Below are 72,089 nucleotides of genomic sequence, written 5' to 3'. Positions count from 1 at the left end.
GCCACTTTAGAAGACATTTTGATGGATTCTTACCAAACAAAACATACTCTTACCATACGATCCAGGAATTGTGCCCCCTGATATCTACCCAAAGGAATTAAAAACTTATGTCCACATAAAAACCTTCACATAGATATTTATAGCAGCTTTATTCATAATTGCCATAATTTAGATGTAACCAAGATGTCCTTCAATGGGTGAATGGTTAAATAAACTGTGAAGCAGCTATACAGTAGAATACTATTCAGTGCTAAAAATAAATGAGCTATCAAGCCGTTAAAAGACAGGGAGATGACTTAAATGCATATTACTAAGTGAAAGAGGCCAATGTGAAAAGGCTGTGTACTGTATGATTCCAACTCTAGGACATTCTGGAAAAGGCAAAACTATGGAGAGTGTAAAAAGATCTGTGATTGTCAGGGATGAAGAGGGCAGATAAAAAGGCAGAATACAGGGAATTTTCAGGGCAGTGAAAATACTGTATATGATATTATAGTGATGGGCATATGTCAGTATACTTTTGTTCAAACATATGGAATGTACAACATGAAAAGTAAACCCTAATATAAACAAAGGACTTTAGGGAATTATGATGTGTCAATTTAGGTTTATCCTTGGTAAAATAAATGTACTATTCTAGCGGGTGATGTTAATAATGTGAAAAGTTATGCATGTGTGGAGACAAGTAGTATATGGAAAACCTGTACCTTCCTCTCAACTTTGTTGTAAGCCTAAAACTTCTCTAAAAAATAAAGTCTTGAAAAAAATCTAATTCACAGTGAGTTCAAATGACAAAAGAAAAAACACATATGCTTATGTCAATAGATATAAAAAAAAGTATTTGACAAAAATTATCATTCATTCATGATGAAAACTCTCTGAAAATTGGAAATAGAAGGAAACTTCCTCAACCCGATAAAGTATCTATTTAATTACGATAAAAATCTGGTCAGTAATTTTGTTGATCCAGGTGATTCTAAAATTTCTATGAAAATGCAGATAACATGGAATAGCATATAAGTATACAAAAAAAAACAAACAAAAACCTGAAAAGACCAAATGGTGGAGCTGATGTGGAATAACTAGAAATTGCATTCATACTAGGGGGAGTACAAAATGTTGGAAGGTTTGGAAAACCTTTGAACAATTTCTTATAAAGTTAAGCATACACTTACTATATGACCTAACAATCCCACTCCTATAGGAACGTAAGTTCATGAAATAAAAGCTTATGTTTATACAATAACCTGCAGATGAATATTAATAGAAGGTTTATTCATACTTACCAGAGAGTGAGAACAACCCAAATGACCTTCAACTGGTGAATGATAATCAAATATGATAACATTGAAAAGTATGGTGAATAGTATAGATACTTGCGACGCTCTACCCTTAACTCCCCAAAAGGAACTGAATCTAGAAAAGCGTGCTATATTTAGTGAGTGGTCCTCTACACATCTTCATATTTTAAGAGTATAGATGCCCTTTATTTCACCTATGATAGACTCTGCCTACTCTTTATCTCACTCTGTGTCTATACAGCTCTGCAAAGTTTCAGTCTACAATTTATAAACTTATTTATTGTTAATCTCTTTTACTAAAAGTGCTTTAACACCACAAATGGCCTCCATGACAAAATCTAATGAGAATTTTTCTTTATCCAACATTTGTAAGTGCTTTTCTCTTTATTCTTATTGAAATAGTGCACTGCTTTGTCTTCAAGACATTCCCCTATCTTACTGCTTACTAATCTTTCTTGGTCTCTTTTTCTGATTTCCCTTTACATATGCCCCTTAAATGGAAGCATTTCTTAGAATTTTGGTCTTGATCTACTTCAGCAAAACTAGTTTCCTGCAGATCCACTCTATGCCAACACAGGAACTCAAAGAAACACACACAGAAACACAAACACGCACTTTTGACCCTATTTTCTTGATCAGGGAGAAAAATGCAAACTAATACCATCCTTAGTAAACCCTAAACTGTAATATGTAAATAGTAAATATAATCTTCTAATTTCAATGCATTATTTTATTTCAGCTGTTTAGTAAACAAACTGTAGCAATTGAAAGTCATGCGGATTGCAAAAGAAATAGTTCCAAAGCGGTGGTGAGTAAAGAGGCAAATATCAAGCCTGCGAATGATGAACATTTTCAGATCAATTACAAAGGGGAAGTAGAGAAGAAGATGCATTGAATGAAAATGTTAAAAAATGTGTATAGAAGTGGAAAAATGTGACATGTTAAATGTTATTTTGATCTTCTGGAGGAGGAAAACATAAAATGTGCATTCTGAGACCTTATTTCAGTGGAGTTTATCCATATTTTAGACATGTGTCTGCTCAAAACACCTTCACTGAATTCAGGAACTGATAAATCAGTCCAGAGAGACAAATACAGGGATTTCTAGAAGCTCAAGATGAGATTGACATCTATAATTCAAATCATTGAAGTGTACACATATTAAATTAGAGATATAATCTTTGGAAATATTGAGATATATATAAGTGAATACAAGAATGATTAGCTTTTTGAGCAACTCAGAAATGTAATTATGGTGGCACAGGCTAGTAAGTAATTCTCCCACTTTCATGAAGTTAGTAGGTAACATACCAGGGAAAACACACGGCTCTTATGTCTTGATTATCCTTCAAGAACACCTCTGCTTACTCTCCTGATACACTAAAAAAAATAAATGGAAATCTTTCTATACAATTTAATGAGCTGTCAGTCTTCAAGAAGCCACTTCTAGAATATTAGAGAGATTAAAATAGAATTTAATGACACAATTTTTCTTTTCATAGGAAACATTGAGTTCTAACAAGAACATATGGTGTAGAACCCACAGTTGCTTAACAGAATAGAAATGAGGTCAGAGTTGAAATACCCATTGTGACATGTTATATATAAATGTATAATAGTGAATGAGATCTCATGGAATTAGAAAGTCACCAATGATTGAAATATAAAAGTTGTCACCACGTATCCATAGTTTAGAATCTAGGGTTAAAAAGGAAGAGAATAGGTGTGACAGTAGCTGTTGGTGAAAAGCACACAACCTGGGGTAACATTGTGTAAAACTGACCCCATTCAAGGATAGAATACAACAAAAAGGATAATTATAACTGTTAATAAGGTTTTCATGTAAAACATCATCGGCTTTTGTAAAAGGATTAAAAGGTTTAAAACGGTGTCTGAAAATATGGAGATAAATTATTACTAATTTTATTTATAAAATCTGTACCTATATTGTGGGAACTAGAATAATGCAAAGATGACCACTGACAATGCTATATGACAAGAATTGCTAGGCATATTATTGTGAAGAGGGTATGAGGCACAGGAGTGCCTGTCAATTTAATTCTTAGGAGTGAACATTTTGATAACTGTCTCTCGGATCTGTTTAGTCTTTACTCCATAGACAATAGGGTTAAGCAGGGGAGGAACAAGCAGATAAAGGTTGGATAGAAGAATGTGCACATAAGGAGCAACATTGAAGCCAAATCTATGTATGAAGGATGTAAAACATGTGAGAATATAGAATTGGAGAAAGACAAAGATGTGGGCTGTGCACGTGTTGAATGCCTTGAGTTGTGCCTCCTTTTGTGACAATTTAAAGACAGCCTGGAAGATAAAGGCATAGGACAAGAAGATAAAGATCACGTCAAATCCAAGGACTGAGAAAGCCACAAACAGTCCATAAGCTTTATTGATTCTGACATTTTCTGCAGCCAGCTTTACCACAGCCATGTGCTCACAGTAGGAATGAGAGATGACTGTGGTCCGGAAATGCTTCAGGCGCAACTTAATTAGAAGTGGACACATGATGATGATAAGAGATGCCCGAATGGTCACAACTGTGATGATGCTAATGAGCACCTTCTTCGTGAAGATAGCAGAATGTCTCAGGGGCTCACAGATAGCCACATAACGGTCAAAGGCCATGGTAAGGAGTATGCCGGACTCCATGCACTGGAAAGTGTGGGTGAAATACATCTGGATTAGACAGCAGTCAAACTGAATCTCCCTTGAGTGCAGCCAAAAGATCACCAGCATTTTAGGGGTAATGCACAGAGTCAGGCCTAGGTCAGTAGCTGCCAACACAGCTAAAAAGATATACATGGGCTCATGAAGACTACGCTCAGTGTGGATGATGGTGATGAGGAGGCCATTTCCAATCACGGCCAGGATGAAAGAGATGAAGAACGGGATCCCGATCCAGTGCTGCACTGATTCAAGGCCTGGAACTCCAACCAGTGTGAAGAGAGATGGCTTGAAGAAGGTGTCATTGGTAAGTGCCATGATGGGGCAATGATGTCAAATCCCTTCGATCCTCAAATCTAGTCAGAAAGGATAGAATGTATTAAGAGAATTCATAGTGCAGGTTGAATGACCCTGGGAAAATATTTGAAAATAACATAATTTATTGCATTCCCCTTCTGCTAAAGAACTTCATCCTGATTTATTAAAGGAATTGTTTTTTTTTCCTTTTTTAAAAAAAATCTGTAAGTTAAAGTACCATGTTATTTTAAGTCATTTTTCTTGTTCCTTAAATAAAGCATATGTACAACAGCACAATAAAATAAACACAAATCCATCTGTAACACTGCCAAATAATTTATTCTCATTTTTAAATATGTCTTTATCATCTTTTCTTTTTACACTTCTTCACACTTCTTCTTCTTCTTCTTCTTTTTTGGTGAGGAAGATTTGGCCCTGAGCAAACATCTGTTGCCAATCTTCCTCTTTTTGCTTGAGGAATATTGTCCATGAGCTAATATTTGTGGGCCAAATCTATTTTGTATGTGGGATGCTGCCTCAGCATGGCTTGGTGAGTGGTATGTAGGTCCTTGCCTGGAATCTGACCCTATGAACCCTGGGTCTCCATACATAGCAAGCAAACTTAACCAGTATGCCACTGGGTTGGCCCTCTTTATCATCTTTATATTTGAGAGTATTATAAAATATATACTGATTTTAAGCACTGTTTTTTTATTTAGCAAAATATTGTAAAATTTTTCCCAAATATATAAAGAAGTTCTAACTAATAGTCTATTAAAATCTAAAATAAAATCCCCAATCAATGCTCTTTTCTTTTACAATTCCAGTCTTTCCAAGTGCTCATCTTTTCAAATATAAATTATCATTTATTTTGATCTTTCTTCCTTTTTTCATTCTCAAGTTTGTATATCACGCTTGTGATTGTATTATAGCTTCTAACAATACTAAAGAGTATAGTGTTCTAAGGATAGTTAAAAAAATTAGCTACAGAGGCTGGCCCCGTGGCACAGCGGTTAAGTTCACAAACTCCACTTCAGTGGCCTGGGGTTTGCCAGTTCGGATCCCAGGTGTGGACCTACACACTGCTTATCAAGCCATGCTGTGGCAGGCGTCCCACATATAAAGTAGAGGAAGATGGGCACGGATGTTAGCTGAGGGTCAATCTTCCTCAGCAAAAAGAGAGGAGGATTGGTGGCAGATATTAGCTCAGGGGTAATCTTCTTCTCAAAAAAATTCACCTACGGGTTTGAGATATTTTGTGTATATGTGATTTGTACAGTTTAGAGATAAAAAATAAAATAAATCGTACTCCATTTATTCTTACATATTTACAGAAAAAGAACTACCTGAAAAACTATATTTAAAAGTAAAAGTTGATGAGGTGAATAAAAACTAAATATCTCTAAGTTATTTTCAACTTGAAATCACTGACTGCTTAAAAACCTCAAGCATTGCTCAAGGATAGTAAAACAGGAAATATAAATATTTTTAAAGGTCCTGTTTTTACTTCTTGGCATTAGGATGATCACAACTACTTAACAGCTTCTTCTAGAGTTAATTAACCCATTACATCAGAAAACTAATTGGGTCTTTCTGAAATTATTTGAAGTTGAAACTCAGATCTCTTCTAGGAAAATTCCTGATGTTAAAGGGCTGTGGGATAAAGGTACATTTCCCTCCTTCAAACAAACACATACTTTTGAACTGATTGCCAAGTGATTTGGTTCCATCATTGTTAGGGGCCATCTCTACTGTGTCATGTGCAAAGTGAAGATGATAACAAAATTAGATACTACTGCTTAGTAACAGAACTTTCACTATGCTCATTTCTCCCCGTTGTCACAGGGAAAGATTTTCCAGGCCTCATGGTCATCTCATGTTGCCCCTGATATTGGTGGTCATCTCCTGTTGCCCCTTATATTGGTGTTCTCGTAGCAGTGGATGGTAAATGTTGCTTTCTCTTCACTTCCTGCTTCCAGCAAAACTCTTAAGTGGGAAAGTGCATGAGAGGACCACAGATTTACAAAAGCACTTTTTCTCTTCTTTTAAGCATTTCTTCCAGTCTTTTGAGACATTTAGGAAAGGAGGAAAACAAGGAAAGAAGCTCTCTCTCTCTTCAATTAAACCATCTTGGGCTCTAGAAAAACTGGAAGTAGGCTACGCTTAGGGAGCTGGATAGCAAGAAAAAAGTAGTTATCTGAGTGGACTGACTCTGATCTATGTGAAAAGTAGGAACTCCTAAAGATTTGTTTCTATTTTGTCTGCTGGAGTAATGCACAGGTAGGAGTTACAATGTTCATGAATAAATATTTTAAAATAATTTGAAGTTTTCCCTATGCTGTCTCCCTCTGAGGTTATAAAAGGGGTGATTGAGTGTGGTTCAGATATTTTGGATTACCTAAGTAAATTATGCTACATTCATTTGACCAACATAGCAATCAATAAAATGTTTTACTATTACGGGCAATTTTTATACGTTTTGCAATATGTCATATGTAGAAGCAGAATACAATTTGTTTAAAAATACTTACCAATACCATGTGTCTGGTAATTTTCCATTTTATTAGCTGACATAAATAAACCACAGAGAGGTCAAATAACAGACATTGTCTTAAAAGTAACAAGCAGTGGGTCAGGTCCAGAGCAAACATATTTAATCACTACACTATACTGCCTCTGGATACACAGTATGCTGTCATTAAGGAAAAACTCAATTGCACAAGAAAACTGAAAAGAAATACATTGAATTCTTACTAAATTATTCTGAATATTAATCATAGCAATTCCTAGGTTGTAGGGTTTGGGGATTTTCTTCATCATGTTGAATTAAAACTAATAATAAATATACTAAGAAGATGACAAATCAAACAGATAGAAACTTGCTTTTCTATTCTCCAGTGAAATTTCAGAAATGGTAAAGTATTTTCAATAAAACTATCATCAATGAAATATTTATGAAATGTATTTCCTCCAACACAGGACTGTGTGTTGTGCAAGTAAACAATAGGAGGACAAATTGTCTGACTCTTAACTCATATTTAAAATCAGCCGGTAATGCTGGTGGTTGCTATGAAAAAGCAAATTTAATGGCATGTGCTACAGGAAAGCAGCTGGGGCTGCCATTATGGAGCAGTAGACTTTGTCTCTGATATAAATGAGTGAAATAATCTGGGAGTCATTGAATACTATTCCTTAAATAATTTAGCTCTATGAATTATACATTTATTCAACCAAAAGCCAAATGTGTATTACACATTTACTGTCTGAGGTGCCCCTCAAGCGCCTAGGAGTATGGCCATGCCAAGAACAGCAGCAACCAAAAATACTTCCCTCCCCTATAATTGTCGTTACATAATAGACCTCACCAGAATGAGATAGGCTGCCTTAAAAAGATACCTGGTAATCTCAACACTTGCCTGATGGTCTCAAGTCACACTGAAATTGTATTCTATAGGGTTGTATTTAAAATATCAGCAACAACAACCACTAGTTTTATAGGGTCAAAAACACTGTGATGACAAGAGCTTTACATGAATCTACATGCATGACCCCATATAACTGGGAAAGAATCTCTAATAAAGAAGTTATTATCACCATTACATTTTCCTGTGAAGTTAAACAGCTTGTTCAGAGATCTGATAATTTAGAAAAGATTTACCTGACACCAATATTTACACAGTTAATAAATACATTATATAGTTGTTCTCAGTCTTCTCGCTTACATTTGAGAAGCTTCAATTCTTCAAAGTCTACTTTGGTGTCCTCAGATGAGGAGGGGCATAAATTAGAACAGATATCTCTGATTGCATTGGCATAATTATTTTTACTTTGTCTCCTTGTCATCTTCCTTGATGAGCATTATGCATTGTTATCTACATATTTAGTCTCTCTCATACTAATCACTTGCCTCTCTCTTCCACCATCTTTTCTTTTAGAGACCGTCATCTTCTCAGAATACGTTGAATATGTAAATGTTCCTTCTAATCAGTGCTAAAATACTTACACAAATCTGAACTTCAGAAAAGAAATGCATAAGTGCTTGTGTTGGGTCACACTGAGAAGCGTGTCTCGGCTCAGCAGGAACTATACTGAGATGGGGTTTATAACACAGGTGACATTCCCTTAGGAGTCTGGTGCTACTCTAGAGACAGACTATTTCTGTCTTTCCAAAGTTTTCTATACCAGTTGAGACCTTAATTTTCTCTTCATTTACCAAGCCTCAGCTCAATGAAGAAAAAAACAACTCAGGGAATGGGAAAATGAGCACAGAAAAAAACTGTTGAAGAACAAAACAAAACAAATAACTAATAACAAAAAAGTGTCTCTCCACCCTCAATAACCATCTTTCTGTGAATCCTTGACCTGATGTAGAATAAACATTTAATACATATTTACATATGAAATAGCCTAATTTAACTATTTTAGTAACTTCAGATGCCTTCCAGTGCAAACTCCTAAGCCTGACATTAAATGAGCTTTATTATTAATTAATTGGTATATTCAATAAATAATTATTTGACAATAGATGAATGTCAGACACATTTCTAGGCGTGATATAAATAGCAGTAAAGCAAAAAGCTAAGATCTCTGCCAGATGTCACTTACATTCTCAACTATGACTCTAGCCTTTATTCCTAAGGTATATCACAATCATCAAGGAAAATCCACACCTTGGTTTTTCATTATATTTTTAAACATGAAGACTCTCCTGTAATTCATTAGATTGCTTTCACCAAATTAATAATTTCATATCTTTCAAGGTTCCTTCTAAGCCTTATTCAATAAAGTATCCCAGATCTCTCTTTACAGTCTTATTCTATTTTTTCCATAGACCATGAAAAGCACACTGCCCATTCAGGAAAACATGGATATTTCAATCCATGAATATGATATTTTTCCCTATTTATGGAGGTCTTCTTTACACACTCACTAACACCTCGTAATTTTCACTGAACAGTGTTTTACATATTTTGTAAATTTAACCCATAAGCATTTCATTATTTAGTTGCTATTTCAATTAGAATTTAAAATTTAATTTTTAATTATTTATTGATAAAATATTTAAATATATTTGATTTTTTATATAAATCTTGTATTCCGGCACCTTGCTAAATTCGTTCATTAGTACCATAAACATTTCTGTAAGTCAGTAAGATTATCTACTTAAAGAATTAGTATGAATTCTATATCTTTTACTGACCTTATTTCACTGCCTAGAAAGTACAGTGCTAAATAAAATAGCTTCCAAGTGGACCCTTTTGCTGTGTTCATGCTCTTTGAGGAAAGCAATCCCCTTTCAATATTAAGGAAAATGTAGTCCGTGGGTTGCTTTGTCGAGATTGTTGCTGTTTTTCAAAATTGCAAACTAAAAGCATCACTTCAGAAGCTGAGTCCGTCACTTAGCATTACACTAAAACATGGTACTTGTAGAGTTTTATACATGTCTACTATTGGGTTGAGGAGGCCTCTTCTAGTCCTATGTGCTTAGCATTTTTAACATGTTTTTATGTTGAATTGTGTCAAATGATATTTCTACCTCTATTGATAAGAGTATATGACTTTCCTCCTTTATTCTGTTAAGGTTAATTATAATGAGTGATTCTTTTTTTTTTTCGAGGAAGATTAGCCTTGAGCTAACATCTGCCGCCAATGCCTCCTCTTTTTGCTGAGGAAGACTGGCCATGAGCTAACATCCATGCCCATCTTCCTCTACTTTATACTTGGGACTCCTGCTGCAGGGAACCCTGGACCACTGAAGCAGAACGTGTGAACTTAACCACTGTGCCAACTGGCTGGCCCATAATGAGTGATTTTTTTAATAATAAGCCATTTCTATTCTCTCGGTATGAAGTCTTCTTGTCTTGCTATATACCACATTTTACATGTTGCTGGATTCAGTTTGCTGATATTTAAGGATTTTCGCATTAATATTCAAGGTGATTATTAATTTATATTTTTATTTATATGTAATATCTTCGAGTTTTGCTATTATGGTAATCCTGAATTAATAAATTGATTTGATATGTTTCCCCTCCTTCTTATTATCTTAAAATGTAGGAAAAAAACCTCACTAAAGTTGATGGGAGAAAGTGAACCAATCTACGTAACCTTGGAAAGGAGTGGAATCTGCGAGACTAAGGGAAAAAGAACTACACATAAGCACTGTACACTAATGGATAATTTTTTTCCCATGAGGTTAGAAGTTAATAATTCTAATGCAGCTACATATGCGTATACTGTTATTGAGCAATTATGTGAATGGATGGTATATGGTGGGGGCCAGTTTTCTCATTGATGGAGTGGGAGTTTACATATAAACATGAGAGGACACTAGAATAATTTATGTGGTAATGGATTAGACTTAGAGACAGAGAGATGTTTAGCTTTAGATAGATGATAGAGATTTATAGATATGTGTGCATATACACAGGTTAGCATAAGCACATATGTTTCCTTGGTCTCTCAGCAGAGAGGCCCTTAAAGCAATGATACTCTAATAGCAAAGCACACTTAGTACCCAGAATTTTGTTTCTAATTCCATTATCAAATTAAAGTAACCAGTGATCCATGAGAAATATCACATTCTGAGACTGAAGCAGGTGATATATGAGATAAGCCTGTAGCGTCTTGTGGTGCCAGAAAGTAAGGAAGTGACCACCCCCCAAAAAAATTAAAAACACACAATTATGGGGATATGCCAAGAGGACAGAGAAACCAACTGAAAGACATCCCAATGGCCAAAGCTTGACAATTTGATAAAATTAAGTAGTACTGGATTATAGCCTACAGTAAGTCTTTACTGATATAAATAAATGAACACACAAACAAATGGGGGAAGTAGACAAATCTCTCATGAAAAAAATTCCAAAACATTTATGAGGATACTCCATCCTCAAGGAGATGAAGCATAACTTTTCACTGGTTAATTTGGGGCCTGCACATTGTAACTTACTGACAAAGAGTAAACTTGGAAGTGAGGGAGGAAGAGAATCCTGACAAACACCACTTTGGCCAGATGATGAAGTGCAACATCAAGAGTGATGAGCCATGTTGATAGTAGGTACCCTTGATATGTTTTGATGCATACAGTATTTTACCTCACTGATCTCCCTCCCCAAATCACATAACTCTAGTCTAGTCATGGGGAAAATCAGACTAATCACGATTTAGGAACATTTTACAAAAACCTGACCAGAACTCTTAAAAACTGTCAAGTCATCAAAACCAGGCAAAGCCTGAGGAACTGTCACAGCCAAGAGAACGCTAAAGAGACATAACTAGTAAATGTAATTTGATACCCTGGATGGGATCCCAAAAGAGAAAAAGGACATTAGGAAAAACTAAGAGAATCTGAATAATATATGAACTTTAGTTAATAATAGTGTATCAATCTTGCTTCATTAATAGTAACAAATGACCATACTTATGTAAAATGTTAATGATAGGGGAAATTATGTATGGGTTATGTGAGAATTCGCAGTACTATACTTGCATTTTTCTGTAATCTACAAGAATTTTAAAATAAAAAATCTTATTTAAAACAAAAAAAGTGTGTAGAAGTCAATCAGTCAGAAATTACTTAAAGATCTAGGAGAGAGAAACAGGAAATGTGCTATGAGATATTAAGAATTTTAATATACTGTTGAAATTATGAAAGAAGACAATTAAAAATGGGACAAACAAAAAAGATCGATACACTCAATAGAGAATCTAGAGCACACAGATTTATTTATCACATGATAGTGCTCACTGCAGATTCCATTGTCACTTTCTCAATCTATGGATTCCATTGGTTTCCTGACAAGGTAACCAAAAACCTGAGGTTTTGAGATAAGTTAAATTTATGTGAGGGAGGAGAGGCAAAGATTGCTAAAAATTCCAGTGTACCAGTTTAGATACATAGCTAAGCAAGAAACACTACACAGCTTTTGTTGAGTAATGATGCTGATGTTCTGAAAGCCATTTGCTTGACTCACATGTTTTTGTTCTTTGTTGGCAATAAATCTGGGCAAGGAAGGCGATATCATTTATTGACTCCGCTACAACTCCAAGAGTGAAGTCCAGGAGACACCTATGGAGATGGCAACTCCAACCAGTATGAGCTTTCATTGAATATCCTAGCCTGAGAATGTTTAGTATCAGCCAAGTAGCTCAGATTATTATCAACAAACAGTTACAAATTTCTTACTGTATATCAGGAGTTATTTTAAGTGCTATAAAGTGTTAAACTTTTTTAATCTTCACAACAGTGCTTTGCACTAGTTATTATTCTTCTCATTACAGAGTAGGAAATAGAGAAACAAAGTACAACTTTCTTGTCCAAATTCATATGTCCATTAAGTAGGCAGGATGGAATTCGAACCCATGTAATCTACTTCAAAGTCCATCCATTTAGCCAATTTCCTGTCTCATTTCTTTCCCCAGACCTCTGTCTTTCTCCCAGTAAATTAAACACTGTCTTATTTTACTGTTAAAAAGAACCAGAAAGAAAAGGAATTGGTGTTCAAAACAACTGATGCTTGTCTGATTATGTCTGATTATGTCTAAGTTCTTCTAATGAATACTCCACTCCACTAAATGATGGATATGAGTTGAGCATCAATCTTTTCATGATAGTATTTAAGGTTGAATTGTGATTAGGACTTGGGTGGGAGAGAGGAGGTAGGTAAGTTTTGGAGAAATTGACCAGATAAGAACAAGGTAAACAACATGGTAAAAAAAAGAATGACTTGCAAAACCCTTATATAAAATAACCTAAACTTGTAGGTGAGGGCCATGAGAGGGAATCTAGAAATTGAGGGATCTTGAAAAGAGTGGGAGGTAAGACCTCTTCATGGATTCTCCTACCTAGAAATAAGCCAATTCATCAAGAGTCATTTCAAGCTTGGGAATCAGCATCCAGAATCAGGATATTTATTTTTTTATTGCCAATGATATTATAATTCGTATTTATGAAGCATCCATCTCAGCGCCTCTGGACACCTCTTTTCCCCAAAGGGTGCGAGTGTTTGCAAAAATCTCCCAATTCAGTCAGAGTGGGTGAAAATGAAAAGATTCTGGGGCAGATGAACTAGATCATCCACAAAGATTTGCTGGTAAGTCTGGCCCAAGGCCAGAAAAGATCTACTAAGACAGAACTATTTTACTGTGGCCATTTCATTGAGATTTAGGTTGAGGAGACAAAATAGATGACAGGAATGTAGAAAAAGGAAAGCTAACTGAATATGGAAGATATCAATGAGCCAGAGTGTAACAAGATAATTTACATAGACTCAGGTGTGTACTCCAGCAAGGACTTTATTAAATCTTATTCTTAAATATTTGGATAAGTGTCTGTCCATATGAAAACACCTTTTTAATTTTCTTTATATGTTATCTGTCTAGCTTTAAATCTTTATTTTTCATTCAACTCACTTTTTCTTTTGCCTATTGTGGTTGTTTCTTAATCATCTTAAATCTTCTCTTCTTTGTGTTCTCTTAGTTGTCACCATTCCAAATTTATCTTATAGAACTTTACCTAATTTTATACATTCTTCTGTCCTCCATTCAGGTCTCAAAGGAAATATTTCACACTCATGTCTTCATTTAGCATGGTGGTAAAAAATATCAGATTAAGAATTATTAAATTTCCAAAGCTGCTGTAACAAATTTCTTTTTAAAGTCTTGACTCATTTACAAAAACATTTCAAATGTTTTCCAAACATTTCTATATCCACATATACTCAGGACCTTTAGGGGATAGTCTATCTAAGTGATATTCTTATAAACTACTTTAATTTACTAATTGGAAGTTAACACAAATTCTGCAACAGCAATCTAACACCAATAATTAGAAAAATTCAAGTAGTTTAAAAATATATGATTAGAATTTCCTGATTTATGTTGGCCTTCTGAGATATTGCCTGTATTTGATATAATTCGTGAAATAAACTTGCAGGATATGCATTATTATTTCAACATTAAATATGGAAAAGATGTTTTTTAAAAAAATAGGGTCTATAGAATATTGCCAGACAGCTTGAAAAAAACAGAACTATCATTTAAGCAAAATGTTTTTAGGAAACGTTTCTATATTTCTGCCTCCCAATGATGGCCATTGAGTGTTTACCACCCCTATCAATCACACTGTCTTCTGTGCAAATTCATTTTTCTCCTTGTCCCCAAAAAGATCGTAATCTAGTCACCTGAAAAGCCTTTGATCCTCTAACTTACTATTCTTCCTATGAATAGGGTAACTAAGTAAAATATTCCCTCTCATATCAGCTAGTAGTTTTGCACGATAACTGTGAAATTCACAGATGTCATGTGCATGAGAGTTGGAGAATAAGTAGGGTTCCAAGGATCTCTGAACTTCGAGAGTCTCTGAAAGAAAACATCTGGCTTATGTCAATCAATTCCATTTATGTTTAGCTTATCCTTTCCCTTTTATCAGGATAGCACAGGCACAGGAAAGTCCTGAGAAAAACCTTAGTAGCTGATTGTTATTATTATTGTTGTTATTATTATGTTCACCATATACCAGTCATTCCAACTTAACATGTTTCTTTTGAGAGCCGCTAATATGTAATTTTTTTTTTTTTTTCAGTGCTTGGAAGATATCATTGTGGTAAAGCAAAAGTTTTCTCAGAAGTACCTCCAGTTGAGGGAAGGGATAAAATACTGCAAACCTGAGAGTTTCATAGTACAGGGTGGAATGAGTGGCCTTATTCTGTTTTGAGGATTCAAAGAAGAGTAAAGGGCCCATAAAGTCAGAACTTTGAGATTGAATTAAAATTCTTTTACTAGATTCAGCTTTATATTCTTTAACACATTCCGATTGATAATTGTTTATATACATTATCTTATCCTGCAAAAGTTCCCAAATGTCAAATAAGTTGTATCACACTAAATTTGAGAGCTTTATAGAAATCATGAGGCGTTCTCCCACACCTAATGATTCAGAATCCGCAGCGTCAGCGCTTAGAATCTATGGTTTTATCTAATTCTCCACAGGTACTATGTAAAGTCAGGGTTAGAAGCCACTGCTGTGAACCCCTATTTCAGGGTGGATTCATAGGAACCGTGTGGAGAGCTTCAGTTAACTTCCTGACTGCATTAAGTTGTGACTGCTTTGAAGAGCAGTTCAGTTGTTGTACATGTAACTGCCTGGCACAGTGCAGCCAAACATGAGGTGCTCGAGCCATCTGTGAAGTCTCTTCTTTCAATACCTAAGCATACTGCTAAGTAAATATTTGCTAGAAAATATGAGAAAAATGATAATGTTATGTATTAACAGAAGGTGACAGATATTTTTGAAGGGCGGGCAGAACGTAACATAGGAAAATAAGGTAGAATGTGGGCATAAAAGAGGAGGGAAAAGGAAAAAGAAAATAGTGAAATGTCACCATACTGCCAAGTTATCTAGAAAGACGAGTTAGTATGCCCTTCCTAGCTATGAGCCTTTAATATCTGAACCTTCCCTTTTCTGTCATCAAAATTCTTTCTCATTGCCTCTTTCTCTCCACACTAATTTCATATTCCGTTCTCTGATGACATTTCCATTCTTCTTTCTTAAATATCTCCTTGAATAAGTTTGGTAAGTACTTAGGAAGCAGAATGATACATTGTCACAAGCATGGGCTTTGAATCCGAAATCTTCATCCTAGGTGTGTTACTAAGTGGTTACGTGGCTCACCTGAGCCTGGCTCTCCTCTTCCTTTTAAGTGTCTCAATAATTACTATCTTTCTGGATTTTTATCAAGATGAAATAAAATAATGTATATAAATTTTCTGGCACAAGCTGAATTTGATACATGCTGGTGAAGATTTAGACAATTGAATAAGCTATAAAAATTTGTTAGACACTATGAACAAGGTCTAGAGTGTCCTTTTGCTCTTTTCATTCCTAGAAAGATAACTGTATTTGATGCATAGTGTATTCATCTGTGACAAAGACAAAACAATGCTTACTTGAAGACTTCATAGAGCAACTGTTTTTTATGTAACACACTATAATAGCACTTCCAAAACGTAAAAGCCTGAAACATTATCACCTAGAGTTTTCATAGGTATTTGAGTAAAGGCTTTTACCAGTCAAATAAGTTTATGAAATCACCCGTTAAATAAAGTCGCTTCAGGAGAGGATCTTATAATGTGATATACATTTTAAATATCTAAGAAGGAAAAAAAAAACTGCAGAAACTTCCAATTGATTTGGTTTTGAGAAAACATAATTTTGGAGCAAGGCAGCAGCTTGAAATATTAACTTCCCATAGATACATAGTGTTCCACAGAAATCATTTTACAGCATTCTTTAGGGCTATCTTAACGTAGAGCAAAGAGAGAAAGTGACATCAGCATAAGCAGAAAATATAAACAGGAAAGATAATAATGATCTAAGCAAATTTAGGATGGTACCAAACAAGAAATAAGACTGATTTGATTTTTATGGAAGAAAAATTTCATACACTCAAAAAATTGCTTGAACAATACAACACTGTTAAAATGACTATAGGATTTGTGGGGTTTCAGGAATAAAAATGATCAATAATGATTCCCAGAAAGTAGAAATAGCATAAGTTCAAATTATATTCAAGGCCTTTGGAAATAGGGGCATAATTTATGATATTCGCAAAAGAAACTCCATTTTCAAGTAAAAGTTGGTTGATAGTCTTTATAGCCCATTAAGCAAGGAATAAAATTGGAGGAAATGGAAATAATATTGTAAACTATTTCAAAAATCTGGCTTTTAGTCAGATTAGGTTAATTTGGGTCAAGAATGTGGGGGAAAGTACTGAAGAGGTGGAGAAGTTGAAAATAGAGATATAGTTGGAGGTGGGAAGAGGGAGAGAGACAGAATAAAGCGTGGTACATGTAGACTTGAAAGAAGATGAGATCCAAAGCAAAGATGGAAGTATTAGCATCAGGCTGGAGTAAAACATTTGTACAACTAAATAAGAGAAGAGCAAAAAGGATGAAAATATCACTTGCACGATCATCTTAATTTCCTAGAGAGACAAGAGAAGGTGCTGAGAGTCAAAGAATAAATGTATGAGTAAGACACAAAGTGATAAAATGGTACGTTTAGCATATCGACTAAAGCAAACGTGAAGGGAAACTAACTAAACGACACAAGAAAGGATTTTCCAGTAGCGTAGGAGCCCCAAATAAAGAGGGTTCAGTTGGTGTAATTCTGTAACTTTTCTCCAATAACTCATCAATCAGAATTGTAGGAAGAGAAGTGGTTGCAGAGGTTCAGGGCTGAATTTTGGGCAGATATATTGACAAAAGACAGGAGAGTCAGTGAAAGAAAAATGTACAAATATGGCAAGGGATCTATTTTGAAAAGCTGAACAAGTGGAGCTGTTAGGGAATAAATAACTCTGAAGTAAAAGAATGAATCTGGGACTACAGAACTTAATGTGACCTGAGAACAGAGGTGACAAGAAAAACTCTTGAAAGGGCTGGAGAAATGTGAGGTGTGGTGTGACAGGGACTTAGAGTTTAATAATTCAAATGTGGGCATTTATACATGCTAATAGATTGAGGATCTATCTGTGGGGTAAAGAGCAGAAGATGAGTGGCCATGAACAGCAGTTGAGGCCAATTAGCAACTTAAAAGTCAGATCTTTTTTGTCATATGATGTGAAATAGAAACAATGCTAATGGCACATAGATACTAGATTTATTTTATTTTCATGCAGCTTGGCAATATTTCGTTATTATTGTTTTGAATTTTTGTACACGTCTTCAAAATATCTTCCACCACATCATCATAAAATATTCCACATAAAATACTCAAATGTAAGTTCTTTACATGGTAACTAAAGTCAGTCTGAGATTGCTACTGCTACTGCTGCTATAAATCAAACTCTTATAAGTAAATCTTTATCTTCCTTGTTGTTTTTAACAATGGATTGTAACAATCTAATGGAGAGGCCATCTCAACTGTATCAATTATGTGCACCATGAGTCTGGATTTCATGCGTTTAATACAGTCTACCTGAATTGTAATGATGTTGTTTCTGATGAAATGGTAAAAAATTGACAGTGTCTTTCTCTACTAGGTTTGGTATTTTCAAAAGGATTTTGTGCAAATTCTACTCACAGGATGTAACAATTGACTATGAGATGGTTGTTGCCAGGGACAGAAAGGAAATTTCCATCCCTAGATGAAAGCTATTGGTCCCAAAATAGTACCTTTTTTATTTATTGATTGATTCAGTTTGCTAAGAATTTTTACCCATGTATTTATGAGGGATATTGGTCTATATTTCTATTTTTATGAGAGCTTTCTCAGGTTTTAGAACCAGGATGATAGTGGCTTCATACAATTAGTTCGAAAGTATTCTCTCCTCTCCAATTTTCTGGAAGAGTTCATGTAGAAATGATATTATTTCTGACTTAAAAGTTTGGCAAAATTCATCAGTGAAGTCACCTAGGTCTGGGCTTTACTTTGTGGGAAGGTGTTTATTAATTCTAATTATGTAACAGATATTACCTATTCAAGTAATCTATTTCTGCTTTGTGAGCTTTGGTAGTTTGTGTCTTTCAAGGATTTATTTCATTTCATCTAAGCTATTGAATTTATTGGCATAAAGATGTTCATAATTGTCTCTTATTTCCTTTTAATATCTGTACTGCCTGTAGGTATGTCACAGCACACATTCTTGGTACTGGTAATTTGTGTCTTGTTTTGCTTATCAGTCTCTCAAGAGATTTATTAATTTCATTTAATAAATTAAAAAGTTTGTTTCTTTAATTTTCACTTTATTTCCATTTTTGTTTCATTCATTTATATTCTTTCATTATTTATTCTTATTTGTAGGTGTCATTTACTCATCTTGTAGAATCTTAAAGCAGAAGCTGAGGTCAATGGTTTGACACATTTCTTATTTTCTACTATAGACAGTTAACGCTATCCACTTCCCTCTAAGGACTGGTTTAGCTGTATTTCAAAATATCGTATGATGTGTTTTAATTGTTGTGCAATTACAAAATTATCAAATACATTGTTATCTGTTCTTTGATTTCTTCTTTGACTCATATGTCATTTAGAAATGTGTTATTCAGTTTTCAATTATTTGAGAATTTCCAGCTATCTTTCTATTACTGATTTATTATTTTATTCAATTTTCTCTACAGAAATGTTGAATGACTTGAATCATATTAATATTATTTTACATGTTTTATAGATCAGAATATGTTTTATCTTAGAAAATGTTATCTGAGAACTTGAAAAGAATTTGATTTGACTCATTTTGGGTGTACTGTTCTATTAATGTGAATTATATCAAGGGCTTTGATGGTGTTATTGACCTCATTTATATTCTTACTGACTTTTTTCTGATTGTCATATCAAATTATTGAGATATTTTTAATTCTACATATAATCATTGATTTGTCTATATCTCATTACAGTTCCATTAGTTTTTCTGCATGTATTTTGAAGATATGATAAGAGGTTCATAAATGTTTATGATTATGAGCTTTTCTGGGAAAACTGACCTCTTGGAAATTATAAAATGGCACTCTTTATACCTGGTAAGAGCTTTTGCTTGGAGATCTACTTTTTCTGGTATTGATATAGTCACTTTCTTTTGATTAGTGTTAGCATGCTATATTTATTATTCCCAAGTATTTTATTTTAACATATTTGTTTCTTTATATTTAAAGTTGTTTTCTACAGGGTGGAGATTCATCAAAAAATTAACACTAGAACTACCATATGACCCAACCATTGTAAGCATATCTAAATAATTGGAAAACATCTGTGACTGTAGATCAGAATTAATACTTTTAAGATGGCAGTACTTACTAAACTGATCTACACATTCAAAACAATTCCTACCAAAATTCCAAAGTTGAGTTTTGCAAAAAATATGCAAGCTGGTCTTAAAACTCATAATGAAATACAAAGGATACAGAATAGCCAAGCAATCTGAAAAAAGAAGATCAAAGTAGGAGGACTCACACTTTCTGATTTCAAAATTTGCTACAATGATTGAGACAGTGTAGTATTGGCATGATGACAGAGCTATAGATCAGTGGAAGATAAGTGAGAGTGAAAGGATGTTAAAGAAATTATGTGATGAAACAACAGTCTTTTCAACAAATGGTGGTGAGTCAACTAGATATCTACATGCAAAAAATAAACTCCTAACTCTCACTGTAGTAAAAAAAAAAAAAAGAACAAATAAACTCAAAATGAATCATAGATCTAAAAGGAGGAGATATCATTGCAAAGCTCACAAAAAAAATAGGAGTAAATTTTCATAACGTTGTATTAGGCATTGATTGCTTAGACGTGACACAGAAAGAACAAGCAATGATAGAACAAACAAAATGATCTACATCAAAATTTAAACCTTTGGGACTACAAAAAAGAAGATAGAGGACTGATTTTTCTGAAAAGTAATTTCAACATAAATTTAAGACAACCAGTGGAATTACTATAAATATATTATAATCCACACAAACCCCAGATGCTATAGTGCATTAACAGTTTCCTGATCATAATATTAATACTTCAAGACATACCCAGGGGTCAGTGCCCAGTAAAATTTAATTCTCTCAACAATTTTTTCCTTGCCTGACCACTGAATGGAGAAAATTAAGGATTGGACACAAAGAAACTCACGTCTGCCTTTGGAGAGAAACAAAACACGTAACCTATAAAGTCTTTTCTGGCTAAATATGACATCCTTATTCATCTCTTTAGAAAAATAAAATAAATCAACACTAAGTAGTATCTATTAGGTATTGTATTATTTACATTTCAGTCTTTATCCCATTTAATCCTTAAGGGAATTTTTGGGTAGGTAATTACACTTATAATAAAGAAAAATAATCAAGCTAAAAATACTCATTTACGTTCCCCAAAGCTATTCTACTATGAATTCAAGGACCTGGAATTTGAACCCAAGTGTAATTACACAGTTTTTAATCTTTATATTCATCCTTTGGAGATGTGTACTCCATAGGGTTTCAAAAATAAAATATTTTTGCCCATTCACTTCATAATTATATCAATTCCATTATGACATTACAATGAATTATTAATCCAAATGGACTTCACTTAATTGCACTGCAGTTTCAGTGGTTGATCATTTCTTAATTTTTTTTAAACTGGATTGCAAAGCAATACTCAAACTCTCAATCTTAGAGATCATGACACATTTCTCTGCTCCCGTTCCATCCCCTCTCTTCCCTGTCTCTCCACTCTGTCTCATCTTTTTAATTCTTCACATTCTAAATCTGTCTGTCCTCCTCACTCTCTTTTTTCACTCATTGCAAAATTCTTTCTTAAACATGCATACATGTACATAAACACCCCTAAACATGTGTTTCCCTACCCATAAACAGCATTCCTCATCTGTAAGTTGGAGTGTCCATACACACGTGTGTATATGTATATATATGTATGTGTACATACAAACATACATATACACACACAATGTTGGGAGAACTTACAAAATGGAATATGTATTCTGTCACGTAAATTCTCCCAACATAACCAATTTTAAGTTATCAATGGTTTAGTGACTCGATTCAAAATTCCTTAATCTTGAGAGAATTTAGCAATAGGCTCCCAAGAGCCTTTATAATGTGGCTTCAGCACACTTTTTCAGTGTTTTCACTCCCTAAATTAATAAGTAGATCCCTATGTGCTTTCTCCCAGTAGATACGCTGACTACAGACATCTTTTCTCTTGCAAAATTAGGACCATGGCCATATAATCAATATGAATAAAATATGACTACATAAATATGCTTCCTCATGAGGAAGGTAAAATTGGATTGGAATACTATAATCTCAAATGTAATCAGTCTTTATCCTCTATAATACTCAACATTTTTACTTTAAAATGACTTTGTTCAAGTCAAAAACTTAGCCATTTTTTCAACAAAGATTTAATAAGAAACATTACTCAGTATATTGTGCCAGGTACACACAAGGATGTATATGATAATTATCCCTAGTAGATAAAGCATATCAGCGTTAAAGTATGTGACACTCCAAATGAAAATAATGAGTGCTGTCAGTGCATAAGGGAAGGGAGGAAGGGAGAGAAAGGCAGGGTAATCAGAAAAAATGGTATAGTCAACTGTATGGAGGGATAAGCTGATTTCCCTAGACATAGAATAATTGACTACCTCTTAGAAAAATAAAAAACATTATAAGCACCTTTATTTGACTTATTTCAGTGCATTTACCTGTGCATTCACTCTAAAAAGAGTCTACAATATGGCAGATGTGCAGCAGTAAATTTCTCCTGGTAGTCCTGTTACTTCTTGTGACATTATGATTATTTCCATATTCCCAGTCCTCACTCGTTCCTTGGCTTAATACTCTCTTTGTCTCTTCTTATTTTTATATTCTAATTGATGTATTATAGGGTTTTTTTAGTCTTGTTTCTTGTTCCAACATTCTACACAAAATCCATCAAGTCTAGAAAACTGAAGAACACAATTTGATTATCTGACTACTTTTCCTCTACAATATTTCTGTTAGATTAATTCATTTTGCATGAAGGAGATTCAGTTGTGTTAGCTTTTTAGGTTTCTCATTTGCTATTGTTTTATTTATTCATAGATAGTACATTCTTTAATGAATAAATGCAGGTAATTTATATATTCTACTGTTGTTGGATATTTGACTTTTTAAATTTTTTCATTACTATGAATAAATCACTAAACATTTTTGTGTACGTATTTTGGTGAACATAATAACTTCTTTCAGATGTTTACCTAGGACTAATTGCTGGTCCATAGGGAATATTTAGAGTTTATAGACACTTCTAGCTTCCACAGTGGCCCATAGAAGATGCTCCCCATCCTTGTGAATACTTAGAGTTAGCAGTCGTAACTTCAGCCACACTGGATGGGCCATACGCTGTCACAGTGTGGTTTGAATTAACGTTTTCCTGATGAGTAACAGAGATGAAATTTTTTCTTATATTCATTGGATATTCTCTTCCTTTAAAGTCCCAATTAAGTTTTTGTCCTTGTTTTCTATTGAGTTTTTGTCATTTCTTTATAGATTGATAATAATTTGCATACCTTTTAAAGATTTACTAATATAAGTGCTTTAGATGATATATGTCATGAGAATATCATTTGCCAGTCTTTCTTGCTAGTTATTGTTTTATTCTGTGTTATTTTATTTCTTCATAGATAGTATTTTCTTTAATGAATAAACTCAACAGATTTTCCCACTGGGTCACCATCTTTTTGGAAACTTTGGTAAGCAGTATTCTTGCCTTTTTCTGTGGTTAAGTAATATAATTTTACTTTCATTTTTCATTTGTTACATTGAAAAATACATTTAAATTTGTGACTTTGCAATATTAGGATAACACATCTTTCCTCTTTGGCTTCCATATATTTCACACTTCTAAATATATTTCACGTTATTTTATTCTTATGTTAAATTAATATTTATTAACTTACATTTAAAGCCAGTAATACTAGCACTGTGTGGAAAAGAAGTGAGAGACTTTGTCTTATTTGATAGCCATGATCTAGTAATAAGTTACTGATGAGTGCTAAGACATGGTCGTGGGAAGGGGAGATATATGTAATGGTAATTAGTGTCCTAAATCTGCATTGTTATAACATGTACTAAAATCAGGAGGCAAAATTCACACAATAAGAGATTCTGTTCATTTCATATGAATACGTTCTGGTAGCATCAGTTTTGTATTTCTGACTTCCTATTGACAATATCATGTAGGGGGGAAGGGTGGTATGTCTGCATCAACCCCAGTCCCTCTATCCCAGGAGCAGAAAATGGGATTTGAGACTCTGTGGTGCTATCCTGGTTTATATAGACATTTGATTTGGCTTTGTTTTCAGACAGGCCCCAAAGGATCCTAACTATTAGTATTTATTCCCTTTAGTAGATTCACTACAGCTCTCTAGCCCCAGTCCTGCTGGAGGTGAGTTTCCTAGTAAATGTGGGATGGAGATGGACAGTGAACAGAGACCCTTGTGTAAGAGCTAAGGAACAGGCTACAGCTGCAATTATTAAGCTAATATATTTTATCTCACTACTGTAGAAAGATTTCCACACTGAAATAGGTCTTTACTGGATCATGCTGAGACAATTTAAATTTTTAAATTAACCAATTACAGAGGGAACTTAAAATTGTTGTATAAGTGGTGATCTCCACTCTCAGTAATAATTGTGCATAGGGTATGTTCTTTCATAAAAAGAACTAAAAATAACCTCATTAGAGGCCCAGAGTTAAGTGCAGGTTTACAAAGTGGATTACAAAGAATGAAGCAGAGAAGTAAGAAATCTGAAGATGGACATTACACACAATTTTGGATGATTTACAGGCTGGGGAATCTCTATTTTTTAAGGTCATTAAGAAAATAGTTATTAAAACTTGGACTTTTCCCTTTATCTTTTCTCAGGAGTCAGTGAAAGCTGTGACTGAGCTTCCTTCCTTCCTTGTTTTATGCTTTCTTCTCTCTTTCCTTCCTTTCTTCTTTTGTCTGTTTTCCTTCCCTTCCTACTTCTCTGCCTATACTCCTCTATCCCCTTCTTATTTTTTTCTATAGCTCTGTCATATCTCTTCTTGTTTTTCTGAATTAACAAAAGAAAAGAGGAAAGAAAGAATGGCAAAAAGAAGGAAGAGAGTAAAGAAACAAAGAGAAAGAGAGAGAGTGAGAGACTGAGAGGAAGAAAGAGAGAACGAAAGATCACAGGCAGAGTAGCAAATCAGGAGCCTGGATTTCTTTCTCATCATTGTCATTGGAAACATGCTTTTACTTCTCTCAAATCTTCTCCTTGCAACACATCTTTTCAGTGTTCCCCCGAAACCTTTCCCTGTACACACACACATATGAAAGAAAGGGTAGAATTGTTGGATATCCTGGGAATTTGGCAACTAGTAGAAACTTGGAAGATTCTTTATTGATTTAATTGCCATCAGGATACTAGTAGCAAAGAGATGCATTCCTCTCCTCGAGGTTATTTCCAGGTGGCGTTTCCCATCTTTGTGTAACTGTTTTCATATCTGATGTACAGTACGTTATGTCTGCCTATCTCTGTGCAACCCTTTTAAATCTGAGATACAGCACAGTGTATCTGAAGGGGCATATGAATAAACACGGAGGAATTAATGAATGAACATAGCTCTTCATTTTGTGTCTGACTTTCTAAATATGCGTCATTGTAAAAAACGATACTGAATAAACCAGTATAAGAAATTGTGCTGAATTTTCTGTCATTCTACATGTCCAGGCACATCTACGTCCTTCTATGTATTGTAACATTCTCTGTGCAGATTTCTGTATCTGTGGTTCTGTTACTTTATGTTGATGTGCTTAAGTAAGGCGTACTTTGTCTTCAAAGAAAGCTGAGATCTCAATATAAACATAAGCCCCTTAATGTTTTTGAAATTCATTCCAGATTTGTTGAGGTTTCAGTAAATGAGTACAAGATATTACTGTCCAAAATTTAATATGGAGATCTTTCATAAAGTTACTGTTCCTTCCACTTGAAGAGTGCTCAGTCTGTGCCTGCATCTGACTTTGAACCCCGGTCTTAGCAGGAGCTTTTCGAGTAAGAATAATACAGATGAAAATTAAAACTCTTGGAGACGCTTTGAACAACACATTTATAACTCTCATTTTTCCTTCTAGAGGCGGTCAACTACTTTTCTTGTCAGTGGCAAGATGTCCCACACCAACACTTCCACTTTCCACCCAGAGACCTTTTTTCTTACAGGCATCCCAGGACTTGAGGGTTCTCATGGCTGGATCTCCCTGCCTTTTTGCTCCATTTACTTAATGGCTCTGCTGGGCAATTCTACCATTTTGTTGATTATCTGGTCTGACCGGACTCTGAGGGACCCCATGTTCTACTTTCTAGCCATCTTATCAGCCATAGATCTGGCCCTGTCCACATCCTCAGTGCCCCGAGTGCTGGGTATCTTCTGGTTTGATGCACATGAAATTAGTTTTGGGGCCTGTGTGGCCCAGATGTTTCTCATACACACCTTCACAGGAATGGAGTCTGCTGTTCTGCTGGCAATGGCCTTTGACCGCTATGTGGCTATCTGTGCACCTCTCCACTACACAACCGTCTTGACACCCAGAGTTCTAGCAGGCATTGCTGTGGGCATTATAATGCGCCCAATCTTGCTCATGTTGCCCATTGTGTACCTAACCCATCGGCTGCCCTTCTGTGGGGCTCGAATTATTGCCCACTCCTACTGTGAGCACATGGGCATTGCCAAGTTGGCCTGTGCCAACATTCGAATTAACGCCATTTATGGGCTTTTCGTCGCTTCTTTTCTTATTTTGGATGTGGCACTGGTTGGAATCTCTTATGCCTACATACTCCGTGCAGTTTTCCGCCTCCCATCTCGGGATGCTCGTCACAAAGCCCTGAGCACATGTGGGTCACATGTTGGGGTCATGTGTATTTTCTATACACCCTCTCTCTTCTCCTTCCTCACCCATCGATTTGGCAAAAAAATTCCTGGTTATGTTCATATTCTTGTTGCCAATCTATATGTGGTCATCCCACCTGCCCTCAACCCTATTATCTATGGTGTGAGAACAAAGCAGATTCGTGAGCGTGTGATCTGTGCTTTCACCTTAAAGTAGAGTCTCCTGTTTCCTTAGGTCTTGAGGGTGTGGATATAACTGAAAGAAGTTAACTTTGACCCTACTCTAGGTTGATTATCTTTTTAAATGTCCCTCATACCAAAAGATCTTGCAGATCCTAAAGGAACAAACTTTGGAGAATGCTTCCTGGTCTTAAATCTAGTGTTTCTTTTCCACGTGGGTGTTGAGTATTGAACCTTCATATCTCTGTCTTTGAAAATAGGATACTATTTCAGCTGGGCACTATTAGTTTATTTCAATTACCTTGTTTTTCTGAAAAAAAGAACTTAATTCAAATGTAAAATAAGAAAGATCTTGGTATATTTTTCTGTTATAAACTTAAATGTATCTGATTTCTCTGAGGACATCATTAAGATATTGAGTGAAGTTTGAAAAATGTCCCCAGTTTTTCCCTTTATTTTTGACACCTTTTTCCTTACTCTTCTTAAAAACCTATAGGCACAATGCCACTACCTTCCTTTCAGGAGAAGTTTGAAGTGAAAGTATCTGAAAACAATGCAGGCATTAAAGAATAAAATTATTATTTATAAGAGAAACTTGAATGTACAGAATCCTAACAGGGGGTTTCAAATCATATTTAATCAGTTTTTTTTTCCTAAGGTACGTGTGTGTGCATGTGTTAAATGTATTAGGATAACCTTTTATCTTTATGGGCCTCTTCCTTTCCAAAGGCCTCTTTATTTGTGGAATGCAGTATATACCCATCCTTTGGCTCTTGATGCTTTGTAAAAGTAAATAAACCTCAGGCAAGCTCAGGTAGAAAACACATTTTCAAAGTCAGCTACTTTTGCAGGACTTGACTGGATATTCATAGGAGTATTTTGTGTATCTTCTAAGCACATCTCTCCACCATGGCTCTTGGGGATCAAAGATGTTTTTTAATGACCCTTTGTGAATTTACTCTTGGCAGAAACTGAAGTGCACACAAAATAAAGAATAGAACACAGGAATGACTGCTTAGGAGGCTAGAAACGAATTTCATGGTGGCATGTTCACCATTTGGTGGCACAAAAATGACTGTACTATTTTGCAGCATGACCACATCGGCCAGAACCCAAATCTCCCAGGATTAAGAGTATGGAAGATAGATAATCTTTCAGCAAGAAGCATGGACTAAAGACTTTAGTAAAAACATCTGAAATGAATTAATGGAGGATGACACAGGGAAATTTATATTTGGCTATTGGAATAATTTATTTCCCATGAACACCTTGAGCACATTAAATGCTCTTTTTTCTTAGAACAGAAGGATGCAAATAATGAATTTTTGATATCTTCTGTCAAAAGTTTATCTACCAGTGTTCTTTTTTTATTCAAATAACTTTATATTAAAAACATAAAGCAATGTTTATAATATTATATAAATTTCAGTTGTCCATCTTTATATTTCAATTTCTATGTAGACTGCATTGTGTTCACCACCCAAAATGCCATCTGTCACCATACACATATGCCCTTTTTTCTCTTTCTCCCTCCTCTCTCTCCACATCTCTTATGGTAACCACCAATCTATTCTCTTTGTCTGTGTTTGTTTGTTGTTGTTTTTATGTTCCACATATGAGTGAAACATACAGTATTTTATTTTCTCTGTTTGATTTATTTCACTTAGCATAATCCGGCAGCATTCTTTCCAGTTTTTCTTAATTTGAATGATGTGTCTCATTTTAGCTACAACTCAAAATTAATAATATTTAAGAATAAAACAAAAAATAAAGATTGTGTTCTTACATTAATAAGTTATTTAATTTTATAACTTAGTTGATTTTAAACCTCCACTCAATATGTAAGCCCCCACCTTCAATGCCATACAGGATTACCAATGCCATTCCTCAAAGAAACCAAATTCACAGTGTTCTATCTTTACAGGGAAAGTTCATACATAATTCCAGTTGGTCGAATTGATAGGATTCATATGTGTTAATGTATAAGTAATGACATTGTGTGCTAAAATTTTCAGGGCTACCTTATATTTATGTTCTGATAATGTCTTTTATAGTCATAATGTTCCTCGTCTCTAACTATCAACTTCCTTTTTTGTTTCCATGTCCTACAACTAAAAGACAAGTAAGGTGTAGTGACAAAAGTACTGGAAATACCTCTTTACATCCAGTTTCCCCTCAGCCACGTATACACACACACACACACACATATGTATATATACATACACATATATATACATATGTATTTAATATAAAGCCCACAGAAGGAAATTTACAATTCTAAATACCTAAATGTCTCTATATGTATTAAATAAATTGCATCACTAATTAATAATCTTCCCCCCAAAATCATATTTTTGTGGTTTCTCTGATGAATTCTATCAAACATTAGGAAAAAATTATATCAACTCTCTAAAATCACTTCCAGAAAATAGAAGCAAGAGGGAAAACATATACAATTGGAAATAAGCATATGAAGAGATGCTCAACTTATTTTTCCATTAAGGAATTGCAAATTAAGAAATAAAAATGATTCCACTATACACGTCTAAAAATGGCTAAAACTAAAAATAAATAAATAAAGCAATATCAAGGGTAGGTGAGAAAGCAAGTCAATATACACTTTCATTCATTTTGGGGGGGAATGCAAAATGGCACAGCCTCTTTGGAATAAAGTTTGGAAGTTTCTTAAAAAGCTAGAGTCTTACCATTTGATCCAGCAATTACACTCAAAGGGATTTACTCAACTGGTTTGAAAACTGTATTCACGCAAAAATCTGCACATAGACATTTCTAGCAACTTTATTCATGATTGCCAAGAATTAGAAGTAACCAAGATGCCCTTCAATAGGTAAATGACTATCCAAACTGTGGTACATTCATTGTACATAATACAATGGATATTATTCAACATTAATAAGAAATGAGATATCAAGTCACGAAAAGACATAGATTAATCTTAAATGCATATTCCTATATGAAAGAAGTCAATCTGAAAAGTCTTCATATTGTGTGACTCTAGCGAAATTATATTCTGGAAAACATAAAACTATACAGACAGCAAACACATCTATGGTTTCCAGAGGGAGGAGTGGTGGGGGATGTTGAGTACGTGAAGCACATGGCAATTTTTATGTTGGTGAAATTGTTCTGTATGATACCGTAATGGTGGAGGTATGATACTATGCATTTGACAAAATCCATAGAATTTTACAACACAAAAGATTGCCTTAATGTATGTAAATTAAAAAAATTGTTTAGGAGTTCACGTGATCCCAGAATGAAATGCAAAATGTGACAAATACAGTATATCACAAATTTAGGAAAAATTCTCACTAAAGTAAATGAGGGAAACATGCTGACCTAAGTAAACTTGGAAATGAGTAGAGTCTGTGAGACAAGAGAACTATACATAAGTACTGCACTCTAGTGGATAAATTTTTTCCATAGGGTTACAGGTTGACAATTCTAATATAGCTACAGATGCATATATTGTTATTCAACAATTAAATGGATGGCGTGTGGTGGGAGTCAGTTCTCACATTGGAGTAGGAGTGGGAATTTACAAAGAAACTAGAATAATTCACTTGGCAATGGATTAGACTTAGAGACATCATGATGTTTGGCTTTGGATAGATAAGAGATAGATGATAGATAGATAGATAGATGATAAATATTTATAGATATGTGTGCATTGGCACAGGTTAGCATACACACATATATTTCCTTCATCTGTCAGCTGAGAGGGCCTTAAAGTAATGACACCCCAGTAGCAAAGCTTACTGAGCCCCCAGAGATTTGCTTCCAATACCATTATCCAATTAAATGAATCAGTGCTTTTTGGAGAAATATCACATTCTAATATTGGGTCAGGTAGTACACAAGATAAGCCTGTACGATCTTGTGACGGCAGAAAGTAAGGAAGTGACATCCCTCCACCAAAAACAAGAAAACAATTATGGGGATATCCCAAAGGGACACAGAAACCAATTGAAAGAGGTCCCAATGGCCAAAGCTGGACAATATGACAAACTAAAGTAGTACTGGATTATAACCTATAGTATAAAATAAATATTTATGAGTTCATACTGATATAAATAAATGATCGAATACATAAATGAATGGGGGAAATAGACAAATCTCTCATGAAAAACATTCAAAACAATTTATAAGGATGCTGTATCCTCAAGAAGCTAGAGATAATTCTCACTGGTTAATTTGTGGGCCTCACATTGTAACTTACTTCCAAAGAGTAAACTTGGAAATGGGGGAGGAAGAGAATCCTGACAAAGACTACCTCAGCCAGGTGATGAAGCTCAGCATCAACAGTGATGAGCCATGTTGATAGCAGGTGCCCTTGATATGTTTTGATATACATATGGTATTTTACCTAACTGATCTTCCCACCCAAATCACAAAACTCTGGCCTATATAAGCAGAATAATCTCAATTGAGCAACATTTTACAAAAATCTGACCAGTACTCTTGAAAACTGCAAAGTCATCAAAACCAAGAAGAGCCTGAAAATGTCACAGCTAAGAGAACCTTAAGAGGGCTAACTGGACATAACTAGTAGATATAATTTGGTGTCCTGGATGAGATCCCATAAGAGAGAAAGAACATTAGTTAAAACTAAGAGAATCTGAATATTACATGAACTTTAATAATTTACTAGCTTTAGTTAATATTGGTTCATTAATTGTAACAAATGACAACTCTCATGGAAAATGTTAATGATGAGGGAAATTAGGTATCAGTGATATGAGAACTCTCAGGACTATATTAACATTTTTTCTGTAATTTACAAGAATTCCAAAATTTGAAAAAGTTCATTTAAAACTTAGAGTGTATGGTTAGATAAACAGAACATGTCATATATCTAGAATTCTAATATGCTGTTGAAGTTAAGAAAGAATAAAATTGACAAAGAAATAATAAAGATCAACGCATTGAATAGAGAATCTAGACACACACAGATTTGTCACATGACAGGCTGATATTACAGATCCTGGTGTTGCTCTGCAAAATCCATGAATTCCATAAGTTTCCTTACAAGGCTCTGCTCCTGTAACCAAAAATCTGAGGTTTTGGAATAAGTTAAATTTGTGTGACAGAGGAGGGACAGAGAGTATTAGAAAGCCCAGCTTACCAGTTTAGATGCATAACTAAACCAAGAAACACTCCCCAGCCTTTGGTGAGTAATAATGCTGATGTTCTGAAGCCATTTGCTTGACTCATGTTTTGTTCTTTACCAGCAATAATTCTGGAAAGGAAGAAAATGTCATTTATTGACTCCTCTTTAACTTCAAGAGTGAATTCTCGGAGACATCTCCATGGCCACCCCAATCAGCATGAGCTTCCATAGAATATCCTAGCCTGGAAACATTTAGTGTTAGCTAAGTAGCTCATGTTAGTATCAACCAATAGTTACAAATTTCTTATTATACATCAGGAGTTGTTTTTTTTTTTTTTTTTGAGGAAGATTAGCCCTGAGCTAACATCTGCTGCCAATCATCTTCTTTTTGCTGAGGAAGACCAGCCCTGAGCTAACATCCTTGCGCATCTTCCTCTACTTTACATGTGGGACCCCTACCACAGCATGGCTTGCCGAGTGGTGCCGTGTCTGCACCCGGGATCTGAACCAGCAAACCCTGGGTCGACAAGCGGAACAGGCGAACTTAACTGCTGTGCCACTGGCTGGCCCCCATCAGAAGCTGTTTTAAGTGCTATACAAGTATCAGTTTTTTAAATCTTCACAACAACGCTTTGGACTAGGTCTTATTTAGCTCATTGTTGAGGAGGAAATGGAGACAGAGTTTAAATTTCTTGCCCAAACTCGTATGTCCATTAAGTAGAGGAGATGGGATTGAAACCCACGCAGTCTACCTCAAAGTCCATCCATTCGGCCAGTTTCCATTACTTGATATTTCTTTCCCTAGACCTCTGTGTTTTTCCTAGGAAATTAAACACTGCCTTATTTTACGGTTAAAAAGAACAAGTAAAAAGAGGAGATTTGTGTTCAAATTACTGGTCTTTGTTTTATTGCATTATCTCCTCCACCTAGTTCTTTAAAAAAAAAAAAAAAAAAGATTGGCACCTGAGCTAATATCTGTTGCCAATCTTCCTTTGTGTTTTGGTTTTCTTTTTTTCCTTCTTCTTTTCCCAGAAACTCCCCAGTATATAGTTGTATATTCTAGCTGTAGGTCCTTCTGGCTCTGCTGTGTGGGATGCTGCCTCATCACGACGTGAAGCCCTGGATTCCAACCATTGAAACCCCGGAAACCCCGGCCACTGAAGCGGAGCTCAGGAACTTAACTACTCGGACAGGGGGCCAGCCCAACCCCCATCTAGTTCTAAGGAATACTCTATTCCGTGAAATGATGGATACTAGTTGCGCTTCAAGGCTTTCACTTGAATATTTAAGTATTTAAGGTTGAATTGTGTTTAGAACTGGGATGGTATAAAGGAGGTAAGGAAGTTTTGGAGAAATTGATGAGATAAGAGCAAGGTAAACAACATAGCGATGAAAAAAGAAAGCCAGAATGACTTGCCAAACCCTTATATAAAATCACTGCAGATTCTCTGTGACCTGCACTTGTATGTGGGGCCCATGGGAAGGCCTCTGGGACGGGACGAGAGGGATCTTGAGGAGAAAGAGTAGGAGGTAAGCCCTCCTCATAGCCTCTCCTGCCTACAAATAAGATAATCCGTCATGAGTCATCCGGAGCTTGAGAATCAGCATCGAGATGAGGATTTTTTTTTTTATCACTGATGAAGTTATGTTTCATATTTATGAAGTATTTAGCCCAGTGCCTCTGGGCACCTCTGCTCTCCAGGGAGCACCAATGTTTGGAGACACTCCATTTTAAGAACAGTGTTTACAGCATAAATCTTCCAATTCAGTCAGAGTGGGTGAAAATGGAAACATTCCTCTGAACCAGCTCATCCGGGAAGCTTTGCTGGTAAGTCTGGCTTTAGGGCCAGAAAGGATCTACTGAAACAGGAAGCATTTTACTGTGGCCCTTTCATTGAGATTTTAGTTGAAGAGATAAAATAAATGACAGGAATGTAGAAAAGAGGAAAGCTAACCCAATATGGAAGCTATCCGTGAGAGCGGAGTGTAACAAGATAATTTATCTACGCTGGGGTGTGTACTCCAACAAAGACTTCATTAAATCTTATTCTTAAATACTTAGATGAGTGATGTGTGTATGTGCCCAGGTGCAAGCACATGCATATGCAAATCCCTTTTCAACTTTCTTTCTGTTTTCTGTCTTTTCCTAAGTATTTATTTGTCATTCAGCTCACTTTTCCTTTTGCCTATTGTGGTTGTCTTAACCTTTACTCTTGTCTTCCTTACCTTCTCATAGCTGTCATCATTCTATATCTATCTTGCAGAACTTTACCTAACTTTGTATATCCCTCTGTCCGCCATTCAGCAATGAAAGTAAATATTTCACAACTCATGCTTTCATATAACATGATGGTAGAAGATACTAGATCAAGAATCCTTAAATTTCCAATGCTATTGTAAAAAGAATAATTTTTAAATTTGACCCATCATTTATAAAACCAATTCCAAAATTTCCTAACCATTTCTAGATCCATATGTACTCAGGATCAGTAAGCAACTGTCCATCTAAATTTCATTTCTATAAATTGCTTTAAGTTCTTTCCTAATTGGAAGTTAACACAAATATTGCAATAGCAATGTAACACCAACAAGTAGAAGAATTCAAATAATTTAGCACTTATATTTAAAGAATTTTCTAATTTACATTGGCCTCCTAATGTATTATCTGTATTTGTTCATAATCCCTAACTTAAACTTACAACATATATATTATTATTTCAATATTAAATATGGAAAATATATTTCTAAAGAAATGAGGTCTATAGGATATTTCCAGACAGTTTGAAAGAAACAGAACTATCATTTAAGCAAAATCTTTTTAGTTTCAGATCCTAAACTCCACGCGTATCACGTATCACAGTCAGTTTTGGCTTCTTCAGCCCAAGTTACAGTCACAGAAAGCCCTTTAGATGTTTTTCCCTCCCCATGATGGCCCTTTAGTGTGTACCACCACTATCAACCACCTTGTCTTCTATGCAAATTAATTTTTTCTCTTTGTCCCCAAAACATCGCAACCTAGTCATCTAAGAAGGCTTTGATCATCTAACTTACTATTCTTCCTATGAAGAGAGTAACTAAAGTAAAATATTCCTTCTCATATCAGCTAGTAGTTTTGCACAATAATTGTGAAATTCAGGGAAGTCATGCACATGAGAGTCGGAGAATAAGTATGGTTCCAAGAATCTCTGAACTTCGAGAGTCTCTGAAAGACAGAAAATGTCTGGCTTAGATCAATCATTTCGAGTTATGTTTAGCTTATCATTTCCATTCCGTCAGGATAGCACAGGTACAGGAAAGTCCTGAGAGAAACTTTAGTAGGTGATTATCATTATTATCATTATCATTATTATTATTATTATTATATTTACCATATACCAGTCATTCTAACTTCATCTATTTCTTTTGAGAGCTGCTAATACGTACTTTTTTTTTTAGTGCTTGGAAGATATCATTGTGGTAAGGCAAAAGTTTTCTCACAAGTACCTCCAGTTGAGGGAAAGGATAAACTACTGCCAGTCTGAGAGTGTCATAGTACAGAGTGGAATGAGTGGCCTTATCCTGTTTTGAGGATTCAAAGAAGCGAAAGGAGCATATAAAGTCAGGACTTTGAGATTGAACTACAAATTGTTTTATTAAATTCACCCTTATATTTTTAACATATTCCAATTGATAATTGCTTGTGTACATTATCTTATCCTGCAACCGTTCCCAAATGTCAAATAAGTTGGGTTAGATTAAATTGGAGAGTTTTATAGAAATCATGAGGCATTCTCCCATACCTAGCTATGCAGAGTCCCCAGGGTCAGCGCTTAGAATCCGTGATTTTATCTAATTCTCCACAGGTACTATGTAAAGTCAGGGTTAGAAGCCGCTGCTGTGAACTCCTCTTTCAGGGTGGATTCATAGGAACTGTGTGGAGAGCTTCAGTTAACTTCCTGACCACGTGAAGTTGTGACTGCTTTGAAGAGCAGTTCAGTTGTTGTACATGTAACTGCCTGGCAGAGTGCAGCCAAACATGAGGTGCTCGATCCATCTGTGAAGTCTCTTCATTCAATACCTAAGCACACTGCTAAGTAAATATTTGCCAGAAAATATGAGAAAAAGGATAATTATATGCATTAATGGAATGTAACAGATATTTTTGAATGGTGGTCAGAACATGACATAGGAAATTGGGGTAGAGGATGGGCAAAAAAGAGGAGGGAAAAGGATAAAGAAAATGGTGAAATGTCACCATATTGCCAAGTGATCTAGAAAATCCAGTTAGTATGCCCTTCCTAGCTATGAGCCTTTAATATCTGAACCTTCCCTTTTCTGCCCTCAAAATTCTGTCACATTGCCTCTCTTTCTCCAAATTAATTTCATGTACCTTAATCCAATGACATTTCCATTCTTATTTTTAAATATCTCTTGGAAGGCATTTGTTAAGTACTTAGGAGGGAGCATGACATAGTGTCACAGGTGTGGGCTTTGTATCCAAAATCCTCATTCTGATACTTTCTAAGTGGCTTACTAAGTGGTTTTGTGACTCACCTGAGCCTTACTCTCGTCTTCGTTATAACTACATCAATAGTTACTTCCTTTCTGGGTACCCATGAAGATCAAATAAAATAATGTATGCAAATTGTCTAGCACAAGCTGTATTTGATACATGCTGGTGAAAATTTAGAAAACTGAAAAAGTTTTAAAAATTTGTTAGACACTGTGCTGAGAACAAAGTCTAGAGTATCCTCTTCTCTTTTCTTTCCTAGAAAGGTAACTATATTTGATGTATAGTTTATTTCTCTGGGACAAAGTCAAAACAATTAATGCTCACCTACAGACACCATTTAAAAACAGTTTTTTGTCTAACACACCATAATATCACTTTAAAAACTTATGAGTCTGACTCATTAACACTCAGTGGTTTTATAGGTATTCTATTAAAGGCTTTGCCAGCCAAATATCTTTGTGAAATCACCAAAGTTGCTTTGGGAGAGGATCTTAAAATTCTGATATACATCATAAACATCTAAGAGGAAAAAAAAAAAAAAAACCCTGCAGAAATTTCCAGCTTAATTTGGCTGTGAGAAAACATATTTTGGAGCAAAGCAGCAGTATGAAACATGATAACTTCTCAGAGATACATGATGTTCCATGAATTCATTTTTACAACATTCTTTAGGGCTATTTTAACCTAGAAGAAAGAGAGGAGGTGACATCAGCAATAGCTTAAAATATAAGCAGGAAAGAAAGGATGATGATGAAAGCAAATTTTAGGATCATAGGAAACAGAAATGAGACATTTCATTTTTATGAAAGAATAATTTCATACACAAAAAATTACTGGAATGATACAAGACTATTAAAATGACTGCAGGATTGGTGGGATATCAAGGAAGGAAAATGACCAATAATGATTCTTGGAGGATATAAATAGCATAAGTTGAAATTATATTGAAGGTCTTTGGAAATAGGGACATAATTTATGATATTCACAAAAGAAATTATTTTCAAATAAAAGTCGGTTTACACTCTTTATAGTTCATTGAGTAGTGAATGAAACTGGAGGAGAAGGAAATAATGTAAAATTATGAAACATCTTGCTTTTTTCAAATTAGGTGAAGCTTGAGTCAAGAATATGGGGAAAAATACTGAAGAGGCTGAGAAGGTGAGAATATAAGAGACAGAAATGGAGATGTGAAGAGAAAAATAATAAAGAACGGTACATACAGACTTGAAAGGAGATGGGATCCAAAGCAGAGGTGGAAATATGAGCTTCAGGCAGGAGTAAAAACACTTAAACAACTAAGTAAGACAAGAGTAACGAAGATGAAATATCACTTGCATGATCATCTTAATTTCCAAGGGAGACGAGAAAGTACTGAGAGTAAAAGAATATAAGATGCAAGATGAGAAAAGTGCAAGTTACCTTATTTACTGAAGCAAACATGAAAAAAAACCTAACTAAAGGAGACAAGAAAGGATTTTCATGTAGCTTAGAAGCCCCACCTAAGGAGGCTTCAATTGGCATAATTCTGTAACTTTTCTCCAATAACTCAGCAACCAGAGCTGTTGGAAGAGAAGCGGTTGCAGAGGTCTAGTTCTGAATTTTGGGCAGATATATTTACAGTAGACGTTAGAGTCAGTGAGAGAAAAATGTACAAATATGGCGAGGGATCTATTTTGAAAAGCTGAACAAGTGAAGCTGTTAGGGAATAAATAGTTTTTAAGAAAAGGAATGAACGAGGGGTATGGAACTTGTGACCTGAGAACAGAGGTGACAAGCAGAATTCTTGAGAGGGCTGGAAAAATGTGAGATGTGGTCTAACAGGGTCTTAGAGTTTAATACTTCAATGCTGGATCATTGTATATGCTAAGAGATTGAGGATCTACCTGCGGGGAAAAGAGCAGAAGATGCGGGGTCATGAACAGCAGTTGAAGCCAATCAGAAATTTAAAGTCACACATTTTTGTCACATCATGTGAAATAGAAAAAAATGCTAATGGTGCATAGATCATAGATTTACTTTATTTTATTGCAGCTTGGCACTATTTCATTATTATTGTTTTCCTCTTTCTATACAAGTCTTAAAAATAGCTCCTGCCACATCTTCATGAAATATTCCACATAAAATATTCAAATGTAAGTTCTTTACACGGTAACTAAAGTCAACATTTGATTGCTACTCCTGCTAACCAGACTTCTTACAATTTCTTCATTATCTCTTCTGCTGTTTTCAAAAATCAATTATAAAAATCTAATGGAGAGGCCATCTCAACCATATCAATTATATGCACCATGAGTCTGGATTTCCTGCATTTAATACAGTCTACCCTAATTGCAATGATGCTTTTCTGATGAAAGAGATATAGGACTTGATTTAGTGGCTTCCTTCACTAGGTTTGGTACTTTTAAGAGAGTTTTGTGCAAATTCTACCTCCATGAAATGTAGATGTTATTATTATTTTAATTCCCAAGCTATAATAGAACTTCCTTAAGAAAAGTAACAATGTGTGATTTATCTCTGCATACCAAATATCTAGACATATGCCTGATATTTTATTGGTCTTTGATAAAAGTTTATTTAATTATATAATAGAAATGAGTGAAATAAATGCAATAAATCTGATTAGCTTGATTGAAATTAAAACAAATAGGTACTTCAGATTTCAAAAAAGTCATGCCCTTATGTCGTGATGGACTTGGTGATTAGAAAAGATTAAATATATTTTTCTATAATTCTCTAGAATTTAATAACATTGGACAAGAAGACCTGGAGCCTCTCACTGAATGAGACATCTAGTCTATGATACGTGTAGCTGTGAAAATGCCACAGAAGCATGGTCCCTCCTAATGACACAGAATTCCGTCCCTACTGTTTTCTCCTCCTGGGAATTCCAGGGCTAGAAGATGTGCATATGTGGATTGGCTTTCCATTTTGTGTTGTATATTTAACTGCCCTATTGGGAAATATTACAATTCTTTTTGTGATTCAGATTGAACATAGTCTCCATCATCCCATGTTCTACTTCCTGGCCATTCTGTCATCTATTGACTTGGGCCTGTCCACATCCACCATTCCTAAGATGCTTGCCATCTTCTGGTTCAACCTGAGAGAAATCACTTTTGAGGGCTGCCTCATCCAGATATTCTTCATCCACCTATGCACTGGCATGGAGTCAGCTGTGCTCGTGGCCATGGCCTATGATCGCTATGTCGCTATCTGTAACCCTCTTCACTACACATTGGTGCTGACAAACAAGGTGGTATCAATTATAGCATTGATCATCCTCCTGAGACCCTTGGCCATTGCAATCCCCTTTGTTCTGCTCATCCTCACGTTATCCTTCTGTGGACACCACATCATCCCCCACACATATTGTGAGCACATGGGCATTGCCCGCCTGTCCTGTGCCAGCATAAAGGTCAACACCATCTATGGATTATGTGCCATTTCTATCCTGGTGTTTGACATCATAGCCATCATCATCTCCTATGTCCAGATCCTCCATGCAGTCTTCCACCTACCTTCCAAGGATGCCCGACTGAAGGCACTCAGCACTTATGGCTCCCATGTCTGTGTCATGTTGGCTTTCTATACTCCAGCATTTTTCTCCTTCATGACCCACCGCTTTGGCCAAAATGTGCCTCAATACATCCATATTCTTCTTGCCAACTTTTATGTTGTCATCCCACCTGCTGTCAACCCTGTTATTTATGGGGTGAGAACTAAGCAGATAAGAGAAAGGATAATTAGAACTTTCAAGAATAAACTATGAAATTTCGTCTTCAGAGATCAAGAGACTTGAGTTGGAGAAAATGGAACTTATTCCTTACTCTCAAGATTGAAGCGATGATGTCTGGGGATACGATATCCTACGTGATGATTTATAAAGACTTTCCTCCATCTTAGAAAAAATAAGCCAAGAGGAACAATAAAAAATATTTAATATGAGCATAGTTCCAATCACAAATCACAAATGTCAGCAATTATATGATAAATGAAATAACATTTGCAGGAATAAGCACAATAAGTTGATAAAAATTGACTGACATCGAAATAACAACAAAAAATAGATACATATTATGAGCCAGGCACAGTTTTTCATAACTTTCTAAGTATTTTCTCTTTAAATTCTTATAACTACAATAAGAAGGAGCTGGGCTTATTTTTCCCTTTTGTAGCTGAGGAAACTGAGGCAATAAAAATATTAATATTAGTACTATATTGGAGTATCATTTTCAAAATTAGAATAGAAACTGTCTTTTCGCAGCTGAATAAACAAAAATATATAACATGAACATATTCAAAACCTATAGAACAAAAATAAGTACATAAATTTTACATTTAAAGAGCTACAAAGGACCATTAGTAAGAAAAATTGGCAGCTTATATGGCATACGGATGGGAAGAAACACTCAAGTCCATATGATTTAAAAATCATATAAACAGTATGAAACGAGATGAAATATGACCACTAATAATGGAATGTAACATTGCTTACTACTTACAATGTTCTAGGAACTACCTTTGGTTTTTTAGGTAGTTCACATTTTATAATGAGTGAGAGATTTAGAAGTTAAGTAACTTGTACTTAGTCACACAACTATTACCTAACACAGAATTTTAAATGAGTTATTCAGGTTTAGGTAAGTTTCTTTACCTCTCTGCTATGATTTACTATAGAAACAGACTATGATGCAGGTGATCAAAGATTAGAAAACATTTAGGTGTCAGCATGTTATTATATAATTTAAAATGGAATTACATAAAGCAGTGACTATAACTACTAATTCAGAAATGTGAATGAATGATGAGAATATATATGTATACATAGTATATATGTGTAGTATATATATCCTATATATATATCCGAAATATGAACAGACCATGAATAAAATAATTAGCAAAAATTAATGGATATAAAAGATGGAAAGGAAGATGAACCACACAAAAAAGCCAATGTGTCCAACAGAAAATACAAAGGTATTCCTGGCTTCCTAGATGCAAGTTTGGACAAAGACATTTCACAATGCTTGACTCAAGCTCTCAGATGCTCTCACTCCCTGAAGACACTGACTAGGGTGTCTTTCTCAGGGGAGCAACAGCCTTCGCATACAGTATTCCTCTTGAGGCGTCCTGCGCGAGATGCCAGCCTGATGCTGCAAGAAGAGGCAGAATGTTGTCCTTGAGGAAGTAGCACAGGTCATATTTTATACTTGTGGGAGTCTCCCAAAAAAAGGCTCATACAAGTGGGGGCAGCTCGGCACAGTGGACAGTGAGGAGAGCTTCTGGATGTCACATCAGGTAGTACCACTTACAGATATATCATGTATGAAAGTGCCAGGCTCCCTAATTCCAGCTACCCCCATAGAGAAGGAGCACCCAGACACTGTATGATGAACTTTCAGCATAGATGTGAGCTTGGGTGAGGGATCAGAGTCCAGAGCCATGGACATCCCAGTGGTAGTCAGTAGAGTGACCTCTTTGAAGTAGTTGCTGCATCTTATTAGCTGAAAGGTCTTTGGGATGACCTTTGCACTCTGAGCTACAAAACAGGGGTGTCAAGTCTTTTTCTATTTGTGTATTAACCTGTGTTCAAGGATCAGATTCTGTAAAGGTGACAATGTTTTTCACAGTTTGAAGGACAAAATAAAAATGAGGATTTGAATTACAGAGTCCCATTTTGTTCTGATTGGGTTACCTGAATATTCCATGTTTCAAAATAAAATGCAAGTAATTTGTATATTTATCTCAGGAATAAAATCTTATTTAAACAGGTATCAATGAAGGAATCCTAGAAGTTTTGCCATTTGTTCCCTAATTAAATGTGCCACATACGCCTGGAATATTATGAAGATGCTTTAAAACATAGTTCCTAATCCAATTAGATTAGGGGCTTAACTTTCAATTTACACTGAATGGTGGGGACTCAGTAGGGATGATGTTTATACTATTAGTAAACTGTTGTGTTTTATTTAGAAAATCAAACATTAACAGCAACAGTCATATCCACGGATAATAAAAATGACAAATTATTCCAGCTAATGTTACTAGGACCCAGTGTCAAGACATTTTGTTTGCCACCAAATATGAAATATCTTATTTTATTAGCACTAGAGCCACATGAAGTAGATGTTATGATTGCCTCAAGCTATACAGATAAATAAAATAAGGCTCAGGAAATGATTTTCATAAGGTCATTAGTAAGTGAGACACTGAAGACATAAATACGTTTGCCTTGGTTGAAAGGGAGGGCCCCTGAACATAAAACTAGCTGATTCTTATTCAGCCACAATAGGTAGATGAGTTCTGATACAGCCAGAAAGAGGTCATGGGTGAATTTGACACTGAGTGGACATCACTTGGCAAGAACAGTCATTTGTTAGCCAAGATCTGAAGCCATGTAAATCATGCGGCTTTCAATTAAATCCGTATCTTTACAACTTTTGAGAAAGGGTGGTGCTGGGGGTACTGGTTCATCTGTAAGGCTAACATCTATCAATGGATAGTGAATGTCAGGAGGACTCTGTTGAGAACTTTTGGCACTGAACTTATGTGAGCTCAATAAAAATAACATAATGATGTATTATTGGTGTCTGCTTTAAACATTAGATTTGGGCTGTTGTTATTGCTTTATATGCCAAATATCTATAATGCTGAACTAGTTACTATAATAAAAATATTGAAACGGGTTACTGTCCCTTAATGGTGGCAGAATTATAGATACAAAGGAGAGGATTGACTTTCCCTCTGGATGAGAAGAGAGAAGCTTTGAATAAGGAGCCTCAAAAGTCTAAACTTATCAACATTTATGATATGCTTTGATTAAACTTTAAATCATTAAAATTTCCTTTTACATACATGTAATACCTATGAGTTTCTAATGAGGATCTACTTATAAGATGGTATCATAAGCACAATAGGAAATGGAGTTGAAATATGGCCTGAGAGAATGTCAGATTATATTTTTTTACATTTTAACTCTGATATTTTCCTAGCCAAAAATATCCCCCTTTAATTTATTTGCCTTTACTTGTTTACTTCCCAAAAATTCAGCATAGTTTCCTTACTCCAGTTGCCAAGATCCACTCAAATCCTCAGGGTTTTATTTTCTTCTTCCAGTCTCATCTCTTCTTGGCCCTCTGACCACCCCCAGATGCCCACTCATTCTAGATCAGGCGATTTATGGTCTAAACTGTCAACCTCTTCCTTCTTATTCTTTATTAAGATTTTATTTTTCCTTTTTCTCCCAAAGCCCCCCGGTACATAGTTGTGTATTTTTAGTTGTGGGTCTTCCTAGTTGTGGCATGTGAGACGCCACCTCAGCATAGCTTGATGAGCGGTGCCATGTCCGTGCAGAGGATTCAAACTGGTAAAACCTGGGGGCTGCTGAAGCAGAGCACGCGAACTTAATCACTCGGCCCCAGGGCCGGCCCCCTCTTCGTTCTTGTTCTTGAAGAACATACACATATCTTTTTTATTATAGAGTCTGACTGTTTTACACTACAAGGAATCAGACAGGAAGAAATTTTTTTTTAAAAAATGAATATTTTACTAACTATATAAAATTATTTCCTTAATTTTCTGGGGTCTATACCCTTTAAATAACTCTGCAACTTTGAATAGAAGAGTCTTTTCACTTCTTAACTTATAATTACTCCCTACTTCTATATTTACATTAGCAAAAGCACTAATGCTCAAAGTAAAATTTGGAAATAAGGTGACAGACCAGTTATCTGAGACAAATCTCTCTCTAAACCTTGCCTTTGTCTGCCTGTAACTCTGGTATGATAGCATCTACCTTACAGAGTTGTTTTGAAGTTTGAGTGAGAATACTCGTAAAGCATTTAGTGTGGGCTTATGTAGACATTATCTTCTTTGATTGATCTTTTGCTGGCCTAAAGAGTCAGTCATATAAACCAGAAAAATAGCTATGTACATGTCTGAATTGGAGAAAAATATACATTCTGAAGGCCATCTCAATTAGTGCATTCCCAATTGCTTAGGCCTCTGGCTTCCTGTGGTAAGTTTTGAATTTTAATAATAAAATAAAATTTGGTTGAATGTGTTGAGGAATGTTGGAGAAATTTTAGTTGGACAGATAAATCCTGTACTACCTGCAAAATAAATGATAAATTTGATAAATCTCAGAAGGAATGGTAGAGCACATCCTCGGGTACAACACTGGCATACTGTGTTTCTGTGTACTTCCCATCAAATTTGTCCTTGTTCAGAGTAATGTCAATCACCCATGAACGTGTTGTAAACAATCCAGAAGAATACACCACGGTCAGCATTTGACTTAAAAGCTAATGAGTATGAATAAGAAGCAAAATATCAGGGATAAAAGCTAAATCCCATTCAAAACAGAAACATCACAGAATATTTAAACTTTACATAAGTTGTTTATTTTATTTCATGCTCTTTGGATGTATTTGTGAAATACTGTTGTTAGATTTTAGAAGTTTTAGCCTTCTGTATTAGCTGAGTGAGGAAAATTAGCATTCTATTCTAATAAAATATTCCATCTCCAAAGTAAGCTTTAAAATGGGATATTTTATTAAAATAAATGATATTGTGCTTTAGATTAGAAAATACTAAAGATGAGACTTATTTTGACTAGGTTTATGTTTATAACATTTATGGTACATTTCCATCATATACAAACTAATCAGAGATGCACAGTACTCTCATCATTAAATTCCAACAATCATAAACATTATCTTTTCTCTAGGCTCAGATTTTCTTTTCTTTGAAAAATTTACATAAGTTTAAATGCACACATCTTATCTGTACATGTTAACAAATATACATATATATATATTCTTTTTTTTAAAGATCAATTTATTGTTTTTTAAAGAATGGCACCTGAGCTAACATCTGTTGCCAATCTTCTTTTTTTTTTTTTTCCCTTCTTCTTCTCCCTAAAGCCCCCCCAGTACATTGTTGTATATTCTAGTTGTGACTGCCTCTGGTTGTGCTATGTGGGATGCCACCTCAGCATGGCCTGATGAGCAGTGCCATATCCACACCCAGGATCCGAACCAGTGAAACCGTGGGCAGCCAAAGTGGAGAGCGCAAACTTGACTACTCGGCCACAGGGCCGGCCCCTATATCTATGTATTCTACATCTCTGTAAAGATATGTAATTTCTCTATCATATCAAAAAATCCTCTTGTATTCCTTCCCAGGCCATCCCTGACCCTTCTCAATGCCCTGGCAACCACTGAATAGATATTTTCAGCACCTGTTTTTTTGAATACTCTAGAACTTCATATGAATGAAATTGTGTAGTCCCTACTGTTGAGTAACTGGTAGCAGTCAGTAGCTCAGTATAATGATTTTAGATTTGCCTATGCTGTCACACATATTAGTAGTCAATCCGTCTTTATTGCTGTATAGAATTTCATTAGGTAAACATTCCAACATTGATCTGTCTCTCCACTTGTTGATGAGTATTTGTGCTGTTTCCACTTTGGGGCAAATATGAATAAAGCTGCTATGAACATTCTTGTGCAGGTCTTTGTATGGACATGTGCTTTCATTTGTCTCAAGTAAGGACCTAGAAGTTCTGTTGTTGTCAGTAAATTAGAAGAACATGCTGCTCTACGTCCTTGCCAAAATTTGTATTGTGATGCTTTTCAATTTTGGCCATTCTAGTGGCTGTGTAGTAATATGTCATAATAGTTTTAATGTACAATTTCTGATGCCTAATGATTTAGAGAATTTTAATGTCATTTGTATATTTTCCTTTGCCAACTATATGTATATGTATGTTCTTGACACAAATTATTTTTCAGAAATAAGAGATTGTGGATATTTTCTCCCAGTCTTTGCCCTCTAAAATCACTTTCTTAACAGTAAATTTTTAAATTTGACAACATGTAATAGACTACTTTTTACGGTTACTGTCTTTTGTGTTCTAAGAAACCATTACAGGCGCACCTTGTTTTCTTGTACTTCACTTCATTGCATTTCACAGATAGTGCATTTTTTTCCACAAACTGAAGGTCTGTGACAACCCTGAACTGAGCATGTCTATAACCGCTATTTTTCCAATAGCCTTTGTTCAACTTTGTATCTCTGTGTCATATTTTGGTAATTCTTCCAATATTTCAAACATTTTCATTATTATTATATTTGTCATAGTGATCTGTGATCAGTGATCACATAGGTTACAACTTGCTGAAGGCTCAGATAACGATTAGCATTTTTTAGGAATAAAGTATTTTTTAATTAAGGCATGTTGCTTGCTTTTTTAGACAGCACTGCTGCACACTTAGCAGACTACCGTATAGTGTAAACATGGCTTTTATATGCACTGAGAAACCAAAAAAATACATGTGGTTTCCTTTATTGCCATATTCGCAGTGGTCTGAAACCAAACTAGTAATATCTTCCAGGGATGCCTGTATTTTCCACTGACTTGCTAAGTTATTCTCCCTTCTTTGATTCTATAGATGTTAGAATTTGAGTTTTTTTAATATCTAAGGCTATTTTCAAAACCTAATTAATATTTGTATACGTTGTGAAGTTGGAATCAAAGTTTTTTTTTTCATAAGTATACTCAGTTGCACCAGTATCGTTGGTAAAAACGACTCTCCTATCTTCATTGAATGACTACATTGGTCACTTTATAAAATTTAAGCAAGCATGCAAAATGTGTCTATCTGTTCTTTCTATTATACTTACTTATCTATTTGTGTATCATTGTGCAAATGCCACACTGTCTTGACTAGCACAGTTTTATATGTCTGAAGTCCCCTAATATAAGTCCTCTTATTTTGTCATTCTTTCTCCAAAGAATTTAGGATATTCCTATAATTATTTTAAAATAAAAGTTTAAAATTCTTTCATTGATAAAGCTGTTTTAAATTTATTCATCAATTTAGGAAGAATCAACATCTTAACTTGTTTCGGTCTTCCAAACTATGCATATGTTATATACTTTTCAAATAACTTCAGGTCTTCTTAATTTCCATCATGTTTCACAATTTTAAGTGGTTATTGCTAAGAACGCCATGTTTTTTATGCTGTTGCAAGTGGTATTGTGAATTTTTACACAACTTTAATTTCCAATTGTTTGCTAATAGTATATAGAAAAAGCATTGATTCTTATACCTGAGTATTTAATAAGCTAAATGGTTGCTTCTGAATTCTTTGATTTATGTGTAAATGTTCATGTCATTTATGAACAAGAAAGTTTAATTCTTTCATTCCAATATTGATATCTCTTTATTTCTTTTTTCTTGACATTTTGACCTCATAAGAACCTCCGGTAAATTATTAAGTATATTGATGCTAGTTGATAGTCTTGCCTTATTCTCCATCCTAGGGACAAACCTTTCAGGGTTTCACCATTCAGTGTGATATTAGCTGTTAAGTTTTTCATAGATTCCTCTCACCAAATTGAATAAGTTGTAGTTTTTGCCTAATTTTCTGGAAGTTTTTTTAAAATATTGTACATGGATACTGAATTTAATGAATATTTTTTCTGCTTGTTTTTAAATTATCACGTCTTTTGTGTTATTTGTGTGGTGAATCACAACTTTTTTGATTATAAAGGTAGCGAAATTTTAATAATCAATTCATAAACCACAGCCTAAAAGCAGTTTTTTAAAAAGATAAATATAACACAATCTTATTAAAGCAAATAAAGGGAAAAGTCACACTAGAGAAAAGGGATTATAACAGGCAGATGAGCCTCATAAGTGAATATATTCTTGACCATCCTATCCAAAGTTTCTTCCCATTCCAATTCTTTACTCTTTTTTTTCAGAAAATTTTAGGGAGTTTTCTCTTATTTATCTAATCAACTACATAACCAAGTTTATTTGAAAATGTTATACAAGTTCTGGTTACTGGAAGGGTTTTCAGTTGATAGTAGCATATAGAGATGAGCATTTTACAAAAGAATGAGCTAAGGATGATCATGAACCACTCCACCACACTACCACTAGAAAAGCTGTTTCTAACTTCTGCAGTCCCCATGGAATATTAAATGGGATAAGATAGTATTTGCACATCTCTGATATTTAATTGTCCTTGATTGGGGTCAGGGCTGGCTCCCCAAAAATATGCCACCTTGGCAAATTAATTATTTTGAACTAAAGTTACTCAAGAAATAGTCAGGGCAAGAAGGACACTCTGACCCTCCTTTGTCTCTTTTAAAGCAGGAAATAAATCTCCCCTATGAAAGGTACCCTTCCTATACCAGGAGGTAAAAAGATATCTTTATCACCAGATGTAGGGAATTCACGGTTGAGAAGGCTATATTAAAAAATTACTTTTTTACTAATTTACTACCTCATGCACAAGGTTCTTTATCTTGTCAATTCTTCATAAATTTATTTATTTGTCTAAAAAATATAAAAGCTTCCTGATTTTGTCACTTCTTTGAATCTTTTATTGCTATGAGATTGCCTACTTACATAATTATTTTTTTTTCTCCTGTTTACCCATCTTATGTCAATTTAATTATTAGACCAGCCAAAGAACCTAGAAGGGAAGAAAAGCAAAGATTTCCTACCCTATAGTATTGGTGAGGCAGCCATTAGACTTCATTGGATGGACACTGCTCACTCCAGGTCTACTGAAGCTGAGAGATCCTGGGACTTCTGACCAATGCCCGCAGAATGTAAAAACTCTTGCCATGTTGGTCTCCAGATATCTACTTGCATGTTCTATTGGAAGCCTGAGTGGTAAGAGGCCTCTTTTTTTTCTAAATTTAGATTAACTGGAGAAAATAATTATATGAGTTAATTTTGGGGGTATAATGATGTTGGTAAAGGTTTGTTGTGAATACTTTTGTTTTCTATTGATCCTTTTCTTCCAGAGACGGTCATTGTTTTCTTTTGTCTTTGTGTTTTATGTCATTTGTCATAAGAAGAAAAACCATATGGTAAAATTCAAGCGTAAGTTGTATAAGCCTGTTGTTCAAACTGGCCTCACAGACTGGTGAACTCACCTTCTCACCAAACCAGCATTCACATAGATAAAGTTTGCTGTAGGTGTCCTATGTAAAAACTGGATAAGGTTTAACTGTCACCTTGTTCTATGCCCTGAGAGCTCAGCTTTATGACCAATGAGAATATTCACTCTGGCCTCTAACATCTGGGAGGTGCACCTACTGGTGTGCATCTAATGGCTGCTCAAATAGACTAGGATTCCAGGACACAAAGCCACAAGCATTATTCTCTTTGTCTGGCCATAAAAGGTCTCAGGGGAATTTGTCATAAGTGTTCCCAGTTCATAAGAGGCCTTTGCCATCTCAACCTTCATTGCTTTGTAATTCTGGAAGAGTCTCATTTCAGTAGTGCCTACCTGATGTCACAGATTAGCAGGTCTATGACTGGAGGCATCTCATGTTCCCAGGAGAGACCAGAGACAACATTTTCACTACACAATTTTTAACACCTATGATAGCAAAAGCATTTCCTTTCTTAGCCTAATTCTGGGAATAAACTTTCTGAATATTGTGAGGGCTACATCTTTTGCACTGTCTTGTGGAATGCCTCTTACATCCTTCGTTAAGACATAAAAAGGCTTATTGCTTTGAGTCATTATTGAGATTAATAGATCCCACCTGTCAATGGCCAGATGGTGGATCTTTTGAATTGGAAATACTTCTATATTTGGAAAAAAATGTTGGAGAGTTTTCATCTTAAACAATTATCTTCTTGGCACCTATGGAAAGACTAAAATGAAAAGTGGGAATAAAAATTTATAATGCCTAACCTTAGGGATTCCTTTTAAAAACTGAAAGAATCAAAGTTAAATAGAGTAAAATTAAAGTCCATATCTAACACAAATTCCCCCTCTGAAAATCTGACCCCATCTTCTCAGCAAATTCTCTTAACACCCAAAATTCCTAGGAAAAGAATTGCATTCTTTTTCTGTCCCTTGAAGACATAAATCTTATCATATCTCTGAAATGTAAATACTCCAGGAGGTAACTAAAACACAACCCACACTCACCAGAGGCTAAAGAGAAAAAAAGGGGACAGAGGCCTTTTTAAAATAAAAATTGCTAAAATCTCAGGATGACTCTTCCTCAAAGAAAAAGAGGAGGACTGGCAACAGATGTTAGCTCATGGTAAATCTCCTCAGCAAAAAATAAATAAATAAAATGCAATGTCTATCTAATATTTAAAAATAAAAAATAAAATAAAGTAAAAAATGCTAAAACAGCTCTCTTACCCAAACTCTAGACCACAGCCTCCTTAAGATTACTTGTCCAGGGCAAACACATATCTTAGAGATCTTCTCCACAAATATTAGCAAAAAGCTATTAAATAGGTAACATTAACTTGTTCTGTCTGACAGAGACAATTATTTTAAACTAGTGATTTTATATTGTACTTGATTAATGGCTACAGTTTTGAAATAAATCTATGATATCTCTTTTTTATCTGTCTGTACGTTTATGTATATGTCTGCATATGTATGTTATTTGTGTGATATTTTTCTAACTCCATAGAGTATTACAAAAATTATTTTTTAAAAGAGCTCTGTTTAATTGGCTTAAAATAAGGACTTTTGAATGAAGTATTGCTAAATCTCAGTAATACAATAGAAACTAATTTAAATGTTTTTCAACTTCACATGATCTGATATTAATCCTTAATAAATAAAAGCTAATTTGTTTGTTGGTTTAATTAAAACAGATGGCTTTAAAATTATCAGCATTAAATATTATACTTTCATTCTACCTGGGTTTAGTAATCAAATAAGTTCAGGCTATCTCTATTACAAAATTTGTCAGCCAAAAAAATAACTTAGGATGAGGACTGACTTTGTTTAATGTCTAGTGAACAGAAACAGAAATAAAATTTACAATAGAAAACTTATTTTGAGGAAAATACACTTTTAAGAATTTTAGAATGCATTCATAAATTTTTCAGTAAGAGACTATTCACAATTATTTAAAACTACTATGAATAATAAGGGAAACATCTCTGTATGCAAGGGAACTAGGATATATAATTTCAGAAAGAGCATATACGAGAAAATGGCATGCATTTTCTTCAAGTAAAAAAAGTAATTTCATCTTAAAGTCAGGAAGACATGGGATAAAATCTGAAAGTGAAAAAAAAGTGTAGTAAGTTTATAAAGAAAGGGGGATCTTGGGAAAGAAATTTAACGTGTAGTGAAATGGACTAAAATTAAAATGAATTTATTTGAGTAAAAAATTGTTTTAATATCAAAAGTAAGCTGGTGTAAAATTAGAATTTGGTTTCTCTCTGTGAAAAGGATAAAGTTTTCTTAGACTCTTGGTCTGCTCTTAATAAAACATAAAAAGTAAGTTTCCTAGAAAACAAAGATGTCGCATTTGGTCAACATAAATTCCTGTGTCATGTTATCTTTATCATCAGGTCTTTGATTACTTAAGCCAACCTAGTCTTCTCAATATTAAGAGCTGAATTTTGCTCAGAACTATGTAAACTTGTGTATTTGCTTTTGAAATATTTTTTACTGTCACTTTGTTAAATGCATAACTATTATTTCATAATGATCTGCAATACTGTTTCATTGTGTCCAAAACCCTTTGATGTTTTTGACAAACTTCCTCAAATTAAATTCCACATGAAGTCTGTTAAACCTTGAACTAAATTTGGGATTTTCCAGAGGACTCCTGGAACATCTCAAAAGATTGGTCTTTCTCCTTCTTATATAGGAGACATATTAAACTAATCAGACTTATTTGATATGTTAAATTACATGGGAAGCATTGTCAAATAAGTGATGCTAAATTTTATTTATGTTTTATTTGTATAGGCATATGCGATAAGTGTTTTAGAAAGTATATCAAATTGCTGAAAATCTGATATGTTCTGGTATAATGTTATCACTTGTCATTCTAGTTATTGTTTTAAATGTTGCGTGGCACAGAAATGACCAAATTTCCTTATCAACTGCATTATAAGGAACACTTGTGTTGTCTTTAACATTTGCCATTTTTAAGTCTTTTGTCATCTACAAGCAGTAATTGTGTCATGCTTATGCTTTTGCAAAAATGATCCTGCAAAAGTGCTTCATCTTCAGAGAAATTCATAGGAAGGAATCTGACAAGTATTCTAGAATATGTTTCTAATAACCTTAGATCATCAAACTGAACTGAGTAAGAATTTTCAGAACTAATGGAAAAACTGCATTCAAGCAGAATAAATATTAATTATGTGGAACTAAGTGAAGCAAGGAGGAAGATAATAATTTTTATGACTTTTTCTTGTTAGAAACATTGCTGATTTTTTTATTGTTTTTTTTCTAGATTTAAGAAAACCTTCTTCTCTTTTCTCTTAAGATACCAGTGACTTAGAGAAATTTGGTAGGGTTTACCTTTGTGAACAAATATGAAACATTTATCTTTTTCTCCCTACCTGGTCCCTCCAGAATTCAGAAACTGTCAGTGAGCATTTCATGGCAATATTGTTGTTTACATAAGTTCAATAAGAATCTGTTCTTGTTGTAAGAACAAAATTGGAAGCATTGGTTAGACTGACAAGGCTTAGACTGGAATATCATATTTGAGTGAGATGTACTTAGACACAGATATAACCAGACAGCTTTAAGAACTAAGGTGGACTTTATGGAACCAATATAGCCCCATGGAAATGTCAGCCTAGTACCTTGCTTAGAGGGTTCCCAGTAGCCTTACCAGGTAAATAAGGAAGGCCCAAGAAACTCAGGATATTTTGGGGACCTCATGAAGAGAAGAATTAACCTAAATCTGTTGGTTTTACAGACAAAACCTGATGTCAAGTCCTTGGCTTTACTTCTTAGACTCGAAGAGCTTTTAAAAGTCTAATCTGAAATTCCTTATGAAAAGTTCCAGCAAAGCAGATTAAAAGATTCTTTATGATCAATTGCTATTCATGCTGCAGTTATGTAAATAATCAAGCACATTTTTTGAAACTTAGACTTAATTTGCAAACAAATCATTCTTACTATGGTTATCTTTGACCAAAATGGGGTTAATTGCAGATAGAAAAAATATGTTTCAGTAGAAACTGAAATAGCTGGCCCAGATGGTCTAGTGGTTAAGATTCAGTGCTCTCACTGGTATGGCCTGGGTTAGTTTCCAGGTCAGGAACCAAACCACTCATGTTTTTGTTGTCATATTGTGGTGGCTGCATGTTGCTATGGTACTTAAATATATGCTATCCATATTTCAAATACCAACAGGGTCATCCCTGGTGGGTGGCTTCAGCAGAACTTCCGGACCACACAGACTAAAAACAAGGACGTGGCTACCCACTTCCAAAAAATTGGCCATGAAAACCATGGGAAAAGGCATGAAGCATTTTTTGATATAGCATTTTCTGAAAATATGAGAGGATGGCACAAAAGAGTGGACAGAGTTCCACTCTGCTCTACGCAGGGTCTCTAGGAGTTGGAATTGACTCAATGACACTAACAACAGAAACTCTAATGCACATTTGTGCATATCAGATTCTAATTGTCTTTGAGGTTTTGTTTTCTACCTGTACTAAATGCTGAATTCTTCTAGTTTCCTCTAATATCTGGCTATAATTCTCTAAAATGACCATTGAATTTTTTCCCTCCCTTCTGACTTGGAAGCATTAAGAATTAAAACTGTCCTTTTTCCTGGGGCTGGCCCCATGGCCGAGTGGATAAGTTCATGTGCTCCACTTCGGCAGCCCAGGGGTTTGCCGGTTTGGATGCTGGGTGCAGACCTAGCACTACTTATCAAGTCACGCTGAGGTGGCATCCCACTTGGCAGAGCCAGAAGCACCTACAACGAGAATATACAACTATGTACGGGGGGGCTTTGGGGAGAAGAAGAAAGAAAAAAAAAGATTGCCAACAGATGTTAGCTCAGGTGACAATCTTTAAAAAAACAACTATCCTTTTTCCAAAATTATATGTTAAATTGAGACAACTTGATGTAACCTTTAGAGAAATAAACAGCTCATATATGGACAATTTTCATTCTTGTTACTCTGTGGGCGCTGAGGAAGATCACCAGAGACATTCAGACTATCAACCAGGAAAATCTGTCCAATTGTCACTGCCTATCTTCACTCCATCTGAAAATGCTTTGAGCCCAGCATTTAGAATTCTCCACTGGCTATCTTCAGAACTCAGAAACTAGAAGTATCGCCCATTCCAATCATTAACCATTACTTTTCTTTTGTTTCCATAGAAATGCTTCTTATTAAAAACCTGATTGTTTCAGCAATATAGGCCTAATTTTGGGAGCCCACCTGCAACATCATCTCCTGAAATGAATTTTAGATGAAGTGACTTATTCTCAGACATGAGAAACCAGTTCAATAAGAATAAGCATCATTCAGCTACTAACTCAATTCTGCTCTCCACAGCCATAAGCTTTTAATATGTGAACCCTTCAGGGTAGCTTCAGATGAAAGAACTGATGTGGTTCAGGGCAAGCCACCCCAAAATATACCACTTTGGCATAATGATTATTTTGAACCAAAGTTGCTTAACAAGTAGTCAATTCCAGAAGGACACTCTGACCCTCTTTTGTCCTCCTGAAAGCAGGAAATAAACCTCCCATGTGAAAGGTACCCTCCAAGTACCAGGAGGTGAAAAGATATCCTTATCACCAGAGAGATAATTCAGGGCCAGGAAGGCTATATAAACAAAACTTGTTTTTTATTTACTAATTTACTACCCCAAGCCAAAGCTTCTTTGTCCTGTCAATTCTTCACAGATTTATTGTTTCTTTGTATGAAAGGTATAAAAGCTTCCTGCTTTGGTCACTTCTTTGAGTCTTATATTTCTGTGAATTCCCTTAGGCACATAATTGAATTAGTTTTTCTCCTGTTAATCTGTCTTATGTCAATTTAATGATTAGGCCACTCAAAGAACCTAGGAAGGAAGAAAGATAGTTTTCCACCCCCAAATCCTCCTATTCCCTTCCATTATGTTCTTAAGAGTTTAGTTGGTATGCTACTATATACAGTGATATCCAACCACCATATATTCCCTTTTGTCTCCCCAGAAATACTGAAGAACTACTGTGGAGTATTTTCCAAGAGTTCTCAGAAGGATGTCCTCTAACAATGACACTGCCTCATATCCCTCTGTCTTCCTTCTGCTGGGTATACCTGGTATGGAGGCTTTCCATATCTGGATTGCATTCCCTTTCTTTGCTGTTTATCTGATTGCACTTGTGGGGAATGTCACAATCCTATTTGTGATCAAGACCGAGGAGAGTCTTCACCAACCCATGTTCTACTTTCTGGCTCTCCTCTCCTTTATTGATCTGGGCCTCTCCACTTCTACCATCCCCAAGATGCTGGCCATTTTCTGGTTCAACCTTAGGAAGATAAGCTTTGAATGCTGCCTCATCCAAATGTTCTTTATCCATAGCTACACTGGTATGGAATCTGATGTACTACTGGCCATGGCAATTGACTGCTTTGTTGCCATCTGTTACCCACTGAGATATAATACTATTCTCACCAACAAAGTGGTAGCTATTATGGCCATTGTTATAGTGGGGAAGCCAATGCTCCTTGCCATCCCCTTCTGCCCTCTTCTCAAACGATTGCCTTTCTGTGGACACTACATTATCCCTCATACTTACTGTGAGCATATGGGAATTGCTCGTCTTGCTTGTGCTAGCATAAGTGTCAATATCATCTATGGCTTATTTACTATTGCTACCCTGATATTGGACTTGATCCTTATTGCCCTCTCTTACATTCAGATTCTACGAGCTGTTTTCTGCCTTCCTTCCAGGGATGCCAGACTCAAAACACTTAGCACATGTGGTTCACATGTCTGTGTCATCTTAGCCTTTTACACACCAGCATTTTTCTCCTTTATGACTCATCAGTTTGGTAGAAATGTTCCACGTTACATTCACATACTCCTGGCCAATCTGTATGTGGTTGTTCCTCCTTGTTTAAATCCAGTCATTTATGGGGTCAGGACAAAGCAAATTCATAATCAAATTGTAAAAATATTTGTAAAGAAAGAGTGACCCAAATGTATTCAGAAATTGATAAATTCTTTCAGGCTAACCTTCACCTTTTTTTTTTTTTAACTTTCAATTTTTATTCCTCCCAGTGTACCCAAAATTGGGACAATGTAAAAGCCACTCAGGCATTACTTCAAACTTTATTGGAGTCTTCTAAACTCACATTCATTGGTTCCTTTATGTAATTTAACTTTCAATTGATTATACTGCTTTTTCTCCTGGAAGATGAGGGAAGATTGTGAGGCCATGTAGAAGATGTAATGAGATTTTTGAATGTGTGGGAACAATGATGTTCTTGATGTTAACAGTAAACTTTATGTACATGTTTGATAAAAAGGCAGATTCTGGTGGCATGCAATTTTTTAGGTTTTGACCTATCTCAGAAACCCAAAAGTAATTTTTGCCTCTGAAGATGGATTTTACCATACTTTCAAACAAAAGAAAACCCATATGGGCATCTTAATAAGTGAAGAAAAACCATTTGACAAAACCCATCGTGAACTTCTGAAGAAAATTTCAGGAAACTAAGAAGAGAAGGGAACTTCCCCAACCAGCTAGTGGAAACATATAAAAAACCTGATAGATGACATAAAACTTAATGACGCAAGGCTGAATGTTTTCTCTCTACTATCAGAAAAAAAGCAAGACTGTCTGCTCCTATATCACATCTATTCATTTTTGTACTCGAGGTTCTGGCCAAGGTATTAGGGTAAATAAAAGGAACTGAAAATCATTGATATTGGAAGGTAAATTACACTTCATTTGCTGATGACATGATTTTTCTATGTATAAAAACCTTATGTAACCCACTAAAAGCTACTGAGCTAATATGTGAGTTAGCAAGTTTACAGATTACGGGGTGACTATACAAACGGTTGGATTTCTTATACTAATGGCATTCCATTAGAAAATGAAATAAAAATATTATTTAAAATAGCTTTAAACAAAACATTTGGTAACATATTTTACAAAAAAATAAAAGACTTGCATGGAGAAAACTAAAAATCATTGCTGAGAGAAATTGAAGAATACTTGCATAAATGGAGAGATATACAATTGCCATTTTTTCAAAGTCTTGATACTGTAAATAGACCTACTTTCTTCAAGTTGATATATAAATTTAATCACATTACAGTCAAATTTCCCGCAGGCATTTTTTTTTGGTAGAAATTTAAAAGTTGATTCTAAAACTTAGATGGAAATATAAGGTAACTAGAATAACCAAAACAACTTTTAAAAAATATAACAGAGTTGGAGGACTTACATTAGTAAAGACAATGTGGTAGCGGTATGAAAATATGCAAATTGATCGATATACTAGGATAGGAAGCCCAAAAGTAGACTCACACATATATAGTTAGTTGTTAAGAAATTCTTAAGGGAATTCAATGTAGAATGCATGGATTTGGAACAATTGGATAATCCCATGCAAAATCATGCATTTCAATCTACACTTCATATCCTATAAAAAAAATTAAGTTAAAATGCATGGTAAACCTAAATGTATAACCTAAAGCTGTAAAACTAGGAGGAACAATATTAGAAGATAAATAACCAGATATATTTTTAAAATTAAATGCGCAAAATTTCATAAAACTTAAGGGCTTCTGCTCTTCCAAAGCACAATTAAGAGAATGAAAACACAAGTTTCAGAATAAGAAAATATTGCAAATTAAACATCTGGTAATGGACGTTCATAAGCAATTTTTAAAATTAGATAAAAAAAGAAACTAACCATCCAATGGAAATGTGCAAAATATTTTAATGAAGTTTTTACCAAAAGATGTGCACACAAAGAAAATGAGTACATGAAACATTTTCAATGTCATTAATAATTAGGAAATGTAAAGTAAAATCTCAAGGACAGAAAAAAACACCCTATTATGATATCCAAAAGTTAAAAAAAGAGTTGGGGTGGGGGTTGGGGACAAAGGGTGAAGGGGTGCACCTACAACACGACTGCCAAACAATAATGTACAACTGAAATTTCACAAGATTGTAACTTATCATTAACTCAAAAAAATTTTAAAAAAAGGAAAACAAAAACAAACAAACAAACAAAAAAGTTAAAAAAAAGAAAAAACATTACAGTTGGTGAGGATGTGGAGCAACTGGTATTATCAAACATTGCTACTGTGAAATGTAAATGTACAGTCATTTTGGAAAAGAAAATGACAATTTTTTAGCTCTAAATTCATGCCTGCATATACCAAAGCTGTTTCACTCTGTGGTACTTTTTATTTTTATTTTTTTCCTTGAGGAAGGTTAGCCCTGAGCTAACATCCACCACCAATCCTCCTCTTTTTGCTGAGGAGGATTGGTCTTGAGCTAACATCTGTGTCCATCTTCCTCTACTTTATATGTGTGACACCTGCCACAGCATGGTTTGATAAACCATGTGTCGATCCACACCTGGGATCTGAACCAGTTAACTCCAGGACACCGAAGTGGAGCATGTGAACCTAACCGCTACACCACTGGGCCAGCCGTTTAAAGAGTATTTTTATACAGAAGATTTAGGTTCACAGCCAAATTAAGAGGAAGGAACAGAGATTTCCCATATACCCTCCAAGCCCACGCATATGTAGCCTCCCCCATTATCAACATCCCCTACCAGAGTGGCATATTTGTTACAATTGGTGAACCTACATTGACACATCAACATCACCTAATGTCATTTTTTTATCTTAGTGTTCACTCTTGGAGTTGTACATTCCATGGATTTGGACAAATGTAAATTGACATGTATCCTTCAAAAGTGTATCATACAGACTATTTTCCCTGCCCTAAAAATCCTCCCTGAACTCCACCTCAATCCCTGGCCACCACTAATACGTTTATTGGCTTTATAGTTTTCCAGAACATCAGATAGTTGGAATCACATTGTATGTAGACTTTTCAGATAAGCTTCTTTCACTTGGTAGTATGCTTCTAAGCTTCCTCCACGTCTTTTCAGGGCTTGATAGCTCATTTCTTTTTGGTGCTGAAAAACATTCCACTGTCTGGATGTATCACAGTCTATTTAGCCATTCACTTACTCAAGGACATTTTGGTTGCTTCCCAGTTTGGGCAATTATTAATAAAGCTGCTATAAATATCCATATGTAGTTTTGTGTGGATATAACTTTTCAGCTTTTTTGGGTAAATACCAAAGAGCATGATGCTGGGTTGTATGGTAAGAGTATATTTAGTTTTGTACAAAATCACCAACTGTTTTCCAAAGTGGCTGTATAATTTTGTATTTCCACCAGCAACGAGTGAGAACTCTTATTACTCCACATCCTCACCAGCATTTGGTGTTGTCAGTGTTCCAAATTTTGGCCATTCTAATAGGTGTGTAGTGGTATCACATTATTGCTTTAATTTGCATCTTCCTGATGACATATGATGTGGAGTATCTTTACATATCCTCATTTGTGATCTGTATATCTTCTTTGGTAAGATGTCTGTTAAGACCTTTGGCCCATTTTTAAATCAGGTTTTTTGTTTTCTTATTGTTGAGTTTTAAGAGTTCTTTGTATATTTTGGATAACAGTCCTTTATCAGATATGCATTTTGCTAATATTTTCTCCCTGTCTGTAGATCATATCCCGATTTTTTTGATGTCTTTTACAGAGCAAAAGTTTTTAATTTTAACGAAGCCATGCTTATCAATTATTTCTATTATGATTGCACCTTTGGTGTTGTATCTAAAAGTTATCACCATACTCAAAACCAGCTAGGATTTCTCCTATATTATATTCTAGGAGTTTTATAGTTTTGTATTTTCTATTTAGATCAATGATCTGTTTTGAAATAATTTTTGTGAAGGACATGAGACCTATCTTGAGATTCTGTTTTTTTTGCAGGCAGATGTCCAATTATTCTAGCACCACGTGTTGAAAAGACCATCTTTGCTCCATTGTCTTGCCTTTGCTCCTCTGTCAAATATCATTGACTATATTTACATGGGTCTATTTCTGGGATCTCATCTGTTTCCCTAATCTATTAGTCTATTCTTTTGCCAATACCATACTGTCTTAATCACTGTAGATTTATAGTATGCCTTGAAGTCTGGTTCTCCAACTTCATTCTTCTTCCCAATATTGTGTTGACTATTCAAGGTATTTTTACTCTCCAAATATAGGCATATCTGGTTTTATTGTGTTTCACCTTATTGCACTTTGCAGACACTGCATTTATCACAAGACCCTCCACCAGAAAAAACATTACAACCCGCTGATGGCTGAGATGATGGTTAGCATTTTTTAGCAAAAAAATATTTTTTTAAATTAAGATATATACATTGTTTTTTTAGCCGAACGCTATCACATACTTAATAGACTACAGCATAGTGTAAGCATACTTTTTATATGAACTGAGAAAACAAAAATTTGTGTTACTCTTTCATTGCAATATTCACTTTATTGAAGTGGTCTGGATCCAAACCCACAGTATCTTCAAGGCCTGCCTGTAAACTGTAAAATCAGTTTTTCAATATCCACAAATAATTTGCTGAGCTTTTGATTGGAATTTTATTGAATTTGATGAATTGGGAAGAACAGACATCTTGACAATAATGTCTTTCTAGCCATGAACATGTGATATTTCTCTGTTTTTTACTTCCATATTTTTCTTCAGAGTTTTGAGTTTTCCTTGTATAGATATTGTATCATATTTTTAAAGATTTATATTTAAGTGTTTATTTTAGGGCCTAATTCAAATTGTATTGTGTTTTTTATTTAAAATTCCACTTTTTCATTGTTATATAGGGAAAAAACTGACTTGTGTATATTAACCTTACCTTCTGTAACCTTGCTATAACCACTTATTACTCCTAGGTAATTTTACCTGTGATAAAAGTAGGTCAATGTTCACACAAAATCTTGTACACAAGTATTCACAACTGCATTATTCACAATATCCAAAAACAGAGAGCAATTCAAATACCTATCAACAACGACTTGGTAGACAAATTCAAGCACATCCATATAATATAATACTATTCAGTGTTCTAAAGGAATAAACTGAGGATATATGCCACATATGGATAAACCTTAAAACAACCATGCTTAATGAAAGAAGCATATGCCCAGAGGAAAAGAAGCATACTATCTATCTGACTACATCTATATAAAATGCAAAAAAAAAAATCAACTTAATCTATAGAAATAAGCAGTCATTGCTGGGAAGGCAGGATGGGTTTCAGGGAAGGACAATGGGTGTATATTTCACCCGCACATGTGGAAATTTGAGGGGATAAAAGATATGTTCATTCTCTTTATTATGATATTTGCTTCATAGTTGAATACATACAGCAAAATATATTAAATTGTACACTCTAAATGTGTTCACTTTGTTGTATGTTAAACATCAATAAAGTTGTAAAAATTTTTTCTTACATCCCCAATGACTGCCATTCTTACTCATAATATTGGCGTTACCTGTCTACTCCACATGTTGGGTACCTGAGGTATCCTTGAACTTTTGCTCTTATTATTCTCTCTTTTGCTCATTATTCTCAAACTATATTAACTTCCTCATTTCTTTCATATTTCATGGACAGTGAAAAATTCAAGGCTTTTGCCTTCCTATTTCCACAGCCAAAAATACTCTTTTATCAGAGATTGCCTTGTTGAATCCTTCCTTGTCTTCAAACATTCTCTCACATACTATCTGCTAAGCAATACTTTTCCTGACAACTCTCAATGTAAATATGCTTTCCACTAAAGACACAGCAGCCTCTCATTCCCTTTCCTTTGTTTTTTTCAATAACACTTATCTCTAACTGTTATACTATATTTAGGTTTGAAACTTTTTATGAATAAGATAGTCCAGCGTGGCTAAGACACAATGAGTCTACTACAACTAATTTCTACCATAGGTTAAAACTAAAATCTGGTCAAAATACAAAACAGTAACTTCAGAATTCTATAAAGTTAGAAAATTAGGCAAATTGAAACAGGGAATCAAAATTTTAAGAAGTGACTTGTATCATGCAGTATCTAAAAAAAAAATAATTTCGCTTATATTCTTTCCGTCCATTGATTAGAGACCAAGCACCCAGCAGTGTTATAATGGGTTATAGAGGAAACAACAAAAAAAGTAAGATATACTCATCTCTTTCTGGCTAGGGAATCAGGAGAAAGGTCTCTGTGAGCCAGAGAGCAAGAGGAGGGTTCCTCCATGTCTCTCTTGTTTTTCAACTACACCTGATTGAATGTTCTCTTCAAGTCACAGGACAACACAAGTATTTAAAACTTCAAGAGTTAATTCTTTCTGGCCAGTTAGTTAATTCATTAATTCTTCCTTTCTTTTTCTTTCTTCCTTTTCTGTTTGTTTTCTTTTTCTTTCTTTCATTCTTTTTCTTTCTTTCTTTTCTTCCTTGCTTCCTTCCTTCTTTTCTCCCTTTTTCCCTTTCTTTCTTTCTCTTTCTCCTACTTGATGCTTCCCCTAGGAAATTTCAGATGACATGGTGACATGTGCAGCTAAAATTCTGCCAGAATCCCTGTCTTTCTGATCATGATGATGTGAGAGGTGGCTCCTGATAACCAGAGACTATAAGAATCCTAAAGAGGAGAGAGCTGAATAAGTGTATCCTTTTGTTCTATATATCAACTGACATAGATCATGAACTTACTCCTGAGCTGCACATGCATAGGACAGACCCAACAAAGCACAGCAAAGGCATTGACAGCTGAACCACAAAAGGAACCATCTCCAAATCTCAGACCGAGTGACACAAACATTGAACACACTCAAATCATCCATTATAACCACCACAGAAGGTGAGACAGAACCTGTAGCCTGAATCTGAGCAAACTGACTGCCTAGTCAAAGAAAACAAAAGAAAGGAAAACAAAATCAACCTCTTATAAAGGATTTAACAAGATTCATATTAAAAATGTCTAGGATAAGATTTTTAAAAAGTTATTCAACTTCTGAAGAAAATAGAAATATGTGACTATCACGGGAAAGGATGATCAATATATTTCAAACCAAGATCACTCAAATGTTGGAATTATCATATAAAGATTTTAAAGTAGTTATTACAAGTCCATGACTTCAAGACAAACAATCTTAAAATGTGTGAGAGATAGAAGCCTTCAGCAGAAAAATAGAAAGTATAAAAAAAAGAACAAGGTCATAATTTTAGAACTGAAAATCTTAACATCTGAAATTAGTCAGATGAGCTCAATAGCAGAATGAAGATGACAGAGGAAAAAGTGAACTTGGAAATAGATTAGTAAAAGTTATATGGCGTGAAGAACACAGAAAAATAATTAAAAGAGCCTCAGGGAATTTTAAGGCATATAAAAATCTCTGATATTGGGATCCCAAAAGGAGAGGAAAAAATAATGGCGCAGAGAAATATATTTAATGAAATAATGAGAAGGCATTCTCAAATTTGGTAAAAGCCACAAATTTACAGATTTTAAAAAACTCCATGGTCTATAAACAGAGAAACTTAAAGAAAACTATACCTAGAATTATCATATCAAACTGATGAAAGCCAAAGATAAAGAAAATTTATTGAAAAGAGTCAAAAAATTATGTCACATTATATACAGGGGAACAACAATTTGAAAGACTGTAATTTCTCATAAAAAAGCTTAAAGGCCAGAAGACAGTGGAACAATATTTTTAAAGTGCTGAAATTTACATAAAATAAAATCTTAGACTTCCACGTACAGAGAAAATATATTTCAGGAATGCAGGTAAAATAAAGGCATTATTAGATGAGGAAAATATGAGAGAATCTATTACCAGCAGACCTTCTTAAAATGAAATCCTAAAAGGGGTTATGGTTGAAGAGAAATTATACAAGTGACAAAATTGGAAGATCAGTAGTAAAGGAAGACCAATAGAAATTATAATTGTATGATTAAAGAGAAGGAGTTCATTTTTTTCCCATTTACTTAAAATATTAAACTCTTGAAATTAAGTATCATAACAGAGGCTTTGTGGGGTTTTCATGGATGCAGATGTACATATGACAACTGCAACATAAAGGAGAACGTGAAGAATCCTATAATGATAAGGTTCTTACATTTCACTCGAAGTGGTAAAATATTAACTTTAAGTAGATTGTGAAAGGTTAGTCATGTATATTGTAATCTCTAGATCAATGGTTTTCTGTCAGGGGCCACTTCACTCCCAATAAGACAGTCTTGGTTGTTATTGGTATCCAGTAAGCATAGACCAGTGATGCTGCAGTGCGCAGGCCAACTCTCGAACTAAGTATTATCTAGCAGAAACCAGTAATAGTGCCAAAGTTGGGAAACCATGCTCTAGAGCAATCCCTAAAAATATAAAATAGATGTGGCCGAAAGCCAATAGATAAATTAAAATTCAATACCAAAAAAACGATTCGAATCCAAAAGTAGGTGATGGGGATGGGGGAGAGGAAGAAGCGCAACACAGATGAAACTTAACAGAAAGCAAACATCAACATGGTTGACTTAAATGCAATCATATCACCAATTATGTTAAATGGAGATGATATAAATATATCAGTTAAACTAGAGATCGTGAGATCAGATAAAAAAGCAAAATTCAACTGTATCGTGTGTACAAAAATCTACCTTAAATATAAATAAATAGATAAGTTAAAAAGATGGAAAACATATCTCATGCAAACAGTATTTAAAAGAACCTGAAGTGGTCATATTAGTTTAAGACAAAGTAGAATTCAGAAGAAGGAATATTGTCACAGATAAAGATGGACATTATGTAACAATAAGAGAACCAATTCTCCGAGAAGACGTAACCGTACTAAACGCATATGCATTTTAGTGCTGATCTTCAAATTACGTGAAGGAAAACTGATGGACTTGAAAGGAAATACAATTGCCCACTTATCCGCGGTGTCACTGATCTCAGGAAAGCAAAACTGCGAATAATGAGGAAAGCAAAACTGCGGATAAGGGGGACTACTGTATAGCCAAAGCCGTAATTATATTCTGAGAACTGAAGATTCCTTTTTCAGTACCTAAAAGAACTAGTAGAGAGAAAATTAACCATCAAAAGGTGTGGATGCAGCCAAAAAAGGGACTAGATTAAAATTTTTAACATTAAATACTACTAGGAAAGGCTATATGATAATGTGTATGTTACTTTTATTTACCATTTTTCTTTATTGGCTATAAACTCCACTAAGGAAAATAACTTGCTTCTTTTGTTTACTGTCATATTTTTTAGGCTCAGATAAGTGCCTATCATGTAATAGATGCTTACTAAATACTTACTGAGTGAATAGAGGCAAAAAATCAGGCATCATTTTATTTTACTTATTTCAGGAATAGCAGTTCTAATTCTTTGAAATTTTCCACACTCAATGTTTGCACCAGCAGTATAAATAATTCCCCTTACAATCCATCTTTATTCTCAACGGAGGTCCTAAAATGCACCTTCCTCATCTGTTGTAAGTTGCAAGTCAAATGATTTACAAGGCATTTTTCTCTTCTGCCAACTTCTCATCAACTTTCCCTTATGGCTAATAATGAGAGTGCAAATTAACCAAACTCTAATTGTCATTTGGATTATCTATTGCTAAATTCTTCCAGTTAAAAAAAAACTACTGTCAGAAGTGTGTTATTACTTGGTTACTCTTGAAAGATAAACTAACAAACATGTTTCCTGAAGACACTGAGAAAATACATACACAGGGAAGGAATGATACTGAAATAGCCTTACCTTTATCAAGTGCTTAAATATGCTAGAAAAAGTGCTAAACACTTTGTAATTATTAACTTATGACATAGTATTATTAAATGTGTTTTACAGATGTTCAGATAGGTTAAATTGCATATAACTCCCACTTTCAGAGGTAGTTAGTAGAAGAACTGAGATTCTAATTCTTGGTCTCACTGATGCTAGAATCCTAGAAATGAGCTGTGATATTTTAATTAATAATATGTAGAATAAAATTTCCCATATACTATTTGGCAAATAAAATGTTATCTTATATTGGGTTCTGCCTGGTGGCATAGTGGCTAAGTTCACACACTCTGCTTCAGTGGCCTGGGGTTTGCCAGTTAGGATCCTGGGCACAGACCTACTCACGACTTATCAAACCATGCTGTGGTGGCATCCCACATATAAAACAGAGGAATAAGGGCACGGATGTTACCTCAGGGCTAATCTTCCTACAAAAAGAAGTTATATTTATTGATTTATTGTTGTTGTTATTTTAATATTGCCTTTAAAATGCAAGCCTGAGATTTCCATTTCCAAATGGACATAAAGGACCAAAAAACAATGTCAAGCAGAGTGATTAAATTCCCAGTTGCTCTTTACTTGAATAGCCTTGGAAAGAATCTGTGAAATTAGCACTGACAATCATTGACAACCAAGGAAGGAAAAGTTATACTAGACAGGAGTCAAAACAGGAAGTATAATGAATCATTTATCCCTTTTTCTACTACATTTGTCATTAGTCTTTTAGTCTTTTCTGATCAATCTCCAGTTACAGACTTCTCTGGACCTTTAACAGTATCACTTATCTTGCATATAGTATTTACATTAACCCATCAAGATATCTTTACTAATATTCACAGGTTAAGTGATTTTTTTCAAATAAAACAAAGAGTAATTGAAGATGTCTCAAAAGAAAACATTTATAATTGAAGAATTTAATATGTCAACTTGAATGTCAGGAAAAACATAACAATTTACAATTCACAAACATTATGTGTAGCATTACATACGCTCCATAACTCAGGATCTGAGCTCACCTTCTCAAAGACAAATGTCCCAGTTTCCTTTTTATCAGTTAGTATAATATAAAAATTCCTCACCTGATGTGTAAAGTGCAAGTAAAACACAGTCTCATTTATGTCAGGAGTCTATTCCATAGAAGGTCAAATTATAAGATAAATCAGGAATTCTATATCCTATTACTTTCCTTCTTTTGTGAAAAGATTTAAATAGACAGACATAACTTGATATGTAGATAGAGATATACATAGATATACAGACATATATTTATATATCTCTGAGATCATTCAAAACGCCTAGAATGCCTTGAATGAAAGGCTTTTAGTCTTCTTCTGTTGCCTTGGGGAACTAAACGGCTAAGGCTTCTAAAGGGATGAAGCTTCCTTTATCCATCTAGAAGTTATCCTCAAACTTAATTCCAACATGAGCATCCGCAGGTATGTGATGACCTCATGATGTAAAGGAACATCTGCTTCCAGGCTTGGCCCCTTATTGGCACTGCACTCTTTTTAATATAATTTAATCTTTACGATCTTGAACTTCTTGAACTCTAAAGTATAGATACTAATAGTACAAATATCATAATGTCTATATGGAACTTAAATAAATTACACGGTTATAGCATTAAAAAAATGAATATTTGGTAGTGGTGATTAATGATGGGAGTTGTGGTGGTGCTAATACTCTTTGTTTTTATGGGAGGATAACTCTTAACTGATATGCCTTATTCATTAGCATGAAATTTAGAACAATACAAGTGGGTTTTTTTGTTTATTTTGCTTTTATATTTCTTTTTTGGTTTTGTTCTACTTTTAATAGAGGGAACCAGGATCTCTAAACAGAATATATGGATTTTCCTCCTCTAAGGTTATGTTGGAAAAGGAAATTTTCCCCTATACCCTGAAGCCAGCTACTCTCAGCAGACTGAAATTCTGTCAGCACTTCTGTGCTGTAATCTTGACAGTGGCAAACACCTGTGCAAAGATTAATAGCATTAAAGCCCTAATTGTCACTGATTGGGTAATTATGTGTAGTTTTCATTTCATGTGAAATGAAATGTTATAATAAGTTATAATAAATCCAAAGTTCATGCAGACAAAGGCACAATCCTCCAGAACCAGCTCTACTAAATAAAGGTGAATTTAAAACAAAACTGCTTGCTTGAAACTGCCTTATTTTTCAGTTGACCCAGGATGCAGATAGGGCAAACATTGGTGTCGTGTTGCCCCTTGTCCCACATCCCCACTACTGAGTACTAAGATTGCCCCTTTCTCTTCTTTTCACTCCACTGTAAGTCTGTAAGATCTGCCAGAAAACTTCTCAAGAGTTCAGCATTGAGTATTGGGTAAAAGATGGAGGGATAGGCATATTTCCACATGAGAAAATGCGATAAAAATATTTCCAAACTTGAAGATGGTCCTTGATATGCAGCATCCGCTCCCATATTTTCTGAAGGTTTAATTGGCAGGTTTGTTTATGAAGGAAAATTGGAGACCCTCTTTTGGCAAGTATGCACCTTATCTAGAACTAATTATGGTTCCTTGTATGAGTTATTTTTTTTCCTAATCCCTCAGAACACACTCTTCACCCTATCAAGGAAATTTCCATACTCACTCAGTTGAGCAGTTGAAGTAAATTTTAACTCTCTGAATGACTGGTGATAAAGCCTAGGTTATTTAACCCTCATTTGCACTCACAGAACACATTTTCAAGTAACTGAAATTTTTGAACTATGTTTTGTGTACATAGAATGTATAATTTTTAATCTTTTAAATAAACTGGAAATTTCCTGAGAGCAGGATTTAAATTTTATCACTGCGTTATGCCTGACGTCTGACAACAGGTCTTCCGTGTAGCAGGCTTTTATTCCCCCATGAAAAGAAAACAACTGCATTGAAAATAGGATGGCAAATTCATTTATCATTAAATGATATATGTTACTGAATATATAGTATGTAATAAGGTTTATGATAGTATCAGACCCTATCTTATCATTTAAATCAAAGAAAATTAACCTATTCCTAGCCTATTTAAAAATTCTTCCAGATTTCCCTACACATCACTAAAACACCCGAAAAACAACCACATAATGTTACACCAATTACTTCCATTCAATATAGAAATGTTAAACACCAATTGCCTATGTGTTCACATTTACCTCATTGCTTGTATGTTGGCATGTGTATGCAAGAAGGATGAGGAGAATCTGATATGAAATATTTATTTTTCTTTATTTCAATGTCCATAAATATTCTACTCTTCTGTGTCATAAATAACATACACAGTTTCATAAATAAAGAATGAATAAACTCACTATGAATTTATATTCACCTTATTAATGAGTTAAATAGAATAATCAGGACAACTAAAATGCTGAATTACCTATTAAGATTACCTGGATAAATTTTAGTGTAATTATGAGGGGAGATAGGGCTCTGGTCACTACTGTTGTTTAGTAGCGAGTAAGGAGAATGAGAATGTGCTTCTAATGTATGGACCTTTCCAGATCTCTTCAACTGATGAATACTCTCTAGCTTTTCACATCCTTAGAAGATATTTTCACTTAATAATGCAAGGAAAGTGATGATGATAAAACAAAATTCATTTAAAGAATACAAGGAAAAGATAACACCTTAATGAGAGAAGTCTACAGCCCACTCTGCATCCTTGTAGATAGACTTGTCCTCAACTTAAATATTTTGTTGCAGTCTATACAGATATATATATAGAGAGAGAGAGAGTGTGTGTGTAGTGTGTGTTTCCATTAAACTAGTGAATAGCTTAGGAAAATGTTTGCAAGTTGTGTAGTGAAGACTCAGATATAAGAGTTCAGACAGTTAAGGATTCTAAAATCTGAATTTAAAGGATTGTATGCAGACATTCATTTCCAGACAAGTTGGCGTAAGAAGAACCTGTATGAAACAACTAAAATACCACCAAAAATATGAAGCAAAGCTCTCAATATTTTGGACATCAGGCAATAAGGACAGTGGAGCCTGAGATATGGGAAACAAATGACGTTATCTCTATAATTGCCCAAGATTACTGTACGGGGAAAGTTACCAAAACACATCAGAGAGAGGTGGAACCCAGGCAGAGCCCAGCTTGCTTTCCTAAGTTCAAGAACTGGATCTGGGATTCTTGGGAGAATAAAACAATTTTAATGACTAATCAGAATACCAGAAAGAAGAAGTCTGCATAGAGAGGGAAATTGATTGATCTTCAAAAGGCCTGCACTGAGTACTCACTTCCATACTGATTAGTTCACATGTGAACTAATTATTTTTAGATTAGTGTGAACTAATCTAGCCAAAACATGTGTAAACTAACCCACCCAGATCTGGAGGAAGAACTACACAAAAGGATTCTAGGGACGATTCTTGAAACCCATCCTTTTTTGATCAGCCATACAGGAACTTTTCATAATTTATGCAGACGGAGATTACTAAGGAAGACTATATAGTTGGGCAATATAAGTACTAGGTGAAATGTTGTTCTGGGTCACATAACAAAGCCACAAAACAAGATCTCAAAAGATCAACCCATTTTCAAGTAACCTAATCAAGTCCCAGAAAAAAAGCACTAGAATAAGGAGTATGAAAAAACAGACCAACTTGTCAGTCATGAAAAGAACTAGGAACACAAAATTCATAATGAGTGAGGAGACAAGTTAATCAACTGAAACTGACCAAGAAATGACATAGATACAAGAATTAATAAACCAGGACATTTAAACAGTTATTATAAATGGATTCTCTATCTTCAAAAACCAACATCCTAGCATCCATAGGAAGGGGCAAAATTGGTGTGGAGGTTTGAAATTCATCATCAAAATAAGCTGTCACCTCTGAACGCATCTGGCAGCTCACTAAAACTTTCTGATCACAAAGTTTTTTTATTTGATCTGATTCAGAAGTCACTCTGTGAGAACAAGGCATTTTCAATGGTAGCTACCTAACATTAAAAGTGTCTTGAGGCGACATAACAGATTGGGCTAACAAGAGGAAACTCAAAAGGAAAAAGCAGAGAATGAAATGTCCATAGGGGTATTTGAAAAGTTCCAACATATTTCTTGGAATCTAGAAGACCACACTCCTGTGTGCACAACACATACACAGAATTAAAAAATAAGAAAAGAACACTCAATAGAAACATCCTTGCCGTACTTACTAGACAAAGACCTGATATCAGTTGTTAGAAGTATGTTCTAAGAACTAAAAGAAACAATACCTAAAGAATAAAAAGAAAATTTGAGACTCACGTGTCAACAGGGAATATAAATAAAGAAGTAGGAATTGTGAAAAAAGAACCAAATATAAACCCTGAAAAGGAAATGTATAATAAATGAAATTTAAAATTCACTGGGGGTGCTAAAAAGCAGATTTGAACTGACAGAAAAAATGAATGAGCAAACTTGAAGATAAGTCAGCTGAGACTATCCAAGCAGAGGAGAAAAACAATGTGGAAAAATGTGCAGAACCTCAGAGACTTGCAGGATACCAACCATAACAACGAACATAGCAATATATCTATAAGGGAAATAACAGAATGAGAGGAGAGAGAGACAGAAACAACATTAAAAAGTCTAATGGCTGGGCTGGCCCGGTGGCACAATGGTTAAGTTCGCACGCTCCCCTTCTCAGTGGCCCGGGGTTCACCGGTTCGGATCCCGGGTGCAGACATGGCACCGCTTGGCAAAAGCCATGCTGTGGTAGGTGTTCCACGTATAAAGTAGAGGAAGATGGGCATGGATGTTAGCTCAGGGACAGTCTTCTGCCACAAAAAGAGGAGGATTGGCAGTAGTTAGCTCAGGGCTAATCTTCCTCAACAAAAAACAGCTAATGGCTGAAGAATTTCCAAAACTGATGAAAAATTTCAATCTTCACATACTAGAAGCCCAGCAAGCTCAAAGTTAAGTAAAAATAAGATATTCTTACCTAGAACATCATAGTCAAACT

The 72,089-nt window shown here is 34.9% G+C and overlaps 4 protein-coding genes across 4 annotated transcripts; 3 read left to right on the top strand and 1 right to left on the bottom strand.

The window, feature by feature from the left end:
* Nucleotides 1-3,356: 3,356 nt before the first annotated feature.
* LOC124225396 (olfactory receptor 52A5-like) lies at nucleotides 3,357-4,301 on the bottom strand. Its single transcript, XM_046638055.1, has one exon. It carries the CDS (start codon nucleotides 4,299-4,301, stop codon nucleotides 3,357-3,359), a length of 945 nt encoding a protein of 314 aa, XP_046494011.1.
* A 21,638-nt stretch (nucleotides 4,302-25,939) lies between these two features.
* Nucleotides 25,940-26,881, top strand: LOC124225264 (olfactory receptor 52J3-like). Its single transcript, XM_046637820.1, has one exon. It carries the CDS (start codon nucleotides 25,946-25,948, stop codon nucleotides 26,879-26,881), a length of 936 nt encoding a protein of 311 aa, XP_046493776.1. The 5' UTR covers nucleotides 25,940-25,945.
* Nucleotides 26,882-39,297: 12,416 nt separating this feature from the next.
* Nucleotides 39,298-40,236, top strand: LOC124225354 (olfactory receptor 52E1-like). The gene has a single exon (XM_046637974.1). It carries the CDS (start codon nucleotides 39,298-39,300, stop codon nucleotides 40,234-40,236), a length of 939 nt encoding a protein of 312 aa, XP_046493930.1.
* A 15,255-nt stretch (nucleotides 40,237-55,491) lies between these two features.
* LOC124225462 (olfactory receptor 52E4-like) lies at nucleotides 55,492-56,436 on the top strand. The gene has a single exon (XM_046638139.1). It carries the CDS (start codon nucleotides 55,498-55,500, stop codon nucleotides 56,434-56,436), a length of 939 nt encoding a protein of 312 aa, XP_046494095.1. The 5' UTR covers nucleotides 55,492-55,497.
* Nucleotides 56,437-72,089: the final 15,653 nt, after the last annotated feature.

The sequence above is a fragment of the Equus quagga genome, chromosome 14, assembly GCF_021613505.1.
Source record: "Equus quagga isolate Etosha38 chromosome 14, UCLA_HA_Equagga_1.0, whole genome shotgun sequence".
Taxonomy (NCBI): Eukaryota; Metazoa; Chordata; class Mammalia; order Perissodactyla; family Equidae; genus Equus; species Equus quagga.
The sequence above is the reverse complement of the archived record's forward strand: the minus strand, read 5'-3'. Positions and strand labels throughout refer to the sequence as shown.

What these genes read in the sequence shown, in the direction of transcription:
- LOC124225396 (XM_046638055.1), bottom strand. Translation starts at nt 4,301, where the DNA reads ATGGCACTTACCAATGACACCTTCTTCAAGCCATCTCTCTTCACACTG.
- LOC124225264 (XM_046637820.1), top strand. Translation starts at nt 25,946, where the DNA reads ATGTCCCACACCAACACTTCCACTTTCCACCCAGAGACCTTTTTTCTT.
- LOC124225354 (XM_046637974.1), top strand. Translation starts at nt 39,298, where the DNA reads ATGGTCCCTCCTAATGACACAGAATTCCGTCCCTACTGTTTTCTCCTC.
- LOC124225462 (XM_046638139.1), top strand. Translation starts at nt 55,498, where the DNA reads ATGTCCTCTAACAATGACACTGCCTCATATCCCTCTGTCTTCCTTCTG.